Genomic DNA, 72089 nt, shown 5'->3' with positions numbered 1-72089 from the left:
AAACAAAACAGCCCAGGCTTTGCCAGTGTGTGCCTGCATGCTGGTGACTTGACTATATTTTATGAAGCCCCTTGCCCAAAATCAGCACTACAAAAATTCTATGGATTATACTGTATTAAAAACTAATCAATAACTTTCACATATTCACTGGAACATATTCTGGGATGAACATATGGCCATACTTTTCTTTAGCATGATAATATATATGAGAATAGGTAGTATTGTGAAAGAAAGGAGAATCAGGACAAATGGATATGTATCTTGTTATTTTTAAATGAATGTGATGTTGTAGGAGCATTCTAAAATACAAAGAGATGTACCGGAAGTTAATTTGCAGAGCAAACAGTTATATTTGGTGCCTAGCATTTTATGGATTCACAGAATTGTATAGATAGGTTTTGTATAGATTTTTGTACCTGTGTTATCTAAATTTTGTGATTATTATTCTTATTTAGACCGATTTTCTGAAATGTTCACCTTGTGTGACAAAGTTAGATTTTTTTCACTTTTTTTCCAGAAAGTATCCATAAATATATATTTCCTCTATAATTCTAGATAATTTTAATTCAAATGTCTCATCAATTAATTGATTAAATGGATTGTGTTCTTAGGTAAATATGTACAGCTTTTATCTCTAGATCTTGTCATAATAAAAGCATAGCTATTTATAGTATAGCAATACTATAATTCATTTCAATGGGATCTACTGCCATGTAAGGTACTTCTTAAGATGAGTAATAGTGGTAGAATCTGCCTCAGGGAAAAGATTAAGATGTATTGCCAGATAAATAATGGCCTGTGTGATTATTCCCATACAGACAATATTTATGTCATCTCCTGAAATCATACATCAGTAAATCATTATTTTACCTAGTGCCCAGTGAGGTACAGAGTGTATCTTTCTTAGGTTGATTTTTTTCTTGTCCTGCTCATCTTTCATTTCAGTTATTTGCCTTTATTTCTGTTTTACAATATACATCATGCATTTGTGCCTCTTGTAGGGAATGCCAAATAAGGACTATTGTTTATTACTTTACATCTCTTTCTAAAGGCTGTATTGAAAGGAGCCAAACAAAAAAGAAAGAAAGAAAAGAGGGGAAAATACATCAAGGATTTTTCTAAAAAATATAAAAATTGCATAAACATTTATAAATTGTTAAAAGAAAAAAGGAAATCATTAAATTGTTATTCTTACAAAGAACTTCAGATTGGAACAAATAAACATATCAGTTTTGGCACTTTTAGTATTAATAATAGAATTAAATCGGAAATTTGGCTCTTGCTAGTGAAAACATATAGCAGTATGTAAAGGGGTTCTGTAGGATAGTCCAAAAAGGCCAGATGGTGGTGACATGGGCACAATCAAACTCCACCCCTTGTTAGATTACATCACTTCCTCTTACAGATGCCCATGAGTAAAAAAAGCATGATAAAATAAACAAAATGAAATGGTTGCATCAGTAATAATATTCATGAAACAGCAAATAAGTCAGTTAAAATACTCGGAATCTGGAAGCTCCAGTTGACTCAAAATGCAACGGCCCACATGGTTTTGTACAGACCTCGGTGTGCACATGTGTCACTTCTCCTGCTTCCTGATGCAATTCAAGGTGCTGGTTGTCACTTTTAAAGCCCTTTGTGGCTTAGGACCAGGTTATCTGAGGGACCATCTCTTGCCAGCCACATCCACCTGACCCACTAGAGTGGAGAGGCAAGGAATGTTGCAGGTCCTTTCTCCTAGGGAGGTACATCATGCGGGGCCCAGAAGAATGGCCTTTTCTGTGGAGGCTCCCTCCCTTTGGAACATCATCCCTCCAGAAATTAGACTGGCCCTCACTCTAACATTCTTTTGGAACATCCTGAAGATGTGGTTTTGCCAGTGGGCCTGGGGAACCCAAAGTAGGGTGGAGCACATCAAATGGGTGTGTGTTGTCTCCAAGGGTGAGAGAGTATTATTTTATTATTTTTTTATTTTTATTCCTTCTACATTGTGTTTTTATTTTTTTGTAGATTGCCTAGAGACATCATGAGTAGTCGGCTATTTAGATTTTCCAAGATAAATAAAGTAAAATACATTTCCTACCTCCTGAAATTAAGTACTTCATTTATTTTTTAAGCAAAATTATTTCCTCATACACTACCATACTAACATTGAGATAATAATTAGGCAACCTTCTTGGAACATTAATTTCAGTGGCCTTAGACATATATAAGCATACACAGTCTGAAATTTTAAAAAGGTCAGATGTACTAATCCAGTACATCTGGATCAGAGTTTACCGAATAAATAGTATTGGCTGAGGTCATACAATGGTAAATACACATCTCATATTAGCTGATTTGTTCATTAAATAAGAGTTATTTTGATTAGATTCACACTATGTTTCAAATTTGATTCTAATGGATTTAATGCAGTAACACACATTGTATGCATAGTAGCAGTGATTACAGAATTTAGCAACTGATTTTGGATGTTTTCAGGAATAGATTTTCAGGTGGAAGGACTGTGATTTCAGTTTAGTATTGATAGTCAAAAGAAATTCTTAGGGTCAGAGTTTTAAAAATATGATCCCTGTTCAGTAGCCTATACACAATGGATTTCATCTTTCTTTCTTTTTAAACAAAGGAGATTCCAAAAGCTGATCTTTTCCCATCCCTATTTTATGGGGACCAAAGGCTAGTTTCTTTGAAAGTAAAACATCAGAATATGTAGGGGGTATCTATATAATTTACATAATAATAGGAATGAATGTGGCATATTCTTTTGAGAGGCCAGCTGCTCCTGCCCTCCTCCCATCAACATCTGCTAAATTTATTAGAGTTTTGCTTCTTATACCTGCAATATTCCCTAAAGTGTCCAAAATATGTAATAAGATACCATTCACAAGATCCTGTGTCCAACAAGAAGAAGGATTCAGCACACTGAAGGTTTTTTTTGTGTGTGTGTGTATTCCATATTTTCAGCAAACCTATCAGAGATAATTCGATGGTTTGGACATGAATGTGTGTTCTAAAATTTCTACAACTTGTAATTGCAAAGGATGTTCTAAAATACAACCGCCACACTGAAAAAAAAATGGGAACATTCAGAACAGTTATCAGTTATAATCAAAGCCGTATGATTAAATAGATCACAATTAGCTAAACTCAAGATCTGCAGAATGTTTCTTCCATCACCACAAGTTTGTCCTGTTTCTGTAAATACTTGCCATACTCTAATAATGGGACAAAATGTCCGAAATAAAACATTATTTCCAAACATAAGAGTGTATGGAAAAGATCCAGAGTAAGAAAGGAGAGGAATTTAGCTGGATTCACACATTATACAATGCCAGAAGACAACAAACCATGTTACAGTTTGAGGAGGGTAGGAACTAAAAGAATATCCTCTTTTTAATGGCTCATCAGCTGGGGGCTGACAGACCTAAAATTCCAGTTTGGTAATTTTCTTCTCCTAAATCTATTCCATACCTGCTAACAATGCTCATGACTGCTTTATTGTCCCTTGATGAAGGAGAGAAGAAAAGCTATTGGCCTCCGGGTGCAATTTTTGGATGAAACATTTAAGTTTTGAAAACCTTCTATCTTTTGAAAAATGACCAAGCATGAGCTGCCAGAACCACATGAGGACACTGCATTGTAATGGGAGATTGGGTGGGTGGAGCCGATGCAAGAGATTTCCATGCTCCTTAGTTGTTTCCCTAGATCAGAGGAGTGCTTTGAAATGCCTTTTTTTCTTTCAAATTCTGAATGTCTCAGCCCACCAAAGTTTCCCAACTACAGCTCGCATCTGCATTTGCAAAAAAATTATTTTACTGCTGAAGCTGTTCTACCACACTTTTGAAATGAGTTCTCTTTTTTAATTGTAAACAGGTTGATAGACAAGAGGCAGGCCTGTCACCTTTTGGAAAACGAAGAGGAAAACTGACTCTAAATAAATCTTCACTATCAACAGTAGGATATGTCCTTAATTTCAACTTTGGCTCCATTAAACTCAGCATCAATTAACATGGAATGAATGAATGAAAAACTTCGATTTACTATGTGGAATAATGGCCAACTTCTTTACTTTCCTTTTCAATGTATGTGAAAAGAGAATTTTCTTTCATACAGGAATCATAAAAAATCGAGCAATAGTGGGAGTCAATATGGTCTTAAAAAGTAGCTCTGTTTTCAGGAACTAGGTAGAAATTCCTTTTTTTTTTGCCTTGTAGATCAAAATACATACCTTGCACTGATTTTAATGATTATAATTCTGAATCTTTGAACCTTTTAAATATGAATTTAGTCTAAACTAGGGAATTCTGGGAGTTGAAGTCCTCTAGGCTTAAAGTTGCCAAGGTTGGAGGCCCTGCCCTAAAGGGCCACAAGTTCTTCACTCTTCCTAATGGAGGCTGTGATCTGTAGTACTGGCACTGGTTTAAATGTGATTAAATAAAAAAACTTTTTGAAATGCCCTGCAAGATAACTTAAGCATGGGAATCTAGTATAGGAAACAGTTTTCCAGAATCAAGTTATGTCGGGCTGTATTCAGAACTTCATCTATTAAAACATCATATAGGCCTTGTATCAATGTGCCTATTAGGCACAAACCACAAACTGACCATTTTTTCCTGACCTTACATCACTTCAAAGATTATAGTGGAAGCAGATCTAACATTCACCTGAAACTGATAAACCATTATCAATGTATATTCAGAGATGTGTACTTGCAATCTTTTTTTTTTAAAGAAATCTTATTATAATCTTTCAGTGTGCAGGTACTTTTACCATCCCTTTGAAAAATCAATTTAGAGTCTCAAATCGCCCACAGACAGAGGCCCTTTAAAAATTGTACAGCTTAGACTTTTCCTGTGTGTTGCCTAACTAAAACCTGTGTTAACCTATGACACCTTGTTTACCTTAAAATAATGCTTTAATTTTAGAAAATAATTTTGAAATAGTTTAGTGTACCAAACTGATTGGCATCAGTCCTGAGAAAAAGAATGGCTATTATTTTCTTAGCTGTGGGACACATTTCCCCCCAAAGTTCCAATGCTATTAAGGAAATGATGGTAGTAATTGGCTGGATTCACACATTGTCTGTGTTACTCAGCCTTGGAAACTTTAAGATATGTGAATTTCAACTCCCAGAATCCTCCAGTCAGCATGGCTGACTGGGGAATTCTGGGAATTGAAGTCCACACATCTTAAAAGTTTGCTAAGGTTGAACAATACTGTCCTAAACTGTAAATTTAGTAATTTGTCTGCCTGAATACATCATGCTAAGTTGCCAACAACAATAAAAAAGTACATCATGATTTACTGTAACATACAAACTAATCTGTCTCTTTTTTTTATTAAGAAGAAAAATAGGTGGAAAAAACTAGAGGAAGGCAAGATCGCCTGGACCTTTGTGAACAAGATAAAGCAAACTGCATGAAAAAAAAACCTCACCTGGAAGCATCCTAGGGCTTACAGCTTGAACCTCTGCATGTTAATTTCAGTGGGGCTTAGAATGCACACCTGTATGTCTTCTGAGAAATGCCTGCTCTCAATTTCAGCTGGGCTTGCTCCCAAAGGAGCATACCATTACAGCTTCTGGATACATAATAATCTGAATAACTGGAGAGACGGATTGTGCATTTATTTGTTTCATCTCACCATTAAGTGAATTCACACACATAATGCTGGGTGCACCCAAATCATCAGCCTAAAGGCTTTCATGAAGCATCCATTTTTAGCCCTGAAAGCTTTTTTTCTTGCCCATTTTACATGTTAAATTCTGCATAGGCTGTGAAACTCTTAGAAAAACCAAATAACTCAAAGCGTTTGTCTTTTGTTCACAACCCAACAGTAGTTAGAGCAGGTTAGAATTCTCCATCGCGCCTGCTTTATCCTTGAGAAGGAAATCAAAGACTCTTTGGGAAAAAAACTTAAATGATTTGGGCTGACTTGAATTTTATATAATCTACCTGGGAATAAACCTTGCTAAATTCAGCTGGATTTAGTTCTCATAGAGAATTGCACCATAATTTATACGAAATACTTTTTGCTATCATTTCACACGGAGGGGGGAGAGGAGTAGTTTCAATCTGTCCCCAATAACCGACGTGCTTTTCTCCACGAGCTTGGGCAGACATGCAAAGTAATAATAATAATAATCACAACACCTACCTACTACTATTAACGACGCAGTTCGGCAGACAGCCCCCTCCCTCCAATCGCAGCCCCGTTCTCTTGTCCAGGATGGACCCTCCTTCTCCGCCCCTCCTCCCACCAGTCCCCCCCCCGCGACAGAGACTCCCCTTCTTCCTTAGACGAGCATCTTCCAAGTCCAGGCTCGCTCGCCTTACCCGAAGGCGACCCCCGCCTCTTATGGCCAGCCTCCTCCCCAGAATCCAGCCGTGCGTCCTGGGCCACCGCAGACTTCCTCGGTGCTCGGAGGGGGAATGCCGGACTGTCCGGACAGCGGGGCCAAAGGCCCCCCTCTCCCTTCGAAAATCTCCTTCTCCATCCTCGACATCCTGGATCCGCAGAAATTCAACCGGAAAAGCCCTTCGGCGGCTGGGGGACGGGAGAACGAGCCAGTGGCGCGGGGAGCCCGAGGAAAAAGTTTGGGAAGAGTTGAACTGGAATCCGAGCGCCAAAGGAGCAAGGTCGAGGCTTCGCAGGGTAGGTGTCGCGTTCCTCTGTTTTAATGAGATCCCTGGTTCCTCTCCTCTCCTCCTCTCTTCTCCTTTCCCTTTCCTTTCCCTATCTTTCTTTTCCCTTTCCCTTTCCCTTTCCCCTTTCCTTCCCTTTCTCCTTCCCTTCCCTTCCCTTTCCCCTTTCCTTCCCTTTCTCCTTCCCTTCCCTTCCCTTTCCCCTTTCCTTCCCTTTCGCCTTTCCTTTCCCTTTTCACTTCCCTTTCCCTTTCCCTTTCACATTTCCTTTCCCTTTCCCCTTTCCTTTCCCTTTCCACTTCCCTTCCCTTTCCCTTTTACATTTCCTTTCCCTTTCCCCTTTCCTTTCCCTTTCCACTTCCCTTTCCCCTTTTGCCTTCCCTTTCCCTTTCCCTTTCCCTTTCCCTTTCCCTTCCCTTCCCTTCCCTTCCCTTCCCTTCCCTTCCCTTCCCTTCCCTTCCCTTTCCCTTTTGCCTTCCCTTTCCCTTTCCCTTTCCCTTTCCCTTTCCCTTTCCCTTCCCTTCCCCTTTCCCTTTCCCTTTCCCTTCCCTTCCCTTTCCCTTTCCCTTCCCTTCCCTTCCCCTTTCCCTTTCCCTTCCCTTCCCTTCCCTTTCCCTTTCCCTTCCCTTCCCTTCCCCTTTCCCTTTCCCTTTCCGTCCCGAGTTTTTTCGTCCCAGGCAAGCATTAAATGGGGCTTCCAAAGGGCCATTGAACATCCAAGGCCGGCAGCTTCCTTAAGGCGCCGCTGCAAAGGCCATAGAGGCAGATCAGACCCCCCCCCAAGGGCGAAACCTTTCGTGGAGCTGTTAAGGGACTGTCGTCCGCCTCCCGCGATCGCCTCTCCCGCGATCACTTCCTGACAGAGGGACCCCACGATGGCGACTGCTGTGGGGAGGGGGTAGATGCGAGCCGGCCGTCTGCCGGAGATGCTGTAGGAGCGCAGGCAGCCGCCTCGTCCCTTCTCAGCCGCACTTAGGAACCGGCACGTGGCTTTGCGTAATTCTGTGCTTTGGATTAGGGGGAGATTGGGCCTTCCCCCAATCTGGCGCCCTCGGACTACAAACCCCATCTCCGCAGCCAGCAGGGCTGATTGAGGGTGGTCGGAATTGAAATCCTGCGCCTATCCGGTTGGAGGCAGAAGTGACTTACTTGCTATTTTCCGTAAGAAAATACGAGCGGAGGTTTGGATGAGGTTAAGAAAAGGTGGGGGGCGGGGTGAGAAAGAGAGAGAGAGAGACTGGAAGCTGGTCACAGGAATGATAAACGGGACAGCACGCCACGCGGTAATCCAGCAGGATTTTTTGACAGCGCTGTGGATTTCCTCCCGACGAACAGCGGCTAAATTTTAAATGGGGTAGGTGGGTGGGGGGAGATCCCCTGTAACAAATTAAATAAGAACCGGTCGATCTCAATGGCTCTTTTATATATATATAAAAGAAGCGCGTTTAAGTGTCGCTCGCCTGCTTAGCTTTAGCTGAAAGGAGATCCCAAGATGTTGAGCCTGGATAGCTCAACAGACTAAAAGCCTGTTATTAACATTCAGCTGTCTGCAATTATTGCAAGTTCAAATCTCACCAGGCTCAAGGTTGACTCAGCCTTCCATCCTTTCTAAGGTAGGTTAAATGAGGACGCAGTTTGTGGGGGCAATAAGCTGACTTTGTATAAAATATACAAAAGTATGAAGGCTATTGCTTAACCCATTGTAAGCCGCCCTGAGTCTCCGGAGAAGGGCGGCATATAAATCTAATTAAAAATAAATAAATAAATAAAAAGATTCAACTTGACTTGGAAAATCAGCTCCACTCCATAAAACTAATAATAATAAAAAAAGCGCCTCCTTCTGCCCTGCTCCTCTTCGCAGCCGCCGACCGGGTTTACTTGTATTTTGCTGAGTCGAGGTGCTTTGCCGCATCTCGAGGAACTCAGGGTCTTGGGCCCAGACCGCGGTCTCCTTTAAGAGACCGCGGGAGAAAGGCGAGCAGCGAATCGGTTCGCGAAAACTGAAGCTCTCAGAGTCCACACCTTCCCCCCCCCCTCCGCCGCCCATGCCCGGGCTGGTAGGCAAAGGCGGCTCTCGGAGCCTGATTGGCATCGGGACGCGCTCGGCAAAGGACAAGCCAGATAATTGTTCCTGCGGTCTCCCCCCACGAGAGGATGCCTTCGCTCCCCCTTGATCGATATCCTATTACCGACTCCCGCGTATCTCCTTCCCACAGCTTGTAGGTACCGACTTCAAATCTCTTTCCCGACCCGCTCTGATCCTCATATTGTTCGATTAAAACTTAACTTTAATAGATGACATGTATCGATCCGCCCCTTCACAAATCTGAAACTCTATTAGGTCGAGGAAGGGGAAAAAAAAAAGGAGATGGAAAAGAGGGAAGGTGGGGGGAGGCTAAGAACCAGATTCACTTCTTCTTGCAAAAAGGAAAAAAACAACAACCCAGCAATCCAACATCTTCACTCACTTTTAAAAACATTTTGAACAGCCAACACTTAATAATGTTATAATATTTAAGTGTCTTCTCCCAATTATTAGATTTCTTATTTTTCTGATTGGAAAAAGCTACCGTACCTAGAATTTCAGAAAGTTTGATGGGATTGTAAATTTACCTTAAAAATAGAGTTCCTTCATTTGGGTTCAAATGCCCCCTCCCTCTTAAAAAAATGTTTGTTTGTTTTTTTACATTTCATACAACTAAGAGATTTGGTGTATACAACTTGATTGAAATTAGCAGTATATGGATTAAAGCCAGCCTTTCCTTCTCACAATATAAATAGCTTTAGAAAAGTTTTGGGATGAAATGAATTGTGTGTATTTAATTTAAAATTTTGGTCACATTACCAGAAGATGTGTGTGTGTGTGTATGTGACAGAGCAAGAGGGGAGAGATGAAAGAGAGAGAGATGAGAGAGAGAGAGATGAGAGGGGGAAATGAGAGAGAGAGAGAGAGAGAGAGAGAGAGAGAGAGAGAGAGAGATGGGGGATCAAACAAAGCTGGAAGGTGCATTATTTGACTTTCTCTGCACCTTCCTTTTTCTAAATATGGGAACTGGCCAAATCTTGAGTTTGCTCTGCATATACTCAGAAGCACTGATTTTGCTGAGTGTTATTAATATTGACGCTTCAGGTTAATGACCTTCTTCTTCTGGCATATGTTCCAGAATTTAGAGAAGGACTCTGATCAGCTTCTAAAAATGTATTATAAATATATATTCATTTATGTTTTTTTCAGACTTATTACTTATCCACCCATCTTTCTCTGCTTGTGTTTGATTCTATACCACCCGGTCTACATATTATTTCAAAAAATATAATGAAAGAAAAACTCCCTATCTGAAGCATATGTTGAACTGCATATATGCATGGACAATTCAGCTTTCAGGCAGAAAGCAATAGTTAGGCAGCTCAGGTGCAATCAAGGACTCCATCACTGTCATCAATGCTGTTTTATGTTTTGTAGATGTAAACATTGATGGAGAAAGAAAAAGTGAAACAGCCACCCTGGAGGCATCTGAACAAGAAGAATCAGACCGGGAGAGGAACCACCTCACTACAGTGGGGAGACCTGCTTCCCTCCACTCCCTTGACTTCCCTCCCTCTTCCTCCTCCTCGGATCTGGATGAACCCAGCTCACCAAGATTGTCCAAACGGCGCCGAGTGGAGCCCAACTGTGCCAAGCCTCGGCGAGCCAGGACAGCCTTTACATACGAGCAGCTTGTGGCTCTGGAGAACAAGTTCAGGGCAACACGATACCTGTCAGTGTGTGAACGCCTCAACCTAGCTCTGTCGCTCAGCCTGACGGAGACGCAGGTCAAAATCTGGTTTCAGAACCGAAGGACAAAATGGAAGAAACAAAATCCCGGAATTGATGGCCTGGTCCAACCAGGAAACAACAATGCTGTGACCCCAGCAACAGGAAGTAGCAGTCCCAGCCCACCAGGGCCTAGCTCCTTGGCCTACCAGACTTTCCCATCTTATGCCTCGGCCAATCTTCTCTTTCCAACAGCAGCTTCCCTTCCCTTGGTGGCTGCTGCAGCAGCAGCAGGAGGGACCTTCCCTTCCTTCCTTCGCCCTGCTTATCTGACTCCATTTTATAACCCTCACCTCTAGAAGGATCCAGATCAGAACCCAGATCAGCCTTCCTCAATTGGGCAGCCTACAGGAAAGGTTGAGGATGATGGGAGTAGAGTTGATACAACTGGAAGGTCCCTTAGATGGGGGAACATCTGCCACAAATTATGTTTTCTCTACATCTTACATAAGATCATCTCTTCTAATACACTAACTGGATAATGCCACCATTACCTAGTTCTAGGTGTTTTGAGTGTCGTGATGGGAAAACATTAATCTCTCCCTCCCCACATTTTTTGAGAAAACACACAACTGCAGTTTGAATGTGTGAAATCCTTTTGGAAGTAGATTAACTTAATTCAGGAATATGGATTTATTAAAAATGGAACCAGAGCTGCTATACAGTACAGTATTTGGTATTTATATGACTGTTGATCAAGTATGAAAGAAGGCATAGATCCTGTGGATTTAATAGTCAACAAGGGTGTCTAATTCCAGTTCTCTTCCTGTAATTTAATGTCCTCTGATGCACTGAATCCAGGGAACGTCTGTTCCCACCTGTGTTAAATGTGCTAGCTAGATGCTAAAGCAGGCTGTTTTTCCTAAGGGCCAATGCTGCATGACTTTGCTTTGACTTTGAAGTGATTCCAAAAAGAAATACAGGATATGTGTAATTGTGGAATATGCAAAACGTAGATTGGAAATGAAGGCAATATTTTAATAAAATGTGTATTGTACTATATTCTCTTATATTTTAAAGCAGTTGTTGTCATGTGATGGGAGAAAGGCAGTCTAAATCTCAAGTAGAGTGTAATTAAAATGAGTTAAAACCGGGTAACCCTCCGCAGGTTAATTCACAAAATAAGTCTGGCTTTCAAACAACACATCAATTTGTCTTTTACTGAAGTTTCCCAATTGCCTGAATTTGCACAGCATGCAAACAAGTCAACTTTATTTTTAAACTAATGTGCTGTGTGAACACAGCCTTATAATCTAGGAACTTTGCAGTCTGCCCTGTGAAGTGACTGTATTTATACACTGCACTAAGTGAAAATGTTTTTAACTTGGTTTGGCCTGATTATAATTTATGATCACAACATTGTAGTGAATAAGACATATTTTATAGTTTAATGTGATATGCTTGCCCAAGTCAAACTGGCTAAAAATCATGGCTTAGTGCAATGTATAAACCCAGCCATGGTCACAACTAAGTATTCTAATGTAAATATCTGAGAATACTATGGGTTTGTTCTTTATTATAATTGTAAGTGCTAGTTTGCTTGCATATTGTGCAAAGCAAGGATTGCTTTAATAATAAAGTATTGAATAAGGCAACTGACTGAGTTTGTGCAAGTTATAGTAAAGTGTGGTTTGCAAATCACAATGTCAGAGTTAAACCAAAGTCAGGTATACTGTATGATGATTTAATGTAGGGATCCACAAACTGGCACATGGCCACTTTGAGGGGAATCACAATTTTTTGACTGTGTGTGTGCATGCAAACCGGAGCACTATCAAAACTTGTTTCAATGTTGTTGGGCCAAACTGGATTACAAAAGTCAAGAGTGAATTCTGACTACTGTTTTCTCCAAGATCACATAAAGGGCCCTCTTCACCGCATCAGCCTGGAGCAGGAGACATATATCACATTTCTAACTGATTTAGCTGACTGGGAGAAGCAGTAGAAATGCTGCTAGCATCAGAAGACAGGCCTGGGGATAAACTAATGCCAGAGGGGCCCTGATTTCTCTTTGCAATTGCTACCCAGATTTTTAGGCTAGCCTTTGGGTCACCCATATGTTGCTTGAGCCAAGCTTTTGGCAATAAAATCTAGTCTCCCTCAAAATGAATGAGAAGAAAATGCCCTTGTTCAATTCTCCAAACTCACGAAAAGGTCTTACCTGTCCAGAGCTGGAAATATTGGGGTGAGACGACTAGAACCAAAATCATTTGTCATCTTTTTTGGACTGACTGCTATGTACAGAAGTCTGATGACAGCCTGCTTGGTGCTCACATTCACTTCTGCATCTTGGTTGGCGGAATTTGGGAAAGATTTGCCATTTGTGGAAATGCACCTTTTACAAGCGGCGATCCAGCAGAATTACAATATGCTTCAAACTTTTCTGTTTCATTTATGCCCTTTGGTTGGCTGGGGACTTCCTTTTCAGGGTCGGGTCTAAGGCAGGGGTGTCAAACTCGATTTAATTGAGGGCCGCATCAGGGTTGTGTTTGACCTCGTGTGTGTGTATGTGTGCTGGGCTGGGTGTGGCCAGGGTAGGCATGGCCAGCTTGACGTCACTTGTGTCAGGGGGGCGAGTGCTGTGCCTGTGAAAACGGGCTCCCAATCTGTTTTCGGCTGGGACGGCCTCCTGCAGCCCTCTGCCAACAAAAATGGATGCGGCCCTCCAGAGCTCCGTTTTCACTGGCAGAGGTTGCAGGAGGCCGTCCCAGCCAAAAACAGAGATTGGGAGCCCATTTTTGCTGGCAGAGGCACTGCGGGCCAGTCCTTCGCTGTTTCCAGGGTAGCCTCGCAGGCCAGATCTAAGCACCCGTGAGTTGGATCCAGCCTGCAGGCCTTGAGTTTAACACCCCTGATCTAAGAGATGTTTACAACTTAAAAACTAATTGAATTTTTCATATGTGTTGTCTTATTAGAGGCTGACGTTGTTATTGACAGCAGCAGATACATGGTAGGGCCAGGCAAAATGCAAGCAAGAGAAAGAAGATGTTTCTTCCAAAGGTCAGAGAGGCATTGGCACAGCAGCCTGAGACCATCCACATCTTTTCCAAGCAGTCTTCTGATTAGAAACAAATAATTGAGCTCACGTCAAGTTCTGGACACCTTATTTTAAGAAGAATTGGAACAAAGTGGCACATGGCTGCCCACACAAAGCTTGACAGCTGTTGTTCCTTCTTTACAGTACTGTATTCCTATATTGGCTTCACAAACCAGTAGCCAGTTTGCCCTAGAAATAAAGCCTCATCAAGTTTGGAGATAGATTGAATCCACAGCTATCCATCAATATCATCCTGCAACCACAAAATATTATTTAGGCCTTAGCGTATTCATTTACAAATTGATGATCTATCTAACATAGGCAAAGCCAGCCATAGGATGATTGCATCAATGGGGCAGGCAATGGTGAAGTTCTCTATCATCTTCTACGTGGTTAAGAAGAATCATCCCTCCCCAATCTTGATAAAGTCAAGACAGAAGCTGGGAATGAAGGCACACATCTTTTTTATGGGCATTATGCATACTAAGTAAGAATGTAAAAAAGGGGCAAGGCTCACATGATAAAATCTGCAATCTTCACTTTTTTGTTGCTGTAGATCCCCCTCTCTGCTTTTTCTGGGTCTGTCTGTCTGTCTGTCTGTCTGTCTGTCTCTCTCTCTCTCTCTCTCTCTCTCTCTCACGCACACACACACACACAGAGATCTTCCTTCCTTCCTTCCTTCCTTTACCAATCAAGGATAAGATTTCATGGGTCTGATATATTGAATCCATAATAAACTCTGCCATCATCTATCAGTTAGTCTTCAGACATCTGTTAATTTTATACTGGCAAAGATTTGCCTTCTTCACTGTGATAGAATTTTTATTTTTCTTATAACTAGAAACTGAATTATTTGAGCTTTTTAAAAGCAGTCCATGCCCTCTAGTGGACAGTCCAATAATGCATTCACATTTTAATTCAATACTTTGATATTTCTTTCTTTTTTTCTTTTTTTAACCAAACCCTTTCGACATCGATCAGGAAAAGAGACGATCAGATTAAAATTTATTCAAGGAGGTATATGAACTTTTTTTTGACTGTCTATTCGTTTGTGAATATTTCAATATATAAAATGAGAAATGTGGCATCTGAAAAAGCTAACAAGTTTAAGATGGATTAAATTTGAGGATTCTTACTAGACTTTACCACACTTTGCTAGTGATTTGGAAGTTTTTCCTGTGAAACAGAAGCATGGTGGTTTTAGATGGGGTACCAGATTGTGGGAAGCCCTGCCCAACAGTGCTTCTCAAGCATGAAGCTGCCTGGGGTGACTATTTTTGACTTGGCCTACCTCACAGGATTGATTACAGTGGACAGGAAAGAGTTTTGCATATCCATTGAAACTCCTTGGAGAGAAGATAGAAGCATAGTAAATAGAATAGAAGCATAGTAAATAAGTACAATAAACAAATCTTATTTAAACTTTAAGTTTTCTTTCTCTTCCAGCATTTTATTTTAAGCTGTAAGGACTTTGCCCTTTTCCATAGAAAACACACATTCTCAAGGCAACCTCAGTGTAACTTGTCCTGTTCTGAAGATTTTATGAGACCATGAGAAATCCACTTATACTCACTTCATACACTTTATCCACTTATATTGGATACAATGGAACAAAAGGATTGTATCGGAAGGTCTACTGAGACAACATCTCCTTTCATATAATTTTAGGGCCTGAAATTTAGAAGAGTATTGTCTTGCGAAAATGAAGTTCTATGCCAGAACCAGAAAAGATGTAAAATTCTATATACCTCTATATATTCTATATACTTTGCTTTCTACAAACATGTTGACTAAACTACAAAGCTGATTTAATATGTTAGCTTTTTCTGGCCAATGTTGCCCACTTGTGTGATAGTGGCACAAAATTATAGATCTGTAGGGAAAATTGCATAGAAGTTACATGTAATGAATTTGTTTATGTCTGTTTTATGATGGGACTCACAGTCTGACAGCTTTATATATGCCTATATAAGGGATAAAAACCTACAGAGAATATATGAGAAACGTTTCCTTTATAAGAACAAAGTATAAGAACAAAGACAATTGTAAACTTCAACGGAGATAGCATCTTTTTCTTTGTTTCTTTACAGCAAGAAAAAACAGAACATCGATTTTAGTTTAGGGAAAAATAAATATTTGGTTTTTTTAGAGGTAATTACAAAAAATCCTGGCAAGGAGGTAAGAGTTACAAGAAGAACTCAGGAAACCCAGAGAGCTGGAACAGAATTAGCAGCCATGGAGACTGAGCAGAGAGGAAGAGCAGCCTACACTTCCTAGCAGTCCTCAAATATACTTCCACTCATTTTTTCACTTGACCTCACCTCCAAGATAATGGTGACAACGTGTTATTATTGTTGTACTCTTTACCGCTGTGGTGGAGCAGGGGTGGGGCAAAAAGCTATTTTTATTTCTACTTCTTAAGTAGCATAAGACTCTGTAAATCATGGGTTAGGGGTAAGCTAAGGCCAATGTTGTGTAATCATGAGGGGAAAAGTGCTGAACGGACACTGTGTTGCTCGGTAAACTTCAGATGGTGAGGGACCTTTGACAACTTAGCATTATATCCTGAAGAAAGTCTAAGGTGTTTCCGAATGGAGCGGTGCTAATTCTACTAGTCAAAAGGTATCTTGTCGCCCTTCTCTTTCTCCTGCCTGAGCAATTTTCTTTTCTCGTTTAAAAAAAAAAAGTGGGAAGTAACAGAAATAGGAAATATGAGAAGGATGTGTCTAACTCTCTAACTCCATCCAATTTAACGAATGAATGAAGTAATTGCATAATTGTCTCATATGGGAAGATTCCTAGTTATTATTGATTCTTTCTTGGAACTTCTACTGCTTTAGCTAACTGTTACATTCTCATGCTTTAGAACAGGGCTGTCAAACTCCCAGCCCCGGGCTGGATGTGTCACGTGCTGGCCATGCCCACGCCTGGTTTAGTGAAGGGGGAAAAAGTCCCGATACATTACATGACGCTGCCATGATGCTGTGAGTTTGACATCCCTGCTTTAGAATAATGTTTTCTCAAATGCTCAGAAATAATTTATTTAATCTAATTGAACATACCCACATACCACCCACACACCTGGCTGAGTTTTCAACATGGCTTCAAAGAAGACTAGACAATTTCTTAGAGAACAGATCTTATCAATTGCTATTACCTTGACGGCTGGGTGCTGCTTCCAAGCCTGGGGCAATCCACCAATGTATATGCACAAGAGAAAAGGACTGCTTTGATCTCCTACTTGTAAACTTCCAAGATGAACCTGGTGGGTCACCCAAGAAGGAAGCAAGTAGTGTGCAGGTTAATCTTTAAGAACTGGTTCTGCTGGCTCCACTGCTAATGTAAGTATCAGCTTCAGAACAGTTACTCAATGTGTTAGGCCTTCTCTCAACTGACTTGTAAAAATCCAGAAAACGTAACAATCAGGTCTGGCGGGCTGGTGCTTTGTGGCTTCCACCACACCATTGTACGAAAGGCTGGCTAGATGAGCCAGGCCTGATCTGGCACGACAGGTCTCATGTTCTCAATATCTTAGGTCATAGATGATACTTTACAACCCATAATAGCTGTGTACATATAACACCTTAAGCCAAAATCAAACACATTACATTATGGTTTGTATGAAATAGGAACCCTGTCTCATTGGCTGGTCAGATAACACGTGAAAGTATTTATTTATTTATTAAATTTATTGGTCACCCATCTTATTTCAAGGTAACTTACCTTGATTCATGAACCAAGACAGGTTTATCATTTTCATTTTTTTTCATTTCATTTTATTAAATTTGTATACCGCCCTACTCCCAAAGGACTCAGGGCGGTGAACAGGCACGAAATAAAACACATAAATACAAAAGTTAAAACATGATTAAAACCCAATTAAATAATTTTTGCCTGAGACAATTTAAAACTCCCAATAATTTAAAACGAATTAAAATTTGAGTTTAAAAATTTAAAAGAAGGGGAAAAATTAGGCCAGGCCGGCCTGCTGGAATAGGAGTGTCTTCAAAGCATGGCGGAAAGTGCACAGATCCGGGATCCTCTGTATCTCCGGGGGGAGCTCATTCCAGATAGCAGGTGCCCCCACAGAGAAGGCCCTCCCCCTAGGGGCCGCCAGTTGACATTGTTTGGCTGATGGCACCTGGAGGAGCCCCTCTCTATGAGAGCGTACCGGCCGGTGGGAGGCTGTTTGTGGTAGTAGGCGGTCCCGTAAGTAGCCAGGTCCTAAACCATGTGTGAGCCTACTTATACTTTTAAATTTTATTATTAATAGAGACATAATTTTCTGAAAAGTTGTCTCCCTCTTTATTTTTCCTGATTTCTTTCTTATATTAAATAACTCAGCCTGAGCCTTTCCTGAACAAAGAATAAAAATCTGTCTTTTTATTCCCAATAAAACCAGATTATTCCCAATCTGTCTTTTTATTAAGTTATTTGTACTTAAAGCATCATCATCTTACTGCCTATTTTCCAGAATCTTAAAATAGAAACATGACAAGTAACAGTGAATTTTATAGCTCTTGAAATCCATTCTGGTATGCAAATCTGATAGATCTGGTATCTATCTGGTATCCAATCCGATAGAAAGCTGAGGTGTAGAATGCCAATTAGCATATTATGCCACACTTGATGGCTAGTTGTGTAAATTGTCTTGAGTTGACTTCTAGTGTTTTCCACAGTTCCCACTGAATTCTTCAGGAAAGTTCTTAGCGTTCTATTGATTTTTATAGCGTCAGGCATTCACAGAGCCATGTATGTAGCATTGAGTCATAGGATTACCTATAGTCAATCCAGACTGTGCTCAGATTGGTTTGCTTAGAAGTTGAGTCAAGGGTGACTACTCTGTCTATGACCAACTGAGGTTTTGAGCCTCTGGTGTTATTCCCAATGTCCTTCTGAGCTGTACTCATGTACTGGCCCATATGGTCCTTTAGCTTAGTGGTTATAATGCCTTGATATAACTTTCCATATTGTGGGAAGCAGTTTATTGGTGAATAGTTACTGTTGCTGTTCCCTTGTGGGGGTCTTTCAGGATCAGCTGTCTTTTCTTTTCTTAGGACAGTGATATATGCTTTTGAAGACAAGTATGAACATCCTGTTCAATTAATGGAAACCATGGCAATATCAACCTTTTAAAAAAGCTATTTTACTAAGGAAAATTAAGTCTGGTTATGTGTTTGTCCTCTATGTTCAGACTTTAAAACATTTTATAACCGAGAGTATTAAGCCTTTTTGTCTAAAGACAATGAAGTTCACTTTGTTTATCAAATCCAGTATTGTGTGTAGCAATTAATACTAGAGTCAATTTCATCGATTTAATTTTAATTTAAATCCCATTTCTTTTCAATGTAATTCTATTAACATTAAAATGTAGCATGTTTTGATTGACATTTCAAAAAAATGTCATTTTCTTAATTGAAATGTGTCTCTTTAATGTTTTAAGGGTTTAATTTCATTGCCTTCAATTTAATATAATTCAGTTTAGACTAAATTGAATTTTTGTTGTCCCTAATTTACATCCTTTTGTTCAGTATGTATCTAAAGCTCACATGCTTATAAGGTAGGGGGGAGGAACAGTAATGGAAACAGAAATTCTAGCTGCTATGAAAAGAATCCTTTATTATTATTTGAAATCCAACTTTAGTGTTGGATAACCACATGAAGGATTCATCTTCTTAGATTTTTTTTTTAAAAACCCTGCCAAGATGAAGAATATTTCGACATTTGGCATTGTTGTGTCGAATAACAGAAATGGAGACAAGTTCTCTTACCACTTCAGTGATAGTTGTGGAATGTGCTCATTGCAGTTATTTTTGTGCAATAATGGTTAGAGAAAATATGACGCTTTCTGATGAACAAGGAATATTTTATTTTTTTGCCTATTATGTCTCCTCCCTAGGTGAACAAAATGCTTATAGAAAAAGAGATAACGTACTTTTATAATTGTGTATGACACTTTAGAAATTAAACTTTCTGGTTTTGGCTATAAGATTCTACAACTGCTTCAGGTTTATTCTACATTGACTGTTCTGTACTGCTTCTGGATTGATCTCTACAAATCCAGATGCAAACTGTCTCTATGGTAGCTGCAGATCCTTGCGGGAAGAGACGATGACTTCCTGACGGACTAGAACAGGAGCCGCTGCATTTGGCTTTTGCAAAATAGCTTATTTCTTTGGAAGACTTTGATGTATTTATGTATTTATTAATCAAATTTATATTCCACTGCAAAGACTCTTGGCTCAGAAAAATAAACAAACACAATAACAGTACATAAAAACAAATACTATTAAATACTCAAACAAAACACAAAGACCTCCAGAAAAAGCTCTGCCCAACTTTTTCCAGAAGGCATATAATGTTGGAGACAAATAAACCTCCAGTGGACAAACAGACCCATTATTGAAAAACAACATTTCTGGACTTAATCCCAGCACCCTGAAACTCCTAGAAATGGAGAACAATTAGCTGCTTCTCCCACTAAGGGATCGGATTGATTCTAATGAAGAGACTAGGTCCTCATTTAATGTCAACTGTTCTATTGTTAGTTCACAGATGAACCCCATTGATTTCTGGTGTTTTGCTGTAGATAGCAGTGAAGCCATCTCCTTAACCATCTACTTTTGGCTTATTTGATGATGTTTTCAGAGAAGATTTTAGCACAGAGTTTAAGTGCCCCATCCCACGTATGAGTATGGGAATGAATAAGGGGACTCTGAAACAGAGCTGGAGTGATTTTTTATAATACAAAGGATGCTATCCAGAGTTTCTAATGTCACATACATTTGTGCTTTACTTTGTAGAATCCAGTATATTGTATTCTGTTTGGAACTGTTCCAGACTTGGAGATATGTTCTATGTTTAAATAAAGAGATAAGATAACAAAACTAAGTTTATAGCTAACAACCAGCCAAAGTTAGACCTCAGATACCAGGGGTAGTTTCTGTGTCCCATTTACAAAAGTAACATCCTATTGATGTCAGCGTGATTATGTCTATGGAGCTATGTTACGAACACTATTTGACAGCTTTTGTACAAGAATGTTTGAACATTAACTCAAAAGTCAATTTACTTACATGTAGTTGAATGGTCATGATAGGACAGAGTTAAAAATACTGGTCAATACTTTGTAGGCTTGTGCAACTGATGCATGGATTAAAATTTATTTTTTTGTACTTTTATTTCAGTAACTATTACCACAAAGGAGCTGTAACTTATTAAGGACAGCCATACATACAAGGAGTCTTTTTCCTACATGGTTTGTAGTATCCAGACAAAATTTCTGCAACCTAGTAATTGTTTTTATGGTACTAATACCCTGAATTTCCCCAATCAATACCCATAATTACTCATGCACACACAGTCTGCTGCTTACTTCCCCATATTTAATATTAATTTGTGATGGAAAATCAATGTAATACTTTTTAAAACAAAAATATAGGATCTTTCTTCAAAACAGCTCAAGCATAATCTCATTTTCTCCCACAGCTCCCGAACACACCAAGCCTGGAATCTTCTAAAATATTAGACTTTTTCTGTCAATAAAAATAACAATGGGAAGGCATGGAGATAGATATGTTTATTAAGAACAGAGCAGAACAATGAAAGAATTGAGTCTCCCTCTCCAAAATCTAATGATACTCTAGTAGTCCAGCCTATTAATTATATTCTTAAAACTGACCATGTGATTTACACTGAAATAAGTCTGTTCCCATATGCTTTACTATTAAATAATAATATAGAGAATTAATGTGCTATCATTCAAGCATAGGTGCCCTCATTTTCCCCTTAAGCAAAGGTAAATACTTATGGCCCACAAATTAGTATTTGTGAGAGTTAATCCCCACATATAATATTCAGCAAAGCACTTTCTCATGCACCAAGAACCTGGTTTCTTCCACCTTTTGATATTTAAGAGGGGCTACCTGAGCAACAGCAATGGGACAGGAACTCAGGGGTATCAATATTCTTATTTTGAATCAATTTAAACATCTTACACTGTATTTCCAAAGAGCTCACTTATCGGTAATTCAAACATGATATTACATGACATGAATAAAGAAATGGGGAGGGGGAAAATCCTCAAACTATCCTATTTAGATATTACTCTTTAAAGTTTAATTGTAATTTTTTAAAAGATCAGACAAACTATGACCAGATAGCATATCCCAATGGAACATAAGTTTCAGCAGAACAAATAAAAATACTGTAGATCTATTTTCACTTACCAGTACTTCTCTTGGAGATGGCTGGGAGACATCTTTTTGGTTTGAACACAGAACACTATATGTCCCTTCAACTAGAGGAGAGGAAGGCATATTGGAGATCTCATTCCATGCTCTTGGATATATCAGAATAATATATGTGCATAATTATTTTGGTCTCTTTGAATATGCCCCATATGTTCGCTCAGAATTAAGCTTCACTGCATTCAGTGGTTTTATTATCAGATAATGGCCATAGGATTATAACCTAAATTGCAAAAAGGCAGTGCTATTTAAAATTTCTTCATAAGTAATTATATCAAGATTTCAGAAAAATGTTTTTGTGGAGAATGTTTTCCTTAAATGGCACAGCTAATTACTGCTTTTTTGATGGTAAGATTTAGGCTCAATTTTTAAAGTAGAGATTCTATGATCAGAAAACTGCATTTCCCAGCAGTCAATATGTTATGCCATGTACACATCAGGAATACCTCTTAGATAATTCCTGAATTTCTAAATTTCTAAAATTGATTTGTTTGGTTTTTTTATTTATAATATTCTTTTATTGTTGTATCCCTGGGCATCTGTGGGTTATGTGTATGACATCTTTGTGCGAATTATATAGTTTGAAGTCATGATCTGAAGTCATGATATAAACTCCCAATTATATTCTGACACATGCAGTATAATTTTTATTTTTACTAGACATCTAGTAAAAACACTGGCCATATCTGAGTCTGACTTCTTATGATACATACATAAAAAACAAGCATACAATATTGTAAATCATTAGTTAAAAATAGATTGTTTATTTAAGAGGTCCTTGGTGCTTTCTGAGTTTGGTTGTTTTCTTGCAAGAGGATTCATTACCCAACTAGGTAACATCATCATTGCAGCATTGAATCCTCTGCAAGAAAACAATCAAGTTCAGAGAGCTACAAGGGACCCCCGGCCCCATTTCAACCCTGAGCTACAAATATTGTTTCTTTATTGGCATTATTTTATTTCACAAATCACAATCCTCACAGGATGGGGGAAGGTGGCTGCCAAATTAATTTCTGGGGAGATTCTGTTCCACTGGAGAAGAAAAGGCTTGCTTCCTGATCCTATTGCAGTACTATTTCTAAACCCAATCTCTGTAATATAGACTTAAAATAGTAAAACTAGTAAGGTTTTTCTTGCTACCTTTCTTTCATATTGCCATGCTTTCTTCTCTTCCAGTGGCTGAGCTTTATGTGGTTATTATGATTACTGTAAGTATCTGAGCTCAGCCTTTTCCTGAAGCCAAGACACTCTTCATCCCTTGTGAGAAGATATACTGTGATATTTTACCTTTAGAACATTTATAGGTTTGCTACATGCTGTCAAGTATCAGTACTTTACAGTGGGAAGCTATCATAAGGATTACATAAATTTATTTAGATTTATAGGAATCGGACCAGATGTAGAAACTATACCTTTTGAAAGGAAGATTAGATTATGCTTGCACTGTATATTTGTACTTGCTTGGAAATAAATCCAATTAAACTCAGTGGAAGTAATTTGCAATCTATTTTATCCTGAAGGGGAGATTTACTTGAGATTTTTCACAGATGTTTCCAAAAATATTTTTATGGTGGTGGGGAGATCTGAGGACATTTAATCAGCGAAGTCTCTGGTGTTGTAATTTATTTCTGAGCCATGAAACATTGCCAGGTTGGCAAAAACTAAGTAAGCAAATGCTAAGAAGTCAGTTAAGGTCAGGACCTCAAAAAGGACAAAATGGACAAAATTAAAGAAGAGATATAGATAGAAGGGAATATACAGTGCAATTGAGCAACATAAAGTATGCATTAAGGAAACTGCTGCAAGGAAAAACTAGGAAAATAAAAGAAGTCTTTATGTGCAAATGGGTCTCTCATGAAAACCTCTAGGTATTACATGAATTGATCTTCCAGATCTATATCACCGCTAAATGAAATATTAAGGCTAAGTACTTTACAAAACTTGCGAATAAACCATATTGCTGTAACTTATATAAGCATGGTTTACATACTGCGAGAGGCATCTGTTTTGCCTTAACATATACATATAAAATAAAAAAGTATATTTATAGGAATGACATTGTTAGTATTAATTCAACAGAGAACATTGGTGTATTCAAAAAAGAGGAAACAAAATAGAAATCAGGAATTTTACGGTAGTTTCCAACAAAAACTACAAATAATTTCAAAACATGACCAATTTTGTAAAGGAAAAAACTGTGCAACCTGTGTGTGTTCCAATCTGTTAGGATTACAACTTGCTGCCAGTTTTCATCTGGTTGATAACCAGAGAAACTGTTGAGTTGAATTTGGGAAACAAATGAGATAAAGAATAAATAAGTGAATAGAATTTTTCCTCTACATTTCTTAATACCTACCTAATGTCTTCAATTTATACCTTTGAGAGAGAGAGAACGGGGTGTCATCAAATTGTATTAATTTATGCACAGACTTTAACAAAATGTTGCAATATTATTACAGGTGAATAATATATAAAAATTGCTCCAGAGAACATTTTCAGGGAAGACAACACAGGGAATATGGGATCATGCAAGCTGATGAGTTCTGATCCTGCCTTAAGCACAAAAACCAGTCTTTGGGCCAGTCTCTATCTCTTAGACCAGCCCATCTCACAGCATTGTTGTGGAGAAAATAGATGGGAACATTTTGCAAATTGCGTTAATTGTACACTTACAATTAAGGATATAAAGCAGGATATAAATCAAATAAATAGCTAAATAAATATCTGATTCAACCCACTTCAGAGTTGACGTGGGGAAAATAGTACGCAAGAGTTTTAGTTATTTTTGCTGCCTTGAATTATATATAAAAAGGGTAGGATAAAAATCAAATAGTAGTAATAGGTTATTTTTTTTTTTTAAAATGAAGTGTTGTACACCACCCAGTTACTGCCTTGCGAAAGGGGCAGCTATACAAATATAAATAAAATATTAATCTGTGCTACAGAAAACAGGATAACCATTAGACAATGGCAAACAGTAGTGGCAAACACTGCTGTCATCTAGTGATACTTTGGAGTTTTACAGCGCAGATCTGGAAGACCCACTTAAACCTTTAGGTAATGTTGCAGTTTTCTTAAGCCAGAATGGATTGTGGGCACATCCACATCTTTTGGAGGGACTACATTAGGAAAGAATTGCTTAGCTCTTTCTTCACGCAGTATTTCCATACTCTGGAACAACAGAGTTGGAAGGGACCTTAGAGGTCTGTGACCTTTTGCTGAAGCAGGAAACCCTGACCTATACCATTTCAGACAAAGGGTTGTCCAATCTCTTCTTAAACACCTCCAGTGTTGGAGCACCCACAACTTCTGGTGGCAAGTGGTTCCACTGATTAACTGTTGGAACTGTCAGGAAATTTCTCTTTATTTCTAGATTGGTTCTATCCTTGATTAATTTCCAACCATTGCCTCTTGTCTTGCTTTGGAGAATAAGTTAACCCCCCCTCCTTTGTGGCAGCCCCTTAAATATTGTAACACTGCTATCATGCCACCTCTAGTCCTTCAGTTCTTCCCTTTCCAGATTCCTTTCTAATTTCAGAAAGGAAAGCCATTCCCCACCCCGCAAAGCAACTCGAGCTAGTGATTACTTTACAGCAGGGAAAAGTGCCAGTGGTTCCAAACGGGAGGAGACCCTGCTAGCCTATCGAATATTGTCACCCAAGGTACAGTACTTTTTTAAAAAAAAACTGGCACAAACTGATTGGTTAGGAGCGGAGTTAAGATCTAAAAAGGTCAAGGACAGCGGAGCCAGCCAATAGACAACGGAAGCTAGGGGGGGCAGGGCAAGAAAGCCGTGCCGTGATTGGTGTGATCGGGGAAGCGAAACCAATGAGGCACCTCGCAGGCGGCAAGTCTTATTCGTAGGTTTGTGACGTGATCGGCCTTTTTTGCTCTGACGGGCACCGGGAGAAGCCGAGCTGACGTTTCCTCGAAGTGTTTTGGAAGCCCGGGGAAAGGGAGCCGGATCTCGGAGGTATCGCGGAGGGATCGGGTGCCGGTTAGCGTCCGGTTTGGGGTCTGGGGAAGGGAGAGGATGCTGACTTTCTCCAAAAGTCCATTTCCCGGGAGTTTCTGGATGGTGAGAAAAGAGAGGCTGGTACTTGGAGGAGATCCGGGTAGAGCTTGTTCCTGTTGGGGGATCCTGCAAAGCCCTTCTCAGTTTTTGCCTTGTTAGTTGCATAACTTCCTCCCAAGCCCTCCTGTTGAATTCGATGCCACATTGGTCACTCTTCCCTTCCACCTCTATTCTGATTGACGGATGGATGGATGGATGGTCTGGAGTACGATCATATATCCTGAGCATGTCAGGAGTGTGGGTGCATGCAGGGAAAGGCTTCTGTTTTATTCAGCTGCAGTCGGTCTTGATAAAATAAAAATAACTGCATAACAGCATCCTTCAATCCTCTGCGTTGCCTGGGTCTTTGTAATTTTTAGCAAAAAATCAAAGGTCTCCAGGGATGGCTGTGTCTTGATATTGGTTTGCACTCCTTACACATCTACTGAGGATCTTCTACACATCTTCTTTACCTAAGAATAAGAGGTTTCACTGACTGGTTATTAGATATGGCAATATTTTTTCCAAGGCAAGCCGTTCCAGTATCCCAGGCAGTGAGAGATGAAAAATCTTTTTGAGAACAATTTGATTTAATTAGGTCTGAAACATATACACTTTTTTGTCTCATGTTAGCTCATGTTTATGGAATGTTGCTCATGTTTGTCTCATGTTTATGGAAAATTTGTTTAAGATACATATCTCCCTCGCACTTTTTGGACATGTTAGCTTTTGAGACTTTTTGAGATATTATACCAACATGTCCAAAAAGTGCGAGGGAGATACGTATCTTAAACAAATTTTCCATACTGGTCTCCAGTTTCCCAAGAAATAATAGTGTTTGTTTTGTTCCGCCAGGTATGTCCTATGCTGGTTGATATGCCGGGGCTAGGTTTTGAACCATAAAAATATTACTTCTTTTGCATGTTTTGAAAATTAACATCATTGTTTCCTTTAATATTGGAGGCAAATTTTATGTCTTGTATAACTATTTGGCACCAAGGTATGGCTATTACAAGGGTTTAATTATTCAACCCTATTAATGGACATATCTTGGTGCCAAATAGTTAAGGATTAACTATGACAAGGGATTTTTAAGGCGCCACTTTCAGTGGTTTTACTTCATATTGAAAATGCCTTTTCAACCTCCCAGGAAAAGAGGATTAAAGATAGTATATATGCTACATGAGTAATATAATTCAGTTTTGATTTTTTTTAAAGCAAGGGGAAATTTGGTTTTTATAAAGGAAGTTTTAAAAATAGTTCTCTTGCTTTCTGTATTTAAAATGTGTCCATAATTTTCAGGTGTATGTGTGTGTGTATCAGATTTTAATATTAAGATAAATCTTAGTGTCACCTTTCTTACAAAACAAGCTAATTTGAGGAAGTATGAATGGCCAGTCTTCTATAGTCCTATTACACTCAGACTGATGCAACTTTGAATTACGCAATGTTAAACCTGGATCTCATCCAGATCTTATGTGATATTTTTCCTTGAAGTCTCTAGATATTTGAGGTGCATTAATATCCTGTGTTAATATTAACAACAGTACTTACTGATACATCCTGAACAACTAGAATAGTTATATAAGTTCCTTGGCAGCTGTTTAGCACTATCCAGGAATACGGAAATACTGAAACCAATGGAGAAGGATGTTTTTTCTTGTTTGTAGTCATCTTGCATTAACATATTATTAGAAGAATTTTAAATACATTTTTAGCTGATCCAGAAATACTGCAAAAATACCGAATCTTTCCAAGGAGCCTTATAATTCATATTTAGCTAAATATCCATCAAGTGAAACACTTAGGATCCTTTGAACACAAATGGCTGCTTCAGAGAGTATCATTATTTAAAAAAATAGCATCCTTTCCATAGCAAATTATTTGGTTTTATGTTTAACTAAACAACTTGTGACCCACTAGGCCAGGGGTGGGCAAATGTGGCTCTTTTACAACCTGTGGACTTCAACTCCCAGAATTCCTGAGACAGCTGTCTCAGGAATTCTGGGAGTTGAAGTCCACAGGTTGTAAAAGAGCCACATTTGCCCACCCTGCACTAGGCCATCCTTTCAGGGATATTTCCTTAACAGATACCTCAGTGCTCTCAATAGTAACGGAACTTCTAATGTGCTGCCTTCACTGGAAAAATTGGGCTATGTTCAAAGCTGTATCTGCCTTGAAAATGGCCTACATTAAACTATATAGCAGTTTAACATCGGTGCAGGAAATCTTTTATGACATTTTGTATTATGTTATAAAATGCCAAATTTCAATTCCACAGAGGCATGGGATCCAGATTTTGGACACATTCTATAAATTAGCCCATTTGAAATGTCTTGGTTCAAAAATCATTTCACTACGATGCACCATTTCATCTGTTAAAGATTGTAGGCCTGAAAGTTTATAGATAGATATATGGATAGATGTATCAAGGAAATAATCATGTATCAAGCATAACATCATAAACAAGTAGGTGTCATTGTGAATATCAGTTCCTTGTAAATGTTTATATATATGTCAAAAATATAATGTAGTACTACTATCTGATCTTCCTTTTTCAAGGGTTTTTCAATCCGCAGCAGTAATTGTGGAGAGGGGAAATTTTATAGAATGATTCTATCATGTTGCTTCTTTGCAGGTCTCTAGTGCCTGCCAAACAAGGACGCTTAACAGTAGATATATTTAGCTAATATTTGATCAGGTAATCCACTTGTGACCTGTCAAGCATATTTGAACCAAAGCTTTGAACATGTAGATAAGAAACTAAAGTATTTCAGCAAAACACAGTGATTTTCCTCTCTCTTGCAACACTTGGTGAGAAATTCCAAGGGTAGCTTTATTTGTTTAGAATACATTTATGGTACCTTACTGATATTTTTTTTACTTAGAATGATACAAAAGATTAAAAGTACAGACAAATGGTTATTTGTTCAAGATAATCATGTGACATCTGTGGGAGAATTGTGAAACTCAGGATGCTTCCGCTCACAATTAATGGCTTTGTCTCCATATTAAAACAAATGTTTCATACTGACTACGTTTGCATAATGTGCAAACATCGGGATGGCCACTCCTAGTAAAGTTGACTAAGTTGACTAAGAAAGATGACTTGATGGAGATATGAAGAGTCTGTTACCAAGGCAATAGGGGCCAAAACATTTTTAAAGTCAAGAGTGTCGAGATAATGTTCAGAAGTGGATCAGTCATCTCCCTCATTCATTGAACAATAAGGAGGAGGAGGTATCGCACAATCAGACTTGCAAGATTATATTGTTAGAACTAATCTCAATAAATAGAGTTTTAACTTATTCGTCAAGTTAATATTCTGATCAGGTCTACTTAGTGGACAATAATCCATATGTAGATCCTGTCCTCCCCATCCCTGAGCCCACTAACATCATACTGCCGAAATTCAATAGTACAATTACAATTTTTTATTTGTACATTTTTTTTTTTGAGATTCAAGGTATCACAGACTAATGCATGTATTTTGTTCTGTATATATTTGTATATTCACCACTCAACTGAGGCCTAGAATATCAACTCTGTCACTCCAGTGGCATAGCCATACTTCTTTGCCACTCAGCCTCAAAATATATGAAAAAGTAGAGCATAGATCCAAACCAAAACATGTTGTCCAGACTTGTGCTAAACCATGCTTTGTTTAATCTTAAGATTGTTGAATAAACCATAATTAGTTAGGTTCGTGCACACTGGTAAGCCAGGGATTCCCAAATTGTAGATTAGCAACCCTTCAGGAAAGTCACAAGCATTTCGTGGTGGGGAGGTTGCAAAACCTTTTTCCGAGCTGATCAGGCTTGCGAAAGCAAAGCAGGCAGTTCTGCAAAAACATGTTCCTGTTTTGCCTGGACAAAATTAGGAATGAAATCTGTTATTTTAAATAACTAGCTTTCCAAAGAGAAATGATTTTTGAGTGGTAGGAGAAAATCGAACTGGGCTGACAAAAACAAACCTAAGTCAAGAAACCCTGATAAAAGTTACATATCTTCTAGTAGGTAATATACAGGTAGTCCTCGATTTATGACTACAATTAAGCCCAAAATTTCTGTTGCTAAGTAAGTCATTTGTTAAGTGAGTTTTTCCCCATTTTACGACATTTCTTGCTCAGATTGTTAAGTGAATCTGGTTTCTCCATTGACTTTTCTTGTCAGAAGATCGCAAAAGGGGATCACATGATCCAGGGATGCTGCAACGGTCATAAATATGAACCAGTTGGCAAGAATCTGAATTTTGATCACATGATCATGGAGATGCTGCAAAGGTCGTAACTGTGAAAAACAGTCATAAGTCACTTTTCAGTGCCAGTAACTGAATAAACTGTTGTAAATCAAAGACTACCTGTATTCTGTCATTCAGTTTCAATCATTTCCGTCAAAGGTCTATCCATCTTCATATTTCTGATGTTTTGATACACAAACACACTTGCTAGCAAGTAGCCATTCCTCTGCAGAAACACACCTGCCTGTAATCTATTAGAAGATTGAGAATGTTTCTTTATTGATGTCAGAAACATCACAATTAAAATAAGGCATACTATATGGCATAACATTTAAAATATAAAATACAAGATTAAAATATGTACAGATTAAACAGATCTTGCCTAGATAGAATAAAAATCACATGAAGTATTAGTAACTCTTTATAAACCTTAGTAAGACTACACCTGGAAAACTGCATCAAGTTTTGGTCACGTTACAAAAAAGATGTTGAGACTTTGGAAAAAGTGCAAAGAAGAGCAACTAAGATGTTTAAAGGCCTGGAGACTAAAAAGTATGAAGAACGGTTGCAGGAATTGGGAATGGCTAGTCTACAGAAAAGGAGTAGGGGTGACATGATACAGTATTACAATATTTGAGGGGCTGCCAGAAAGAAGAGGGGATCAATTTATTTTTCAAAGCACCAGAAGGAAAGACAAGAAACAATGGCTGGAAACTAATCAAAAAGAAAAACAACCTGGAATTAAGGAGAAACTTCCTAACAGTGAGGATAATTAACCAATGGAGCAGCTTGCCTTCAGAAGTTGTAGGTGCTTCATCAATGGATATTTTTAAGAAGAGACTGTACAGCCACCTGTCTGAAATGGTATCCTGCCTGAGCAGGGAATTGGATTAGAAGATTTCCAAGGTGCCTTCCAGGTCTATTCTGATTGATAAAAACTAATAACATTAATTGCATTCTGTCAGGCTGTCAAGAGGTACTCAAGTATACACATGTGTTGTTGTCTGCAGGTCACCACAATCAAAGAATAGAAGCCACTGGATAGCCCCATTTGTTCAGAGTGTCTCTGGATCTTATAGAAAGTAGAAATATGGGACTGAGTCTTTCATTTTCCTCATTGTCCAATTTATTTCTAGGGCAGTTTTCTTAATTCAGCATGCTCCAGTGCTCACATGCAGTGAATTCTGTGATTCATTCCAATATATTGGAGGGTGGGAGCCTGGGAAAGGCTGCTTTAGAAATTTGCCCACTGTTTTGGAAAGGTTTTAACAGCGTCCTTCAGATTTAGTTTGCTTGAACAATATTAAAATGCTTCAAAAATGTTAATAAGTTGTTCAAACTCTTGAATCCATTGACTATTATTTCTGGGATTTAATGTTAAGTATTTATATATATATAATTTTTCTGATAAAGCTGTGGCTCCCTAGGAATCTACAGATTTCTTACCATTTTTCTTTGGTTTCAGATTACAACTGTACTACAATCATGCTTTCTAAACTGGCCCATCCACAACGCTTGGCAGTTCTGCATCGGGGTATCCGTACTTCAGCAAGTACGGCTACATCGGTTGCAACCAAGAAAACAGTCCAAGGCCCACCATCCTCAGACTACATATTTGAGCGTGAAGCTAAATATGGTGCACATAATTATCACCCACTACCTGTGGCACTTGAAAAAGGAAAAGGTACACCTTTTTAATTGATGTGATTTGTTTCTAAGCATTACTGGTTTAAATAATATTGGATTACATTGGTCTTAATTTTTCACTTTCCTTCCCCTTAATTGCAGGTACTTGGCCACTAAAATAACGATGTTCAGGGAGAATGTTTAGGAATAGTAGGGCTCTGTAGCTGCTGTTTGAGCTGTTTTTCCTCTCTTTCCCCACATGCCCTCTGAAGAAGGAGAGAACTTACTGTGGGATCAGTCCTCTTTTTTTTTTTTTTTGCTAGCTGGCAGATCTAGCATAGTAATATCACTTAAAATTTATATACCGCTTCATAGTGCTTTTAAAGCACTTTCTAAGCCATTTAGAGTGTCAGCATATGGAGTGAACAATCTGGGTCGTCATTTTACTGACCTCGGAAGGATGGAAGGCTGAGTCAACCTTGAGGTGGCCAGGATCGAACTGCTGGTAGTGGGCAGAATTAGCCTGCAATACTGCTTTCTAACCACTGCGCCACCAGGGCTCTCAATCTAGGAAAAACAAGAAGAAATAAGTTCACGCATGATAAGAGAGGGCAACGGAGCAAGGGGGAATGGACTGGCAGGGATGTCTGTCGAGAAGACTGATCTCTTTTATTGTATAAAAAAGCAGCTTTGTGACTGAATAAATAAGGAAGCTAGGTGCTCTTCTCATAACAGATATTGCAGCCATATGACTAGAAGTATGATGAGTAGTTTGACAGTATCAAGTTGTAACCATCAGTTGCCTCATATTAACAGCTTATTTATGCATATGGATGAGTGAAAGAATGGCTGTGCTGTGCCCCAAAGATTCCTGATCTAAGTATTACAAGCATCCTGCAGCTTTTTCTAGCTAAGATATTAATGTGATGGAAGAACTTAAAGGTTCCTGAGAGAGAGGCGGTCTTCTTTAAGTGACCTGGAATTGTCGTTTTGTCATTAATTTGCTTTTTGAGGAATGATAGCTGGGATGCTATAGTTAGAATAACATTCTTCCTCTGAATTTTATATCTGCTTCAGGAAGAGTAAAGTATGGAGTTCAGGATGAAGGAAGTTGACATCAGTAAAAAATAGAACATAATAGCATGCCATATGGGGGCAAATAGTTATATCAACTTGTGTTCTAGGTTCCCTGTTCTCTTTTGATGAATTGGTTAGATTCACATATCATATTAAACCATAACTTGAGTTTTTATTATTAGTATGGTTAACTTATTATATGACTTATTATTCTGTTTAACATATTGTATGGTCTCAATCATTGTTTAACTATGGTTTATGGTTTAGGGTGATAGTGTCCTAGTCAGCAAATAATAACTAAAATTGTGGATTACTGAATATTTGAATCCACCCAGTGACAGTCTAAATGGATTTCCCTTTCAGCCCCCATAGTGTATGTGCAAGATACAGAGTCATTTTGGACTATGGCTTTTATAATTTGTATATCTGGCACTGCAACATTGATTTTGCCTGTGGTTGCTATCTTTTCTTTCCCAGTGAAATTTGGCATACATTTATATTTATGTTATAGGAAATAGGTTACCAACGTCATTGATTGAAACAAATCCGTAGCTCTTTCTCTATTTCTGTCCTTCTAAGTATGACTTGGCATTTACAACCAGCTTAGTGGATACAGCATCAACACTTTTAAACCTGGGGGAACATGTAAATGCCACGTTTCAATAGATTAATCCCGGAAAGCAACTCCTATTTCACTGTGTGATGCCTGTAGCCTACTTCTGTTTTCACACTAAAGAGAATTCTTGTAAATGGCTTTGCTTCTGGCAGATACGACCAGTTAGTACTGAAGATTCCTTTAGTACTAAATTGACATTTATTGACATTTAATATTTTTATGCAGTAAACATGCCATAGCATAAATCTGCAACCCACTATAGATTTTAAACATTGATACTTCAGTAATTGGCCATTATTTTCAAAGTTTCATGCTAAAAGTAATTTGATATATGCTAAGAATCTGCAAAAATAATGTTGGTTGTCTTCAACCTTTGCAGAAAGTCAGAAGTATTCTGTACCTCTTAACAGCTTCTGACATGGTTGACAGCTACAATACAAAGGAGGGTACCAGCCTTATCGATCTGATATTTTTCTCTAATGCATGTAAAACTAGAAGTGATCCCTTATTTCGTAATGAGTATCTAAAAAAGGGAAAATACAGTATTTATTAGAAACAAGTGTTATATTCACATTGGGCCTTACAGATAGTCCTCGATTTACAACAGTTTGCTTAGTGACCGTTCAAACTTACAACGGCACAGAAAAAAGTGACTTATGTGCATTTTTCACACTTATGACTATTGCAGCATCTCCATTGGATACGCGATCAAAATTCAGATCTTGGCTACTGACTCACATATATGACTGCCGCAGTGTCCCTGGGTCATATGATCACTTTTTGCAACCTTCTGACAAGCAAAGTCAGTGGGGAAACCAGATTCATTTTACAACTGTGTTACTAATTTAAGAACTGCAGTGATTCACTTAACAAATGTGGCAAGAAAAGTCGTAAAATGGGACAAAACTCACTTAACAAATTTCTCATTCAGCAACATAAATTTTGAGCTCAATTGTGGTTGTAAGTTGAGGACTACCTATATTTAGTACTAAACAAATCTGGTTCCTTACCAGATTCTGATACAGCTTCAACAATGATGTGACCAATAATGAGAGGACTATATTGCCAATGACAGAAATATGCTGTCTTCATTGGAAAAGTTGGGATCCATTCAGGAATGTATCTGCCTTGAAAATGTCACGGTTAAACCTCAGCACAGGAAATGCTTATGACATATACAAATATAACTTGGATTCCATACAGGGAAAACATTGTAATTATTTGCAACAGTTCTCCTCTGTCTGGGGGAAAAGAACCCAAAACCCACTGAGTAGCAAGGAACATCCTGATGATAGTTGAGGAAGATGCAGACAAACCTCTCTTCCAGTGAACCAACTACAGTATATCAGTCTCCCGATGACAGTCATTTTGTTAGAATCACAGTATCTTTTCAAAATTTCAAAAGTCCCAATAAGCAAAAAAACCCAAAACAAAACAAACCCCAAACCCACAAAATCCTAATTCTAGTATGAGTGATCTTCACATGATAATATTGTAATAGATTGTGCATATGAAAAATCAAGGTTGGGACAGGAGACAAGAGAGAGTGAGAGAGTCCTGTCTCTGCTTTCAGAGCTAAGCAGAAGATTTTACTTCATATATAAAGTATTGCTCACTTCCTGAAATGATGCCAATGCTATTTTGAGGAAGGAAAAAAATAACCTTGTTTTTATGAAATTGTAGGCAATTAAACAGGGTTTATTTGTACATAAGTATTTGCCTCTTGTCAACTCTCTCTCTCTGTTGGAATGGTCATATGGTTAGGGTTGTAGAGCAATTACAATGAATTGCCTGTAAAAACTCCATGGAAAAAAATCCTTGCCTTGTTTTAGAGCCGTGGTGGCGCAGTGGTTAGAGTGCAGTACTGCAGGCTACTTCTGGCTGCCAGCAGTTTGGCAGATCGAATCTCACGAGGCTCAAGGTTGACTCAGCCTTCCATCCTTCTGAGGTAGGTAAAATGAGGACCCAGATTGTTGGGGGCAATATATGCTGACTCTGTAAACCACTTAGAGAGGGCTATAAAGCACTGTGAAGCGGTATATAAGTCTAAGTGCTATTGCTATTAGCAAAGTGGAAAAATGTTCTTAATGGATTTTGGGATCCATTCAGAGGTGTATTTGCTTTGAAAATGTCATGGTCAAACATCAGCACTGGAAATGCTTATAGCATTTTGCGTTATGTCACAAACTGTTTCATGGTAATTTTTATGTCATAAACTGTTTTAGAAAAATTGTCAAATTTCAATTCCAGAGCAGCATTTTCTTCGTTAGAATATTGGCCGGTATTTAATCAGCTATTTTTGTGTATCATATGAGAGAAACCTGTGTCTATAACTGGATAAATGTATGCTAAAGAGCACAGCACACATTTTTCCTAATTTTCCTGAAGGCCTGTTCCAGATATTTGCATGAATATCCAAATTTTTCTTTTCCCTGTAAGCTCGTTGCTGCTGGGCTGATGATTCACCTGACAAATGCTACTAATAATCTTGGTGGAGAGAAAATGTAAATTCAAAACTGAATTTACCTGGAGCCCTGGCATATTTCTGACATAGTTACTTGTATGATATTGTTGGTCATGTTGCCTGAGGCAATTAATAGCCTCATTTATTTAGCGAGCGTTAGGCTGAAAAAATTGAGGTATATGCAAATTGAGGAAGTTAGCTGTACAGTTAATCCTTGCTTAGCAACCACAAGTATGACCATTTAAAGTTACAATGGTGCTGAATGAGGAGACTTATAACCATAGTTGTGGTATCTCCACAGTAATTTGATCATGATTAGGCAGCCCTAGTCCTAACCCACTAACATGTAATTGGGTTGTAGTGTCCTGCGATCACATGATCACCATTTGCTTCACTGCTAGTTTCTGACAAGTACGGTAAAACAGGAGTCCCCAACCCCCGATCTGTGGACTGGCACCAATCCGCGGCATGCCAGAAACTGGGCCGCACAAACAAGCGAAGCCCCATCGATAGGACGTAGGCAGCACATGAAACCACACCCCCTCTGGTCCACGGAAAACCCTCTCTCCATGGTTCCTGGTGCCCAAAAGGTTGGGGGCCACTACAGTAAAGACAGTGGGGAAGCTGACAAGAAGGCCCAATCATGTGACATGCTTAATGACCACATGCAATTCAGTTAATGTCTACAACTGCTCTCATAAATCACTATGATCTTGTGATTTTTCTATTACCAGCAGAGTTGCTGATCCCTGAAGTTAACTGAGGTCTATCTATAGTTGTATGTTTATCTGTAGCCATAATGAGAATTGCAGTAATTATAAACCAACCTGGAACTAAGTCGAAATTTCCTGACAGAACAATTAATCGGTGAAACGAGTTGCCTCCAGAAATTGTGGATGCTTCAACATTGAAGGTTTTTAAGAACAGATTGGACAACCATTTGTCTGAAATGGTATAGAGTTTCCTGCTTGAGCAGGGGGTTGGACTAGTAGACCTCCAAGGTCCCTTCCAACTCTGTTATTCTGTTAAAGACATAGTTGACCTATGGAAAACAGAATGCAAATCATTGGTCCAAAGGCTGCTATTGCAAAAGCATATCATGTTTAAAGAAGAAGATAAGTATTTTGAAAACCCATCAGATACTGTGTCGCAAATAAGAGTTGGGCAAGACCGTTCAGCTGTAGAAATGACTGCTTGAAGTTAAGCTGAGACTATTGCTACAGCTTCATCCATAAATAAGAGAATGATGGAAAGAGTCAGTTCTGACCGAGATTTTTTTTTTGAATGCTGCTTAAGCTTTCAGAAATACAGAAAATCTCCCCAGCCAGTGCCTCCTTCCTGTTAAAAATATACTACTAGTTGTGTGAGAAATGTTAACGTTTCTTGGTGGTGCAGGTGTCTCTTCCCCATCTATTTTTTTATTTGGGACGGTTGGAACACTTAATATTTCTCCTTGTATTATTAGTCCACTGAATAACCTGAATAAAGTACTAAAAAGCAAATGAAACTAGCATAAGAGTTTCAGTTGAGATTTATGTTCAGATTCAAATCTGTAAACAGGAACAGAATTTTAATATCTGATTCTTTCCCTCTCATCTCTCTCATCCTCCTTCTGTTTCCCGTTGTAAAAATTACGGGGCCTTTGGTTTTGCCTTTCTACAAAGACAGAGCATATTTTACGAGGCTGCCCAGGATTTAGGGCACCAATAATTTGCAACACTTGCCACCTTATCCATGGTGCCGCTGCTTTTTAGCAAGCTTCACTACTTTGTGAGAATGTTATCATCGGTTTAATTAGAAGCTTAAATGGTGTCAAAGTCTAACTATTTTCTTGCTACTCTATAGCCTCATAATGTTAGATAAAAGCTTGTTGTACAACACAAGCAGCTGGAAACAGTTTGTAGGTCAACTATTTTACTGGTTTACAGCTGCACATTAGCAGGTTTGTGTAATAATATTGTCTCACTGACAGTGTGCTTGGCAACTAGATAAGTAAGAAGTAATGTGCTTCCTTAAGGACAAGTACACAATTGTTTTGTCTTGGTATCTTGCAGCCGGCTGAAACATATTATTATGGGAGAGAAATGCAGCTATCTAGTCTTCTGCTTACTTTGCAAATGTGAAAGTAAGCAACCTTCCCTTGGTGCCATTATATCAGCTGATGCAAGATATTTATATTTAAACCTGTTGTGAGCTTTCCTATAACTCAAAGATCTACCCTATGTTAATTTGGTTAGAAATTACATTTAAGTGCATTGTGAGCTTTCATATAACAGAAAGATCTACCCTATGTTAGATTTGGATAGAAACGACATTTTAGACAATGAATTAAAATAAGGGGTAAGGACTAAGTATAGACAAATCATCACGATACATAGGGCAGAGTGTCAAATCTGATCCCATTGCGGGCCGCATCAGGATTTTGTTTGCCCTTGGGGGGATGGGGTGGGCGTGGCCTAGTTGTCACGGCTGACTGGGTGAGCATAGCCGGGGGGGACCGGGGTGGCAGGGCTGGTCCTTTGCCATGCATGGGACAGCCCCGGGGGACAACTCTGGGCCTATCGTGGGCTGGATCTGGGCCGCGTGCTTGACATGTCTGATGTAGGGAAATATAGGTTTCACACACCCTTTGAAGAAATCATGCCCTCCTGTTTTCCTGATTTTTTGGGGAAAGCTGGTCATTTAGAAGCTGGTGTTTTAACCAATAATGAATTACTGTCTTTGGAATGGATTTTTTGCGCTTGATGTCTATATCAATTAATGATAGTTTCTCTTAACGAAAATATAGAATGCTATATATGGTCGACATTGCCAGATGATCATAAACCAGAGATACTTCTAAATTGTGTGCAGCTCCTCTTCTTATTTGTTCCAGCATGCATTATCACTCTTGGAGAATGGGGGAAATAATGGGGTAGAGTTGTCCCAAACTCCTGCTATAGAATGCATCAAAAAAGTAAACCCTGATTAGCGCTAATGAAGGAAGAAACCTGGCAGTTCACTCAAATGAGAAAGTTTTTCTTAGCAAAAGTATGCCCAGAGTCATTTTCAAAGGGAGAGGATCATTCTTGGTATTTCATTTTATCAACTTGAATTTTCAGACTTTAACATGGTCTAAGTATCAGAAAATTTGTCACAGCACAACTTCATTTATATTACATTATCACTCTACTCACTGGGCTAATTTTCTGTGAATGCAACCCAGGCTATAAAAGATAAACTTTTAATTCTTGTGTTCAAACCTTGCCAGAAATGAGAAAAGATGAACTCTATACTATTATCATTCTGATTAAGTTTTGCTAAACAAAATGATTTCATTTACAAAGTGTCTTTGTGCTGAAATGCGACTTTAGAAATCTTGATTACGTAACTATGGTTTTATCAGATAAATGACTTTCAATGCAGCCTCTGCACAACTACTTAAAAGTAAATCTCATTTTGTTCAGTCGGATTCTAGGTGATTGAGAATATGATTTCAACTTCCAGCAGTACAAGTAGTCCTTGATTTACAACCACAATTGACCCCAAAATTTAGATTGCTAAGTGAGAAATTTGTTAAGTGAGTTTTGCACCGATTTACGGCTTTTCTTGCTACAGTTGTTAAGTGAATCACTGCAGCTGTTAAATTAGGAACATGGTTGTTAAGTGATTCTGGCTTTCCTATTGACTCTATTTGTCAGAAGGTCACAAAAGGTGATCAAATGACCCCGGGACACTGCAACCATCACAAATACGAACAAGTTGTCAAGATCCGAATGTAAATCATGTGATCATGGGGATGCTGCAATTGACAGAAGTATGAAAAATGGTCATCAGTCAACTTTTTCAGCGCTGTTGTAACTTTGAATGGTCACCAAATGAACTATTGTAAGTTGAGGACTACTTGTACTGTATTTGTCACATGTCAATTGATAGCTGCTTAATTTTTTTTTTTCATGCAGATAGAGCACCTTGAAACAACTAAATTTTGCTTGTTTTAATTCCTTTCCAGGTGTTTACGTGTGGGACGTAGAAGGCAAAAAATATTTTGATTTCTTAAGTTCTTACAGCGCTGTCAATCAAGGTCATTGTCACCCAAAGATTGTAGCCGCTTTGAAATCCCAGTGTGAAAAACTTACTCTTACCTCAAGAGCATTTTATAATGACGTGCTTGGTGAATATGAAGAATATATCACGAAAATGTTCAAATACAACAAAGTGCTTCCAATGAACACAGGTAACATTTGTTGACATCTCCTCCAATCAGAATGGAAATAAGCATCTGGATAACATCTGTGTTACAGAAGCAAGCTGCAAATTCTAAAACATGAACTTAGTTCCCGGCACCATGGAAATCTGGTTGGACACAACATTCTGTGTCTGATCCCATTAAGAGAGAGAATGACTTTGTTCAGTCACTCATTCAGTTTATATGGCTGCTCCTCTCAACAAGTGATTCTGGCTAGAACAGAATTAAAATAAAGTAAAAACAATGACAAATTAAAAAAAAATCAAAATACATTGCATGGTGCTGACTCCTCCATATCCCAACTAGGATGGTCTTCCTGTAGGGAATCAACCTCTCACATTTTCCGTTGAGAAGAGAAGTACAAATAAAACTACTGTATTTTTATTTATTTATCAAGAATCAGGTGCTACCTTTGTTTTTAAGTTTTTTTTCCAGAGCCATGACTCTTTTACTTTCTTTTTCTGGATCTCTGTAAGGTAGAGATTCTGTGTCCTTTTATGTTATTTTTACCTTATTGGTTTACATTTTCAGTTTTTTTAAAAAAATCTTAGTTACCCAAAGCCATAATTTGCCAGTTGAGCCGCCACGTACATAGATTAAATAAATATATTTGACATCTGGACTGCCTTAGATACCATACCATCTGTGAAATCACTAGATGGCACTTGCAGGCCAAAAATATTGAAAAGAAAATAATAATTAAAGATTTAATTAATTTTTTTTTTTTAAAAAAAATCCATATATTGGGTGCTTTGGATATTGTAGAAAAATCCTATGATAGTGCCTGCCCCTGAAAAAGCCTGAAAAATAGTTTTCTTTTTTCACAGTAATATGAATATGGTTTGCCAGTGTTTTGTTTGGATTATCTTTAAACTTTCTACTTTAGTCTGCAACTCTGGTATTATATGTTGGTCTCCTATTCAAGGCTACCCAAGCCAGTCCTTGCTTCTGAGCCCAAACAGGGTCAGCCATAAAGCTGCTACATGGACTTCCAACAATTTCACAGTATAAACAAGAGTGGCAGCAGCACAGAAATAAGAATCTTCTAGTGCTTAGAAGAGAAAGCTCAAACTGTAATTGAGCAAGGGAGAGTGCCATAAATAGAATGGACTGGTCTTTTTGTTTCCTTCTGAGCTTTTTTATTGTCTCTTTTGAATGGTACATAAATGTCTCTATGTGTCTATGTGACTAGAACATATCCTCTCCAGCAGCCAACAACCAGATAAACAGGGATTAGCACCAGAGAAACAAGCAAGTAGAAAGCAGTACCACAATCAAGGAACTACCAAGAAGAAACCTATACCCCCACCAACACTGGCAAGGCAAGCTATTGTCTCTAAACAGGGAGCAAGTCCCACACTCACTTGCACTAATGATGTTACCTAGTCAGTTAATGAAATGTCTGAAAGCAAACCAAGTTCAGAGAGCACCATGAGCTCTGCAATGTTTATTTCCTGCTTTCCTTCCCATCTATGTGTTCTTTGTCTTAGGTGTGGAGGCTGGAGAAACAGCATGCAAGCTGGCTCGTAAATGGGCTTACACAGTGAAAGGTATTCCAAAATACAAAGCAAAGATTATTTTTGCAGGTGAGTAATCAATTACAGATTATGAAAAGCAACAGTAAAGCGAAAGCACTCATAAGCCAGCAAATGAAACTAGAACAAAACATCAGATGAGGAATACTTTTGCATTTAAGAAGAGATTCTGGGTGTTTTGGTTAAACATCAAGCATGACATCTTAATATGTCATACTGTTTCAAAGAATATGCAGTATGTTATGTGTTATTGTTATAAAATAGCATTTGTAATGAATATGTTAACTGTTATAAGTTTCTATGGCATTAAGACAAATCTTGCTTTAAGTTGCTGTCAGGTTGAAACTGTAGTTGTAAATAGATTAATTGGAAGTGGAAAAACTTCATATTTATTGGGACTTTGTATTAACATTGAGAATTGTATTACATGCCAGCCATCTAGAATCAGTATGTTGGCTGAAATTCTTAAGAAGCATGTATAGTTAACAAAGCAGAAGAGTTCTCTTGTATAATAATAGTAGTGCTGGAGGTTTATGATGGTCATGTAATTTAAAGTTCAAAATTATAAAATATGTAAAATGTATGGTTCTATTCATCATAACAATAGAAAACAATGGTCAAGGCTGCTTTGGGATCTGCTCCAATTAGGTTGGTACTCCATGCACTCAGTTTTAATTGCTATCGTTTGCCATTCATGACCTTGGTGTTATTATATTGCAAGGTGTTTGTAATGTAAAGATGAATGCCCCTTCTTACGAGTCTATATTAGATAGCAGCATTCTGTTATAGTTGGAAATGAAAAATGTAGGTTAAACTGTGTTAGCTGTAGCATGGTATCAAAAACAAATGTAACAAAATTGTGACAGAAATCATCAAGATGGAGGAATTCGATCTATATTTATCCACAATAAAGGTGACAATGCATTTTGAACATATAGTTACTCATACCTTTTATTATCTGCATAACTGAACAGTAAATATAGTTACTTCTCTTAATGTACTCTTCTTTCCCCCACCCCTCACTAGCTGGCAACTTTTGGGGAAGAACATTATCAGCAATCTCAAGCTCTACAGATCCTTCCAGCTATGATGGGTTTGGACCATTTATGCCAGGTTTTGAAGTAATTTCCTACAATGATTTGCCTGCTCTTGAGGTACCTCACAGTTTCCCAGTCTATGTTGCAAGATATTTAGCTAAATGTACTTTCGTTTTATGGAAGCTGTCCTGGAAGACTGGAATAGCTTTTCCAGAATTGGTTCTGAATAATGTCTTAAGTATAAAAATTGCACATGGAGGTTACTTTAAGTCAGGAGTCTCCAATCTTGGCAATTTTAAGCCTGTGGACTTCAACTCCCAGAATTCCCCTTTGCTGGCTGGGGAATTCTGGGAGTTGAAGTCCGCCAGGCTTAAAGTTGCCAAGGTTGGATACCCCTGCAAGTGATCCTGCTTATGAGATGTGGACTTGCATATGAATGAATTTTCTCATAGAGTGGTGATAGAATTGAACTGCTTCAGCCTAAGAGCACATAGCTTAGTAACAGAAAATGGTTTTATAATAGTTTATAGTAGAGTTATGCACAAAACTCCACCCTCTCTGTCTATCAAGTGGGAAAAATTCTTTTGGGATCCAAATATGTTCCTACATATTTGGCTGCTCTGGAGCCAAATATGACAAAAAGAAGGATTCTGCTATATTGGTATGTACTGTAGAATTCAATAAAATGTTTAAAAATGGAAGCAAGCACTTCAGAATTGAAAAGGTGAAGTGGCCGTATACAATATATGTTGAAAGGAAGAAAGGATGTAAAGATGAGGTACAACCTGTTGAGCAATGTGAATATGGTCAGTGTTGGGCTTCAAGGTTTAGAAACCCAGTGCTGCCGAATTGACACTGGCCATGAAAACCTATGCCAATTTGAATATGATTCATGATGAAGGGACTGAGATGCTGGCTCTCAACTTGTGGAGAAGGCAGGGAGAGCGGATAATACAAACACAAAGAGAGCAAAGCAAAATGAAAATAAGGCAAAGTAGATACAAAAAGTGTATCGATTGAGGAAGAAGAGAAGCAGAAACAAAGGGCCAACAAAGGGCCAACTTTTTATTAAAGTTTCACTTGTTTCTAACGAAAATTTCAACTTCTGGTTAAGTTAGTATAGGGAGAAATGTGCCCCTCAAAAATTTACCACTAAGAACTGGAGAAGAGGAATATTAAGGGCTATTCATTGGCATATATTTTTCAGGTATTGTTTAAACTATTGCAGTTTTTTTTTCTCAAGTGCATTCCACTTTATAACGTTATTCTATACATTTCTCACACTGAGACTATTTCAAACCAATGTTAATGTAAAGTGCCACAAAATCGAATTCTTTATATGGATAGTGACATATGCTTGTGTGTTACACTGAATAAAATCTACATTTTTTTAACAATTAAAAGAATCTGGTATGAGCTCACTTATTCAGAAATAAGATTCAGTATGTTTTGGTTGCAGATCTTAGCCAAGATTAGAATTGCCCCACTTCTGAGTTGTATTTAGTGATTCTGATTACTCTACAAATGTGTTTGTCCTTTTAGCGTGCGCTTCAAGATCCAAATGTTGCGGCCTTTATGGTAGAACCGATTCAAGGTGAAGCTGGTGTGGTTGTTCCTGATAAAGGTTATCTCACAGGAGTGCGAGAACTTTGCACAAAGCATAATGTAAGTGATTGTACCCAAAAGACATTGTAAGGAAGCATGTTAGTCTATGGTAGTCAAAAGTCAGAAGAGATCTGATAACACCCTTTCAGACTAGCAAATTTCATTAAAAGTCATAAACTTTCATAAACTAACAATTCACTTTGTCAGATGTTCTAAAATGAGAATACTTAAAGTTTGGGAAATGGCCAAGCTTTGTAATTAACCGACACCCTAGTATCTTTTTAGAGCAGAAGAAGGAATTCTCTATTGCTATTACATATGTTAAGGCACACATTAGAACAATGATGGCGAACTTTTAGACACCGAGTGCCCAAATTGCCTGTGCGCATGCCCAAACTGAAAAGTGTGTGCGCACATGTGCGTGTGTGTGCAGGATGGACATGTGTGTGCATGCACATAACTGCGCATGCATGGACATGCATGACTGTGCATGTGAGGACATGCACGCAGATATATGTGCATGCGCAGCAGAGACCCGAAGACCAGCTGGCCGTCGGGAGGTGGGACATCCCAACACTGGCAGTGCGGCAAGAGGTAAGATCTTTTTCTTTCGTGAGCTTCTGTTTTGTCCTTTGCAGGAAAACAGAAGCTCACAAAAGAAACGCCACGGAGATCTGACCTGGGGCGACGGTGCGTGTGCCAGCAGAGAGGGCTCCGCGTGCCACCTCTGGCACACGTGCCATAAGTTCGCCATCATGGCATTAGAATATCGCCTGGCAATATTCTGTGATACCTAAAATGATATATTTTCTGGATTTTGTTATTGTATTCAGGGCTAAAAACCCATTACTGGGCTACAACATAGCTATGTCTGGGCTGGGGACTGCATTCTCAAAACTAGGCAAAGGCAGGATATAAACATGGATAGGGTGAGAACACAAAACTAAAATTGGTTTTAATTTAATTTAGGGTGTTTAAAATGACAGAACCTTTGATTAAATATAATTAGTACAGTATTCCCTATGTGTTTCATAATCTCCCCTTTTTCTTTCAGTCAGAATTAATAATTTGGTGGCAACTTTTAAAAACTTTGTCCTAAAATTTCTGAGGCCTTAAAGTATAAAAATTTTACATTTTAGGTATAAAAAACCAAAATGCCTTGGAGTTAATAGTATAACACATTTTGAAAAACCAGTGTTCCCTTTTCTCAATAGTGATGCTTGCATTGTTCTGTTGGAATCTTTTTCTCACAGGACACATTACTCAACTCTACTATCTTATCTGCTCTGTGCCTATCTGAAGCAGACAGAAGCGTATGCTTTATGTGTTCTTAAGCTTGGACATTTAACCCATTTCTAATCAACAAGTAAACTGCCTTTACTAACTGATTTTGTTGACAGGGCTGTTTTAACAACTTTGTTTACTTTTGGTTACAGCATAGTTGAATATTAGCGGCATTTTTATATTAAACATGTTTCTTAGTTTTAGCTGCATAATAGTGGCTCAGATAAAAAATTGCACGTATTATCAACTTCCATACAGTTAAAACAAGGGATTAGCAGGAGCTATAAAGGACTATAGACCTTTTCTGCGGAAATGCATGGGTTTTTTTTAAAGATTAGTCTTTTAGAATGCTCCTTCCTTCTTCCCTCCCTCCCTCCCTCCCTCCCATATTGTTTTCCCTTTCTCATCCTCTCTGTTCCCTTCTCTGCTTCCATCATGCTTTTGTTCTTTCTGCTGTTAGGGAAATATGCACTGAGAGAATGGTCTGTATATACAGATGGGATCACTTAAATTTTTAAATGGGGTACATTATTTTGAAATAGATGGCGTTAGGGCAGACGTTAGGGCCATGTGGCAGTTTTGAAAGTAAAAAATGATTTGGTGCAAGTGGTCACGACTGTTGCCATGTGAGCCTCATAAAAGGTGCAGTTTCCTTAAGCAGTTGCCAACAGGTATAACAAGCAGAAAAGTATAACCTCCAAACCACTTTTCCCCTCGCAAATCTGACCATTGCACAGCAACCCTAAATTAATTAATTAGTTTTGGTTCTGTGGTGAATCAATATAGTATGGTCTATAGCCATCGGTAGTTCTATTGATTGATTGGCAGACAGACAGATATAAAATTGTATATTGAAAGTAGTGATTCCAGGATGCTGCCCCTCACTAAAAATTATGCAATATACAGATATTATATTTCTTTGTGATATGATCATATTAGCTTGGAATATTAGAATAAACTTGGTATGTTGAAGAAATATTAATTCTTGAATTTACATACAAGGCTATTGTTTTATTCTCTTTATAATTAACAGGTGCTCTTTATTGCTGATGAAATTCAAACTGGATTAGCCAGAACAGGGGAAATGTTAGCTGTTGATCATGAAAATGTTAGACCCGATGTGGTTTTGCTTGGAAAGGCGCTGTCTGGAGGTATTTATCCTGTAAGTGCTGTTTTTTTTTTAAAAGTACTCTGAATTTGTTTTTGAATTTTTGAACAGATTAATCATAATAAGAGTAATTTGTAGAACGCTGAACTACATTCCTACCCTGAAGTTGTTTACAGCATGGTAGGACTTCCACAAATCTTGCCAATTTGCATTAAAACTGATCTTAGTAGAAAGGATCTCTATATACTGAGGTAGGGTTGCTTTTTAAAAATTATATATTTTTTATTTTCATGAAACACTTTTTAGAAAGGAAAAAATGAAAGATGAAAAAAGAAAAAGGGAAAAAAAGAGAGAGAAAACATGAATAGGGAACTTACAAGGTTCATGGATTTAAATAAGATCAAATTTGTTAGAAAAGAATTTTCAGTATGTCTTTAGTTTTATAGGGCTGATATAGTCTGTTGTCCTTGATGGGTGTGCATTTGCTGCAAAAGATACATCTGACTGAATTCAAGAAGAGAATCTGTGTGGAGGGTTGTAACTTCTGAGACAAATGCATGAGGGGAAACTTCCTTGAACTCTATGGGACTTAGTTCCAAGCATAGGATAATATCAAAATCTTAATTGGCGAATCATTTGGGCTTCCAAGAGTAACTTAGAAATGAACTACAGCCTTGAGCTAAGCAGGAGGGACTGAAATGGCGGAACATTCTCTATGATCCATCTGCTAAGGAATGCTGTCTGGCGGGGGCCAGGAAGAGAGTCTTTTTTGTTATGACTCCTGCCCTTTGGAATATCATTCCCTGAACAGATTAGATTGTCTCTGACCCTGATGGCCTTTCATAAAGTCTTAAACAATTGAAGGACAGAAGGCGGGGCTGAGCCCATACTTTGGCGATTTATGAGTCTGTTTTTACTTCAGTTGCTATTTCTATGTTTCTGGTTGTTCTTTTAGATTTTCTTTTAACACTGTTGTGCTAAGCATGGATTTGAGATGGACAACGTATAAAAATTGAAAACATAAATAAATAAATAGTGGCTGGCTTGGGCTGGCACTGGCTAGGGCTGCAGCAGAAATAATTGGAGAAACTTTTAGCATTGCTGATCCAAGACACTTTTCCAAGATATTGCTAAAAGCAGATGCAGCACTAGCATTTTTCAAGAAGCAATAAGGCAGCAAAACACTGAATTAACACCTAAGAAATGAACTGTTCTATGTTGCTACCTTTAGCTGTAAACAGCAGGCGTTTAGGTGGTAGGCAACAAAATATTTTGAAAATTTTTTTTTTAAAAATTTCTCAATCATGCTACTTCCATAGGTGTCAGCAGTTCTATGTGATGATGAAATTATGCTCACCATAAAACCTGGCGAACATGGCTCTACATATGGAGGGAACCCACTGGCCTGCCGAGTGGCCATGGCAGCACTTGAGGTATGCAAGTAGGACCAGGATATCTACGGGACCGCCTTCTGCCACCAACAGCCTCCCACCGACCAGTTCGCTCCCACAGAGAGGGACTCCTTAGGGTACCGTTGGCCAACTTATGTCGGCTGGCGACACCCAGGAGGAGGGCCTTCTCTGTCGGAGCTCCTGCCCTTTGGAATGAATTGCCCCCGGATATTCGTAACATCTCTGACCTCCGGATCTTTCGCTGTGCCCTCAAGACCCTACTGTTCCGACAGGCAGGGCTGTCTAACTGAATGATTTTAAATTGGGTTTTAAGTTTGGTTGGTTTTAAAATTCAGCCAAAACTATTTAATGATTTTAATTAATTTTAACTATGATGTTGTATATTTATGTTTTAATTCTTGCTGTACACCGCCTCAAGTCCTTTGGGAGAAAGGCAGTATATAAGTAAACAACTACTTCTTCTTCTTCTTCTTCTTCTTCTTCTTCTTCTTCTTCTTCTTCTTCTTCTTCTTCTTCTTCTTCTTATTATTATTATTATTATTATTATTATTATTCTTATTATTATTCTTATTATTATTCTTATTATTATTATTATTATTATTATTATTATTATTATTATTATTTGAGGCCTTTATGAAAACTTCTTATAATATAATGGAATTTTTCGATAACTTGAAACCTGCAGGTTTTGAGACACAGATACTAACAAACACTGCAGAGTAATTCTACATAATTTGTTTTAGGTCTTTTGAAAGAAGACACGTATAATTTTGGGAACCTCTTGATTGCCTGTCATAGCGCTATTCCATATTAAAACTTCATATTGAAATTATTATGATATCCCCAGTGTTCATTCTTTTCAAGTTCATTTTAAAAATGTTTTAGGTCATTGAAGAAGAGGAATTGGTTAAAAATGCAGACATCATGGGCAGCCTATTGAGAAAAGAGCTGATGAAGACTCCATCAGATATTGTCACTCAAGTCAGAGGAAAAGGATTATTGAATGCTATTGTTATTCGGGAAACTAAAGGTAAAATGATCATTATATTGTGCTACCACTTGTGATAGAAAGTCCATTTCATCATTCCTTCAAGGAAGATTTGCAGGACCAGTTCTAAAACAACATCCAAATATTCACTGCGCCCTTCAATCTTTCTTGGATGGGAATCAGGGTGGTGTAGCTTCACTGGGAAGATGGTTTTCTCCTGCTACCCTCACACCTTCATCACATTTCCTTAAAGCAGGGGTCCCCAACCACTACCAGGCCGTGGCCTGTTTGGAATTGGGCTGTGGAAGAGGTGAATGAGCCCATGCACAGTACCACTTGTGCGCATAGTGGGCATGTGAGCGCGTGCAGCGCCATTTGTGAGAGTGGCAGGTATACATGCCCGTTGCCGGTGCAAATGGAGCTACATGCGCATGCTTGCCTGCCACCCATGCAGAAGCATCCCGTCTCCCATCTTCCTGCCAGTCCGCAACGGTTGCAGTCCTCTGCCTTAAAGCACAAAAATATCTAGGCAGCCTGTAAAGAAGGGAGTGATATGCAAGAGCTGAGATGGAGTTTACCAGTTCTGGGAATTGAAGTTTAATATATCAGGAGGGCACCAGCTTGGGGAAGGGCTTCTGCCATAGGTGCAAAAGGGAAAATGTCAAGAGAACTCTTGCCAAATTCAGATTATCAATATATTCACAGCAAAGTCTAAAACCCCAAGTATGTTGCCTCCATGCAACCATTCAGTAGTTCCAGTCTTCTTCAAAAATTGTTTTGTCCCCTCGCCGGAAATGAACTCAAATAAAACCGCAACCTATTTGTGGAGTGCTTCATATGGTATTAGATTTGGATTCTAAGGAAAAATTGTCAATCTTTTTTCTTTTTAATCTTTCTGAAGATTGGGATGCCTGGAAAGTGTGCCTGAGACTCCGTGACAATGGACTGCTGGCCAAGCCGACACATGGAGATATAATCCGGTTGGCTCCCCCACTAGTGATCAAGGAAGACGAGATCAGAGAGTGCATTGAAATTATCCACAAAACCCTCCTCTCTTTTTGAAGCCGTCTTGTTTGACCTGTGCCCGTAATCAAATGGCAAACTGCTGTAGCTGAAGCATGGTATTGCATTAGCTCAGCTTGATCCTTCCTGGTTTATTTAATTTTTTGCTCTGTTCAGCCACAGAAAAGCTGCCTTTGAAGATCAAACTAAAACATTTATTTTATAATGGACCTAAAGCGGAAAAAAAAAAGACGAAATTTCTTCCCTTTTTTCTGTTCGTGGACTATTTGTTCAATCTCTTTTAATGAACTGTAATTTGAATAGTTACATTTCAGCCAAAGTATAAATTATATACCTTCCTGTACCAAATATTACATCTAATGAAACTTTTCATTAAAAAAAAAATTATGGGCATTCTTTTTTCCATTTTGTGCCGAAACTTGAAATCTTAGTTGTTAGGAGATAATGACTGTAATCTTTAAAGAAATCCTAGTTTTGAGAAAAGGGAATATTAGAATGCTTTACTGTTGGAAAAAAGTACCAATTCATAAAGACTGATCAAATGGGATGAAATACAGACAGCTTCTCATTACTAGTACATAAATTAACCAACTGGTTCTGTGTGTGCATTACTAGGTGTGTGACTCTTTAAGTTATAAATCATTGGGAACTTCAAAAGGGTTCTAAAACTAATATTCCTATTTTTAAGTTTTAGTCTGCAGATGAAAGCTTTAAGAATAATATTGAAGGATTGAAAGAATATTATCAGGATTCATATTGAAAACTTCCAACAGCAAATTTGTTGTTGTTTAAATCACATTTTGAAAATGTCGGTTCTTTCTTAATGCAAAAGTATCTTGCTCAGAACTGCTAATCCTTTGGCTGGGAATGTTCCTTTGTAGTTCTGGTTCTAGAAATGGGGAGATTTATTGCATACGTCCTGCCTTATGTAGGATGAGGGTGATGGTTCGTTCTCTGAGCTTGTGGGTTGGTTTCTGAACATTTCGTTACCAGTCTAGGTAACATCTTCAGCGGAGTTTAGGGGATGTCAGTGTCAGTGTTCTTCTGTTTATAAGGGCTTCAGATGTGGGTGTGTCAAGTGAGGGTCTTGTGATGGGTCAGTTGTGAGTCATCAGTGAGCCTTGTCATGACACTCCACAAGCAAGTCTATCAACAGACACATTAACCTACCATCAGCCTACGAACCCCTCAGAATCCAAATCCAACCAGAGACAGCACCGACCCTCAACCAACCCACGCAACCCTCCTCACCAGTTCACCTCGCAATGACCCTGACCTGATGTAATCTTATCACAAGACCCTCACTTGACACACCGAAACCTGAAGCCCTTATAAACAGAAGAACACTGACGCCCCTTAAACACTGCTGAAGATGTTACCTAGCCTGGTAACAAAATGTTTGGAAATCAACCCACAAGGTCGGAGAATGAACACACACACAAACATACACACACACTGTTGCTCCTTTCACAATACATTTTGAACAATTGATAATTATCATCCTGTTTCTAGTACCGTGTTTCCCCGAAAATAGGACATGTTCCGAAAATAAGGCCAAGCCTGATTTCTGGGGTGGGCATAAATATACACCCTCCCCCAAAAATAAGCCCTCCAGGAAGCGCCATGGATTGTGGCCACTTCTGCAGCAGGAGGCTAAACAATGTGCCCCATGTGCCTCACGGCAGCTGCCCAAACAGGACTGTAGCAGCAGTTATCCACAATTTTTTTACCCTTATTTCATCCCAACCGTACTGGGCCACATGGGTCAGGACAAATAAGGATTAACCAATTGTGGATAGATGCTGCTATGATACCCTTCAGAAGGCCGGTGTGAGATGGTAGTCTCCTGCTGCAGAAGTGGCTGCGCCTGAGGAGCGCTTTTGGGAGAGAAGGCAAAGGGGAAGCGATCGCTTGCAAACTCCCGCCCTGCTCCCGCCTCTCCGCCAGGTGACTCCCGGCAGCCCCAGATGCCCAAGCCCATGCCCGCCTGGCTCCCTTTTCCACAGTGCACGGCTGTTTATTGAGGGGTGGGGGAGAAGCGAGACACATGGAGCGAGAGAGGGCTCGCTCTTCTTGCTGTCTCTTCTCCCCCTCTTGCCGGGCATGGCAGGGCTTCCTGCCCCTGCCCAAATTGGATGCAATTTGGGGGTGGCAAGTGGGGAGGGGTGGGGCTGGGGAGACGTGAAATGTGTCTTACCTGCCTTGTAGCTCTGTTGTGTGTCTTGCTGTTGTCTGCAGGCAAACACATTGTACGGTAAAAGAAACCTTGCGAGTTCAATCAAACTTTTCGAACTCGCGAGAAGTTTGGTTTTACCCTACAATGTGTCTACAAGCAGACAACAGCGAGACATGCGAGAGAGCTGCAAGGCAGGTAAGATGCATGTTTCGCATCTCCCCAGACCCTGGCGAGGGGGGGCAGAAGAGACGGCAAGAGGAGCAAGCCCTGTTTCTCTCCACGCATCTTGCTTCTCCCCGCCCCACATGCCACCCCCCTTGATAAAGAGCCGGGTGCTGTGGGAAAGGGGGCTGGGCGGGTGCAGACTTTGACCGTCTGGGGCTGCTGTGGATCGCCCAGCAGAGAGGTGGGAGTGGGGTGGGAGTTTGCAGGCAAGGGGGATGGATGGATGGATGGATGGGAGGCGGGCAAGTGCCAAGTACGCTGGGGAGATTTTCACCTTTGGTTGCCCCAGCAAACAGCTGACGAGTGGCTGTTGCCACAGCAGCGCAACACAGCAGAAGCCATGAGGCGGCCATGCTCGCTGTCTCCTGCACCCCCAAAATAATACGACCCCCCTGATAATAAGGCCAAACCCTTATATTGGGGTTCAAAAATATATAAGATAGGGTCTTATTTTTGGGGAAACATGATAGTCTTTATGTGCTCATGACAGGAACAATTGATAGCTATGCTCATTTGTTAAGAACAAATTCTGTAACATGGGTAATAAAAAACTTTCTTGAAATTGTAAATTATGAGTTACTACCGTATTTTTTGGAGTATAAGACACCCCCCCCCAAAAGAGGGTGGAAAGATTGGTTATTATTGTTACGAATGCCATTTTACATTTATATAAACTTAATCTATGTTAAATATATTTTATAGTTGAAAATGGTATATTACTGACCTGCCAACTTTTTATATGAATTTTAAAACTGTGTACTGTTACATGTATACATTACACAATGGAAAACATATAGGAGGTTGTGCAAATAAGAAACTATTCTTCATCTTCTCTGCTCCCAAATTAATGAGCAGAAAAGCAACATATAAATGTTTTAAATGTAACGACACACTCTCAAAGTAATGTATTCAGAACGTACGCTTTAGGTTCCAGTAATGTGGCTATATATGAATACGGCTCGCAGGAAGTCTTTAGCTTTTTCCTGAAATAGATTTTAAAAAATTCATGTGCTTGCCATTTGATGCCATGACTCGGATTCGAACCGAGGTTGCTGCGGCCACAACGCAGAGTACTAACCACTATACGATCATGGCTGGCTGGCTCTACTTTGTTCCAAACAGCTCTTCCTTACAGTTGCATTGGGAATTGGCCAGAGCCTCTGAGACGAGAAGCACTGACAAACAGTTTCATAATACTGCTGATCTCAGAAATCTCAGAGCCTGGCTCTTTTTCCCCCCCACTTGTGCTTCTTTCTTTTATCAGCCAAATACAGTTAAAAAAAACAAAAACTCTTTGCTATGTTTGCACTGGAAAATAGGAGCCTCTTCAAAAGCAAAATATTCTTCCTACAGTGGGAACAAACTAGTTTAGGATGCAAGAAATCAAGTCATCCTAAGTGAGAATCACATAGGCAGTTCAGGAGTGAGGATTTGTGATCTTCTAAAACACTTCCCCAATAAAGGAGAATATTTGTAGCTCAGGGTTGAAATGAAGAGTCCTTGGTGCTCTCGGAGCTTGGCTGTTTTCTTACAGATGTTTCATTACCAAACTAGGTAACATCATCAGTGTTAGTTTGGTAACAATATGTCTGCAAGAAAACAATCAAGTTCAGAGAGCACCAAGGATTCCTCCCCCACCGTATAGTTCTCTCTTCCTTTTATAGTAAATTTCCAGTTATTTATACATTCCCCAAAATCTTGTAGTACTGATCATAAAGATTTTGAGCACCACCCATTTCATCTTTGTTTATTCTTTACTGTGTTTTACTGATGTTTGTTAGGGTGGGTCAGCTGTTACAGCTGGGTTGAGCCAGCTGCTTAAAAGGGCTTTTGTAAATGGGCCAGGTATTCTCCATCTTTAATTTAATGATATGCAGCTGAGGGACATACGAAGTCCTGGAAATCTTGTCTGCAGCTCCTAAAATGTCTGTAATGACTACATTTTTAAAAATGTGGCAGATGAGAAAAACTATTCAATATTTGAGGAGTAATCACATTCACTGTATGTGAATTAAATTAGATGAAACCAAAACCAAAGTTTTTGTCCTAGCCCTTCCTATTGGAAAGTTTTCTTGATGAATATATCTCTTCTCTTATATACTCCGAGAGCGTATGCACCAAGACTCCTTGTGTGCCCAATCACACTTGGCCAATTAAGAATTCTATTCTATTCTAACTTATTAGTTGAATGGTTGAATGAAAGAAGGCATAACCAGGTTATCTTAGAACAAGGGGTGTCAAACTCACGTTGTTATGGTGGTGTCATGTGATGTATTGGGACTTCCCCCCCTTCACTAAACCGGGCATGGATGTGGCCAGCATGTAACGCATATATTGTATGTTTTATTTTTATAAATATTGAAAATTATTTGCTGCTAGTGGGATAGACCGCTAGGGCCCAATTTATATTAATTGCCCCTTCCCCCCTTTTTTAACGCTGAGAAATCGCACACCCTTTTCTCCTTTGTGCTCCAACCTATCTTTTAATGCTTGAAACAGCTGGCCATTATAACTTATTTTTTAGCAGCTTGGAAGTTGTAAATATAAGGCAACAAACATTACTTAGTTGATTTTCAGTGGCCTAGAATGTAACTAGTAGTATCTTGAATTTGCTGTTTTCCTCGGTAAATGTGTGCTTGTCCTGTATTGACCAGAAGGTGGTGCTACATATTCATCTTTGATTTGTATCTGTGGTTAGGAATGGGAGAACTCTGGTAGGCTGTGCCTACGTTTAAATGTTTTAAATGGGAAAACTTAGAAAACTAAGCCTTTGTTGTATTTTCTAGAAACTAGAACAATAATTCAGTTGTTTAAAAATAATGCCATAGCATACCATAGAAAGTTAAATACAGAAACGATCAGGGTTACCATGGGATAGCTTTCTTGTGTAATGACAGAACATGGTATTCTTTCTTTGGTGCAGCAAAGGTGGGATCAGCACAATATGAGAAATAAAAACTATAGTGAAAACTAAATTTGGACCTGGGAAATATCTGGTTTCATATTTATTCTCTACCATTCATTCATTGGCTACATTGAATGATTGTTTCTTGGCTTAGTCAGTTGAGAAGTGTGAGTGGACACTTTTGTTTTAAACAAGTTGCGGAATAAACCATGGTTATCCTGGTTCATAATTTTTGTCCACTTTGGGAAAATATTTTATCGGATATGGATGAAAACAGGATTTGAACCAGGGGTGGGTTCTACTTACGTTTACCACCGGTTCACAACGGGATCGTGTGCGTGTGAGCGAAGCTTCTGTGCATCCATGGAAGCTTCTGCATATGCACAGATCACTGATGACGACATCTGGAGCAATGGGCGGGGCCTCCTCCTGGTTTTACTACTGGTTCTTGCAAACCGGTCCAAACTGGGGGCAATCCACCACTGATTTGAACCCACACTTCAGTGTATGATGATGACTTGTAACATTGATAAGTAGAACTTCCAGCACCAGTTCTGACAAACCATGATTTCTTCCAAGCATACTGAAGAAGGAAGGGTTAGTAGTTTTGGCAAACACTTCCTGAACATTTTGCTTTATTTAAACTGCAATATAATGGTCCAAATTGGACTATAGCACAGTTTCAGGTTTCAGCTTCATTTCACCATGCATTTTTAGAACAAGGTGAAGCCCTGCCCTGAATGCTGTACAAATGCTAAGGAGAAGTTATAACCATAACAGTTGTGCATTTACGAAATATTTTTACCAACTTATAAAAACGAAACCACTGTGTATAAAATCAGGTGGCGTATATAGTAAAGATTGAGATTTATATTGCATCTTTCAGAGCTATGATTTTTAAAAGCAATTTGCAAATAACAGATTGAAGCGAAAAATAAATAAATCAGGATTCGTATGTTGTCTGGATGATAAATATCAGATCCTTGCTTCTGTTTCATTCTGTTCTTGCTCTCAGGACAGGTTGAATTAGAGTGTTCCTCCTAGCTGATAAGAGCAGAAGCCACCTTGTTGTACCTGCTCCTTGAATAGCTGGCCACACAAGTATTTCTTATGTTAGTATTTCTGAGAGATATGTGTGTTCCCGAGTGTTGTGTGGGTCTAGAGGTGGAGCTCTTGTCTCACAATCAGGAGGCTGTGTGTTCGATCTTCGGTAGAAGCAGATATTTCTCTCTCTGGGCACAATGAGAATATATCTGCTGCGAACTCCGCATTGGTGACAGGAAGGGTATCCGGCCAGTAAACACTCGGCTCCATTCAGTTGCCCTGACTCCACCCCGATGCAAGGGATTACAGCAGGGGTGAAATTCACTTACCTTCTCTACTGGTTCACAAACATTTTGCTTTCATGCACCATTGTACGTTCATGCGCAAAAATTTCTGCGCATGCTCAGAGGCTGAAAATTGTCGCAGAAAAGGGATGTCATGATATCTGTGTGGGTGGGCGGGGCTTCGTGCAGTCGGCCCTACCAGATTGCGCAATCCAGATAGAACCAGTTAAATTTCACCCCTAGATTATGGTGTCATTAAAAGACCCAAAAAAAAAAAAAAAGGTGTGTTCCCACCAAAACTCTTCTAGATATGTGGTTAGAGTACTGAGTTTTATCATTGAGTTGTTATGAGGTCCATGTGAAGCTGCCCTTGAAAAGGATTTGGAAACTCCAAATGATACGCAGTGGCCACATTGCTTTCTGATAGCATTTTGCTGACTGTATTATATTAGCCTTGGATCAAGACTGATTTATCTTTAATTTTATCCCAGATAAAAATCAAAGTCTTTGTTTTTACCAATGAAGTCTGAAATGATAAGAGGGCAAAATACCTGGAAGAGTACTTTACCTGTGTATACTTGTTAATTATTTAAAATCTGCTTATGAGGCCATTTGTATATTCCAGTATCAGATGGGTAAAGGACTGTTTTTGTCCTCTCGCCAGAATGATTTAAGTTTATAAATTATTATAAAGTTTAGACCTTATGTAGCTTTGACATAACGCAGAAATTTTACAAATATACAAATGATGGTTATAATCTATTAGAAATTGGCAGACTTCTTAAAGTATTATTGTTAGCTTGAGCTATCTCTCATCCAACATTTATGCCAGAGACTAATTATTTCATTTTGTATTTAATTTTTATTTATTCGAAGGGTTATATTATAAAATGCTAAAACATCCTTATCCATATTATTTCTGTGTGTCATTCCTAGTTGGTTTTTTAAAAAGATGGCATGAGGCTGAGATGCTTGTAGTTGGTCTTTTTTAAAAAGTGCTATAAACAAGTTATACTTGACACAAATTCCATCTGATGGTTTATGTCTATAATTACACTTGGCCCTTGTATCTTTTTGGTTGGAATATTCAGGGCTGATACTGCTTTTACCAACTGGTTAAAAATACTTGGTTTTTATCAAGAAAATATATTTTCATTGCATTTACTGAACAGCTCTCTTAATTCTAACTATAACCAGCTGCTATGTTCATTTGGGTTAGATGAAAATTTGTGGCTGGAACTGAAATCACTTTAAGGAAGAGCCAAAATGGGTGCATCTTGTTTTCGAAATTCTCTTCTTAAATACTACTTGTTAGTTTATTACCTTAAGCTTAATAACATATTTGAGACAAGGTTCTCCTGTTTTGGTGAAACTTCGTTCCATAAAGTTGAAAAAACTGCAACTTTTTTTTAAAAAAAGTTATTCCTCTTGAACAAATTCAAAGAAGGAAAACAAGTACCTTATTTCTCTCCATGATTTATATGTGCAATTGCTAGTTGATGCAGACGCCCATAGAAACTTGATTGTGAATATGTTCCATAGAACTCATAGGATGCCTGAGCAAACATATTTTCAGCTTGCTAGCCTTCATTCCTTCCATTACCATAGCTGGATGCTAGTTCTTCACAACTACAGTCTTGTTTCTGAATACAAGGAGAAACAGAGCTTAGAGCTGTACGTCACTTGCAGAGTGATGAAAACACATCTCAAGCCAAGAAGTACTATTGCAGGTTTGCTGGAAACCTGATATAAACATGTCATTTTTTTAATGGGGAAAGGAGAGCAGAACTAACAATTCATTTTTTCTTAGCCAACACGAACACAGGCAAAAATCTTCCTGTACCCAGAATATGACAAGAGCATCAACAAGAGCAACAAGAATTTATTGGCATTGTTTACCAAACTTAAAATAATGTATCCAGGCCAATAAAGATAGGCAATACTTTACATGATACATAATAAAGGAAATGTCCATCACTTCCAGAATTCAGTGATGGTAGGATATAGTTGGAAGGTACTCAGGTGCCTGCTTTCATCCTCTGCATAAGAGGGAAATTATCACTGTCATTTTTAAAGATGTGATAGAATAATTTAACAATCACATAGAGTATTATGAATTGAACTGGTTAGAACTATAAAAAGAACAAATTGTTCAATTCTAGATAAAGTAGACTGCTGGCTAATGATGAAAATAATGCTTGTGTAGAATTGTGAGGTCAGGAGTTACTGGAGAAGATCTTGATGCTTGGAAAAAAAAACAAGACAATTGCAAAAGAGAGAGATAAAAGACAAGATGGCCAGATATTATCACAGATAATACTCTATAAGCATAAATGTACAATAGTATCTATCAGGTGATGAAGAGCTTATTGACTAAAAACATCTTTTCCCTTCTAGGCAATAATATAAGAAATGTCAATCACAAAATGCTCAAGATTTACTGGGTTATTTATCCCAGTATTATTCTAACAAGCTGGACTATTCTGCATAGTAATTCCAACAATTTGCCATGTGTGGGATAGATCATCTAAAATTATATACCTCATTTAAAGAACTTTATCTCCTAATAGGACAATTTTAAAGCAGTATTCAGTTTAGATTGCAATTATATAACATATATACATTAAATGATAGAGAATCACATCATAGTTGATTTTTTTTCCTTGGACTTGTATTGAAGTGTGCTGTTCAAAGCTATTTCTGATTTGTGCACTATTTCCTGTCCCAGATGTAAAATGTTGAATTGGAATTTTGAACTGGCTGTAAGAGCATTCACAACAGAATTCCTCCCGCCAGTCCCCCCCACCCCCCATGGTGGCCACACACCATGCTGAGATACAGCTTCCATCATATACAACCAATCTCGTCATACATTTTTGACAGATTGTACATCTTGACTCAGATCAACTAGATGATGCTGTCTGAATATCTGGAGGCTGTGGGGACACAGATTGGGCAGAACTGACTTAAGCTGAATTGCTATAAAACTTGAGTGGTTGTAGGTCTTTATACCAGGAACAGGTGACTTTCACCTTAAAGTGCTGAATGGAGTTGCATTTTTCCCTTTGGGACTGGTGCAAAATTTGGAGGCTTTTTGGACTTGCAACCTCTGCTCAAGGAGCTGGTGGCAGCTGTGGCTAAGTAGGCCTTCCTACAAAGGCCTTCCTACTAAGAAGACCTTTGTACATTTTGTCTGCCAATTGTACCCACCTAGATTGGTGATGGGGAAAAAAAACCCTTCAGACAGGCTTTAATGCCTTGGTCACCTTGTGAATGGACTAACGCAATGCTCTTTCTGTGGACTACTTTTGAAAACCTCTTGAAAGCAGCTCCAGAATGCTGCCAGATGAGCAAGCCATGTCATGCCCATGTAACTCCTTTGCTTTCTGAACTGCACTGGCTATTGGTGAGTTTTTGGGTGCAAGTCAAGGAGCAGGTTATCGTTTCATAGGTGTCTACCTTCTAGGAGCAAGTAATCACTATCATGTCATAGGGTCTACCTTCTAGAGTTTCTGTCCATCCCATAGGATTGGGTAGAGTTGGCATGCTCCAATTCGCACAAAGAGTGTCACCTGATAGGACCTAGAAAGTATGAATTCTCTTCATCACAGCACTTATTTTCTGGACCCACATGGACCTCCCCCCCAAGATTTCTCTGGTCCCTACCTTGATTGCATTTCAAAGAGCCCTTGAAAACTTAGCTGTTCCCAAGGCCTGGGATTATGTAATGAATGGCAGTCTGGTCTCATACAGGTAATCCTTGACTTTTGACTACAAGTGAGCCCAAAGTTTCTGTTGCTAAGTGAAACATTTGTTAAATGAATTTTGCCCCATTTTATGACTTTTCTTGCCACAGTTGTTAAGTGAGTTTCTGAAGTTATTAGATTAGTAACATAGTTGTTAAGTGAATCTGGCTTCCCCATCGACTTTGCATGTCAGAAGGTCGCAAAAGGGGCCTTCATGTGACCGCTGGGACACTGCAACAGTCATAAATATGAGTCAGTTGCCAAGCATCCGAATTTTGATCAAATGACCATGGGGATGCTGCAATTGTAAGTGTGAGTGAGTCAGTTTAAGTTGTGTGAAAAATGGTCATAAGTCACTTTTTTCAGTGCCGTCGTAACTTTGAATGCTCCCTAAATGAACTGTTTGTTGTAAGTCAAGGACTACCTGTACTGTTTTTAGAATGGATGGTTCCCAGAACCCTTATGGAGTTGACAGCGTTATAAATTAAAAAAAAACCCAAAACATTAAATGGGAGGAATGCTGTAATTATAATCCGGGTCGCTTCCCATCAATTTTGAACAAGTTTGGACTTGTAAGAATATCCTGTGGATCCTCTTGCAAAATGACTTGGGATCAAAGGAGATCTGTTGTCGCATCTGGTATCCTCTTCTAAAGTACATGACCTTATACTTCAGGTCACTTTTGTTTTGTTTTTTTCTAGGACTATATAATGAGATGCAAATGTCCTTATTTAAAAAAAGTTTCTAAGGAAGTTTATTGAATAGAATCCATTTGAAATTTACACAGAAGATGCTGCTGGTTTGCAGCATGGCAGCTTCCCATTAAAAAACAAACAAACCCTTTTAATATACGAAGGAGACTGATGGGTATCAAAGAGCATCTATAGCCGTATTTGTGATTCTGGGTGCATGACAGGAATCCAGCTTTATGATTTCGATCTACTACGTTATCTAGCCCACTCAGCTTGTTCCAACATAGGGTTTTCCAACATATTTGGAGGGCCCTGGGTTACAAATGCTAAGCCAGCTGTTATTCTGTGGTAAAAAGATAAAGGTACCTTGCAAAAGACAAAGTGATTGTCTTTCAGTAGTTGATTCTGGAGTGTAAAGGTGGAATTAACTTTGGTTTTCCGGCCTTAACCAAGATGTTGCTTCAGATAATTGCATATCTGGATAGAAGGAACTGTTGTTTTTCTCTCTAAGATAGATGGTAAATATCCTTTCAGTGCTGATTAATTGCTTCAACAACATCTGGCAAACTTATTCAGAGCTTTGGTATGAGTAAACATACTGATATACTTCTTTGCTACTTACTCCTCTGTCGGCAAACAGCAGCTTCTTCCCTAATGGTGGGCCAAGCTTAAAATGCTTGGTACTGTAGAAGAGTTTTGTATTCACAGTGCAATAGAATCTATGAATAAAATAAAGCTCCCTGCACTCTAATATTAACCTTCATATGCACAGAAATGAAAATGAGATTAATGTCATTCCAGCCAAGCACTTGAGGGCACATTGTCAATATTCAGCTATTATATTTGCCTTGTTGAGATCGTGAACATAGCAGATATTCTGTGAACGTTTTCCTTTAATGGATGTAGCTAATATCCAAATGAAAGTAAAAACAAAATTTTGTATGGCTATATGTAGATTGACTGGAGTAAAGTTATTAGACAGACTGTCTGCAGAGCTGCTTTCTTTTCTATATAATTGGCATGTTTAACAATTTATATGATTATGGTTATGGGGAATCATAACCATTTTTATTTGCCCTGCATGCCGTACAATTTAATTTTTTTCCTGCAGAGACTTTTTATAAGCAGGACAAGTGGTATGATTGTGTTTATTTTTTTCTATAAGAGTTTTGGTTTTTCTTTTTTTTAAAAAAAAGTTCTTCTGTTTTGAGAAAGGATATTTACCCTTTTTAAAATAATATTTTATTAGATTACAGCATGAAACATAAAAATACAAAGAAATAAAGAGAAAGGGGAATAACAAAACAAATTAACAATGACAAAAATTATACATCAAAAAATATAATAATATTGATGTATGTTAGACATACATACAACACGGTGATGTTGATTTCTATTTTATAGCCCAATAATAAACACATTTCCATATAAAGTACTACATAAAAACTTCCTCTAGTATTATTTTAAAAATTATGTTTTGCAGTGATTCTGGAAAAATACAATGTTTCTGAATTTGATTGATTTCCAAGGATTCTTCCAGGTGGGTAAATCTTAGTACCAACAATAAAGAAACTTTCATCCATTTCTTATCTGTATTTTTTAATTGGTAGGAATAATGCTAAAAGACATAGAAGAGCTATCTGGAGTCCTTTTAAAATTTGATGAATAAAACAAGAAAAGTATTCAATAAAAGTGCTACTCGAGAACAATCTGACAAGATGGAAGTGGTTATGAAGCAGAGAAGGGTACTTATAATTTGACCAGCCCTGTTCAAGGCTTTATATACAAAACCAGAGTTGAAAAGAGCTACTACTTGCTCAAGACAAGAATATATATACTGAATCATCCCTGACAGATTACTAGTCTCTAATTGAGCAGATGCAGCAAAAAGAAGATTACCAATCTGATGGGTTACTCTACCTACCTACTCAGATAAATATTTTCAAACTATTGAGTGGAATGTCTATGGAGATTCTCAATCATCCAGGTCATGGTTGCCCCAAAGCAGTGGTGAAATGTAAAATTTGTTCTGTGGGCGTGGCTTGGTTGGGGTGTGTGTAATATGACTGAGTGGGCGTGGCCAACCTTTTTTTTTTTTACTTTTAAAAACATTTTTTCTACAACCTCTTTGGCTGAAGAGGTTGTAAAAAAAATGCTTTTAAAGCCTCTGACGATCCCAGCTGACTTGCCTGATTGGCAGAAGCTTTTTTTAAAAAAAGCTTCTGATGATCCCAGCTAAGCTGCGTGATCATCAGAGGCTTCTTTTTTTACTTTTAAAAGCATTTTTTCGGCCAAAGAGGTTTAGAAAAAATGCTTTTAAAAATTAAAAAAAATGCCTCTGATGATTGTGTGGCTCAGCTGGGCAATTTGGAGGGGGGAGGGCACGGATTTTTGCTACTGGTTCTCTGAACCACCCACTCCATCGCTACTGGATTGGGCGATCCGGTCCGAACCGGGAGCATTTCACCCTTGCCCCAAAGGTGCTTTTTCAAGAGGTAACTGGACTTTCTGGACACTCTATTGAGTGGAATATATCTTATTGTAACTGTGGGGTCTTTGATGGTCTCTGAGTTTGATTGTTTTCTTGCAGACGTTTCATTAGCAACCAAGGTAACATAATCATTGTTAGTAGAGAGTGGGGTTTGCAAGAAAATAACCAAGCTCAGACAGCACCAAGGACCCTACAGTTCAACCCTGAGCTACAAATACTCTTCTGCTTTCCTGTAATTTAATTCCATAAAATTATCTGACTTCTGCAGCAAAGGACAAGTCATTACTTCTCTGTAAGAACTTTCTGATATTATAAAAGTGCTATCCTTCCTAAGAAGAGTTTCTCAACTCTTTATGGGCCAGCTTCTTCCATCTCTCTTCACAGGACTTAATTCGTAGTTTCCTGATCATTTTTGCTATTTTCCTCTGAACCTGTTCCAATTTCTCTGAAACTTTTTTTATGATGTGTTACTCGGATCTCACTAAAACATAGTAAGATGCAATAATAGTTTATTGTGGTTTTGAAATTATACTTTTACTAACTAACTCAGCCTAAAATTGCATTGCCTTTTTTCTGTCCCATTACACTGTTGACTCATATTCGGTTTGCATTCAATTACTATTTCAAATTCTCTTTCACCATTACTATTAGTAAGCTGTTTTTCCTTAATATATTCATCCTTTTTTATTTTAGTTTGTAACACAGGTGAAATTCAGCCAGTTCTCACAGGTTCGCCTGAACCATTAGTAAATTACTTAGGCAGTTTGGAGAACTGGTTCAAAATAAAGTGCAAGAGAGGTTTTTTCCTCTCTCTCTCCCCCTTCAGTTAATAGCTCCACTTAACAGTTGCAGCTGGAATGCAGCTGATACACGCTGAATCAAGTCAATAAACAACAGAAACTGACAGGATTAGGGCAGGGAAACCCATCAATCACCCATCTAGGGATGGGATTAACCTCTTCCTTTCAGGAAGAAGGACAAGATTACAAACATTTTCATTATAAAGAGTATTAAGTAACATTTCTGTGATCAGCTAATACTCCCTGGAGTTTCCCAAGACCTTTTATAGTTGCTGCAGTGTTGGCTACTTCTTGTTTCTTTCTGGGGGAAAAGATACAGGAGGGGACAATGCAGCTTGATCATACAGGCCATGAATTTAATGCATGTGTGGTCCAGCCAGCAGTATTGCTTCTGCTGTGAAGCACCCAATTTAGAACACACAGAACATAGAATAATAGAGTTGGAAGGGTTAATGGCTTTTGGCAACACGCCCAGGCTTTCAATTAGCCTGAGCAGCTACTCTTAGTTTCTCTCTCAGCTGCTGCGTTTGCTTTGCGGTTGACTTTTTTAAAAAAGGGGAATGGCTGTTTTAAATTTCCTGCATTGTTTTAGTGGTTCCTGGCACTGTCCTTTTGGGGTGTACTTCCCTCACTCTTTTTGAAAGCCTCTAGTGATGGAGCATCTACAACTTCTGCAGGCAAGCTATTCCATTGGTTAATTGGTCTCACCCTTAGGAAATTTCTCTTTATCCCTAGGTTGCCTCTCTCTTTGGTTAGTTTCCATCCATTGTTTTTGTTGGTGCTTTGGAAAATAGATTAACTCCCTCATTTTTGTAGGAGCCCCTCAAATTTCCTGATAGAACAATTAATCAGTGGAACAACCTGCCTCTAAAAGTTGTAAATGCTTCAACACTGGAAGTTTTAAAAAAGAGATTGGATAATTATTTGTCTGAAGTGGTGTAGGGTTTCCTGCCTAAACAGTGGGTTGGACTAGAAAACTTCCAAGGTCCTTTCCAACTCTGTTATTCTATTCTATTCTAAATATTGGAACAGTGCTATTTTATTGTGCTATTTTATTGTGAGTTGGACTAAGGAGAAATTTCGTAAGGGTGAGACTAATCAAATTGGCCATGCCCACTCAGTCACATGACCTGTTTCCCACAGAAAACACCGGAAACCACACAACTTGGGTAGGTGTGGCTGGGGGGGGATCATGTGACTGGGTGGGAGTGATATTGAGTTGGCCCAGCCACTCACATGACCATCCAGCCATTCCCAGCCACTCACATGGCCACCAAGCCATGCTCACAGAACTGGTAGTAAACTTTAAAAAATTTCACCACTGCCACTAAGCCACACCCACCAAGCCACGCCCACAGAATTGGTAGGGAAAATTTTTGGATTTCACCACTGGTTTGTAAGCAAAAAGCTTTGTTTCTGTTTATATTGTCAAATTTTATTATTTTGGTTCTTCAATTCTCTAAAACCTGTCAATATCACCCTACTTTTGTGCTATCTGCAAATTTGATTGACATTTGCCCTGCCTGTTCCTTCAAATCATTAATAAAAATATTGAAGAATAAAGAGTCCCAAACTGAACCTTGTAGCTATAAACTCAGTATGTCCTCATTCCAGTCCGTCAAACAACTCTTGTGGTAAGTTTTTTTTAAAAATTAAGATGTAGCCCTTTAATTATCATGCTATTTAGTTCAGTTTAATTGGAATGTCATGAAATGCTTTGTCAAATGTTTTGTTGAAATGAAGCTATATTATGTCCAGAGCATTTTCACAATCTGCTAAGGAAGTTATCCAACAAAAATGCAATAGACAAGATTAGTCTCACAAAAGTCTTTTCTTGACAAATCCACATTGACGTCTACTAATTTCTGCATTTTTTTTCAAAGTAATTATAGACTAATCACTTTCTGTTATACAATAAAATCTTCCAGGTATCAGTAGTGCTCTGTAATTCCTTGCAACTCCTCCACTCCCAAAGAAAAGGGCAACATTTGCACCTCTTCAGTTATCTGGCACCTGGCTAGTCTCTAGGATTCTTCAAAGATTGACCAGACCACCAGCTAATTCATTTGGTTCTTTATGATGCAATGTACCTGTGTCTAGGGAACTTATTCAAAAATTGTTATATATGTTATATACATTTTTATTAACTAAAGCTGCAAGCCCATCTTTTTATCCTGTTTTATACAATTTCCTAGTGCAACAATATTTGCACATCGAAGAAGTTTAAAATAGAAGTTAAATGGTTCTGTCTTTTTGTTCCTATTAGCATTTTTCACTCCATTTTTATTGAGTAGCTAGTATATTTTTCATTCCTTTCCCTTCCTTCCTGTACTGGTAATCCTCGACTTGCAATGATTCCAAGCTGAATGCCAAAAAAAGGGACTTATGACCAGTGCTCAAACTTATAACCATTGCAGTGACCCTTGGAACGGGGTCAAACAAAGGCAATGGGGGGGGAAGCTGAGTTCTCTTAACAACCAGAGCAAAAAAAAGTTGTAAAATCAGGCATGGCTCAGCAATCGCATCACTTAGTGATGGAAGTTCTGTTCCTTATTGTGGTCATATGTTAAGATCTACGCATATTTAGAAGTATTTGCTGCTATCAAGGGATTGATTGAATTTTTATAGCCTGAATATGGATGCCCTAATAGCTACTGAATCCTTATTGTTATTTTCTTTTTTTGTTACTTTCTGAACTAATAGATCCTACTCAGGGGTGGGTTCTATTTTTTTTTACTACAGGTTCTGTGGGTGTGGCTTGGAGGTCATGTGACTAGGTGGGCGTGGCTAGCTGGTCAGAGTCATTTCTGGAAGGTCCTCGCACTTACGACCAGTCCTCACACTTACGACCCGACTCATTTGTTTGCTTTTAACACTGATCAGCTGTAGGATGGCCCTTTGAAGCCCCGCGGCAAGAGTTTAAACAGTTTTTTTTCCCTCTAGTCATCAGCTGGGACTCAGGAGGCAGCAATAGATTGGGGCTGGGACCAAATAAAAGGTAAGAATAACGTGGGTGGGCGGGTGGGGGGGTGGGAGGGCGGGGGGGAGAACCGGTTCGGTGACATCATATCATCACTGCTACCGGCTCGGCCAAACCGGACCGAACCGGGAGGAACCCACCACTGATCCTATATTTTTTGGGTATCTGTATATATTCTTCCTTGATGATCTTTCCATGTCCCTCTTTAATTTTCAGATTTGCAATGACCTCAACTATAACCACATTGGGCTTCCACTGTTATTTTTTCTTCCTTCTTCTTTGGAATTGTTGCAATAGCGGCTTTGATGTCTTTTTAAAATGAATTTCTACCCTTCTTCAGCTGTTTCCTCTAGTAGATATTCTTGCCAGACAATCCTGCTTTTCTTTGGTCTTAAGTTTTTTGGAATCTAGGTTGTTATTTTTTATTTTATTTTATTTGAAAGCAATGATATGTGTTTGAGTAAATGCAGCCATTGAAAAAGATGCCAAAGTGGCTAGACACTGTCAGTAATGACATAAGCATAAGGTTACAAAAGTTCAAAGATGCGGTTTCTGACAGACAGTTCTATTGAAATGATGTCCATCAGGTCGTGAAAAGTCAGACGTGACTGAGTGATTGAACAATAAAAAATTCAGCTTTAGTTCCCCTTAAAATAAATGGTCAGTCAGTTCCCCTTAATGTTCTGCTACTTACATTTCCTCAGTCAAGCCTTCCCTATCCCTTGGTTCCAGCTCAAGGGTAACTTATTTTCTTGTTCCTCCTTCCAACTTCTAAAGAGAAAACTGCCTGTAAGATATGTAGGGAATTTTCTGGTAGGACTATGCTTAGCAAGGTTTCCTTCCCAATAGATGTTAGGTTAAAGTTCCTCTTCATGTCTCTTTGATAGATCTGTATTCTGGAAGGCACCACCACATTTTCTCCTTATCATTCAGGCAATAAAATGTACAATATTAATTTCGCAGGTAGTCCTCGACTTACGACCACAATTGAGTCCAAAATTTATGTTGTTAAGTGAGGCATTTGTTAAATGAGTTTTACCCCATTTTATGACTTTTCTTGCCACAGTTGTTAGGCGAATCACTGCAGTTGGTAAGTTAGCAACCTGGTTGTTAAGTGAATCTGGCTTACCCATAGACTTTGCTTGTCAGAAGGTCGCAAAAGGTGATCACATGACCTTGGGAAACAGCAATGGTCATAAATATGAAGCAGTTGCCAAGCATCTGAATTTTGATCACATGATCATAAGGATGCTGCAAAGATCATAACTGTGAAAAACACTCAGAAGTCACTCTTTTCAGTGTTATTGTAACTTTGAAGGGGCATTAATGAACTGTTGTATGTTGAGGGCTACCTGAATTTGTTCTTCTGCTTATTTTAATTCCTTATAAAAATTCCAAGTTCATTCCCTGGACTTATCAGCTGACAATGGACACTTTTAACATCCAATGGAACTCTTCTTCCCTGTTCTCTGTTTCTGTTGAACAAATTATGTTCTTCAACTGCTGTATTCCAATTATGGAATTCATCCCACTAGGACTCTTTTATCTATGAAATCATATTTGCTTTCCTGTAAAAGTTCAAGCTGATCTCAATTGTTTCCTGTGCTCTGAGATGGTGTATAGTTATGAAGGTCATGAACTTTTAAGCCAAAGCTTTTCCTGATTTTTTTAATTAGCAGTTTACTAGGCCAAAGTATACTGTGACATTCCCATTTCTTTCTATAGTACACACATCCTTATCTGAGATCTTTACTTTAGGATTTACATTTCCTACCTCCAGGATTCAATTTGAAACCCTTCTACACAAACTCTTCATGCTTCAACCAAACATATTTTACCAGTCCTTGTGAGCTGCAACCGATCAGATGTCAGTAGTTTATCATCTAGATAATTCAGACCATAGTTCTGGAAATTAAGTCTCTTTTAGCTACATTTCCTCAGCCAGTTATTTATGTGGAACATTCTTTTTTTCAAGCTTTTTCCATGGACTAAAAGGATGAATGAACTACTATTTGAATTCCCAGGGTCCTAAACTTCCTCGTTAGGTCTTTAAAGTTCATGCTGATATGGTTGCAATGGGGTTTGTTTTGGTGGTATCATTTGTTCCCACATATATCAACAGAAAGGAATTTGTATTACTGGGGATGTGAAAAGTTAAATCTATCATGAACTTTACTGCTGGTAAATAGCATACTTCATCAGTTGATAGGTCAGTTGGTAATCTTTCATTCTCCTCAGTTCTTTATAATGAATGCCCAATTATCATGGTTCTTTATCTTCTTGCCTGGCATAGTCATATTCTTCTTCCTTTCTTCTCCCATCCTGCCTGCGGTTCCACAACCTCTCACCAGTGGTGGGTTACTACTGGTTTACCCCGGATCGGGCGAACCGGTCGCAGTGGTGGGAGGCTCCACCCACCCAGTCGGACGCTTCTGTGCATGCACAGAAGCATTGCACATGCCCCTGCCCATGAGCGAACTGGTAGTGACAGGTTTTGAAACCAGTCCCTGCCTCTCATCCATCACTCCCCCAAAAGGCTTAGATACTATTTTATACGCAAGAGCTCAAAAATTATTCATGGCAAAATATCTTGTTCACCAGCCTTGTTTCTTTCACTATTTTTCTTATGATCAATAATTTCCATTTTTGATGTACAACGTCTTTTCTTGATCTTGTCAATCTTCATCTTCTACCTCAGGGGTGTCAAACATGGGGCCCGCATTACGGGTGTCACGTGCTGGCCACACCCACCCCTGGTTTAGCGAAGGGGAAAAAAGTTGCCATAGGTCACGTGATGATGTGTCATCGTGAATTTGACACCCCTGCTTTATCTCATAAAGTGTATATCCTTCTTTAAGAACTGATACAAACTGGCATTCAGGGCAACTATATGCCAGATTCATCTTGGCAGGAACACAAACACGACACAGCATTGCAGGCCACAACTGCAAGCTTCTGCCCATACATTTTTATTTTATTTCTTATGGCACCATCAGCAGAAACATCCTATCTCTTGCTTCCGGCTCAGGTCTCTCAACTTAGTTAAGCACAAAGCTTTTAGGATTCCTCTGCTGACAAAATTAGCTTCTTCTGCCTGCTTGAATTATTAAAAGGCTATCCTTTTCAAATGTAATAATTGAAATTGAACAGAAGACAAGGCAATCCCTCAGGTATACAATGCTGTGGACATTTATATGGTAGGCTTTCAGTCTAGGATGCTGTATGATTCCACATTTTGCTTATGTAACCCTGGTTGGTATGGAAAACATTCACGAAATGACTTGAAATGAACAGTTATAAGTGTGTGGTTTGGGGATTTCTGGAAGAAACTGTGAACATATACATATACTTTGTAGAATGTAGACTTCTTCTAGGGGTCAAAGTGTATATCTCCTATTCTCTCTTTCTAGTGAGAGTCACACAAGGTGGGATTATAAATGCAGAAGAAATTAATATCTCAATCAATCAATCAATCAATCAATCAATCAATCAATCAATGAGAATAGAACTGGAAGGGACTTTGGAGGACTTCTAGTCCAAGCCCCTGCTCAAACAGGAGACTCTATACAATTTGTCCAGTATCTTCTTAAAAACCTCCAATGATGGAGCACTCACAATGTCTACTAAAGGCAAGCTGTTCCATTGGTTAATTGTTTTCACTGTTAGGAAGTTTCTCCTTAATTCTAGGTTGCTTCTCTCTTTGATTAGTTTCCAACCATTGTTTCTTGTCCTGCCCTCGTCTTCTTTGTGGCAGTCCCTCAAATACTGGAATACTGTATCAAGTCACCCCTAGTCCTTCATTTCTCTAGACTAGCCATAACGAGTTCCTGCAACCGTTCTTCATATGTTTTAGTCTCCAGGCCTTTAATCATCTCAAATGCTCTTTCTCTGCACTTTTGTCAGAGTCTCTCAACATCTTTTTTGTGATGTGTCTCTCCAGGTAGATTGTCTGTCTAATTTCTAAAGGGTGGATAGAATCTGTATTAAGTTGTGATATTGGATTGGAAGAGCATTCTTTCTTTTCCCTACATAGCAGGGATAGGTCCCGTGATATTCTTTCTAAAGGAAATAAGTACTTAATTGATCAGTCCGGATGGATGAGAATTTGGTTTAGTTTATTTTTTTGAAGAGCAGTTACCAGAATGTTTGCACATAGATCAGAATGAATTTAATTAGGCAATGAATATGATAGAAAGTGAAACTGAATGATTTCCTAGTTCTGTACAACCCACTTAAAAACAGATGGCTGTTTGACTAGCAGCAACCCTGAAGCAGTTTCATGAGGTTTTTTTTCCTATATGAAAGCTTTGTCACAGGAAGCAGCTGTTAGTCCAATATTAAGGGAAACCTGAGGGCAGATAGTCTTGTTGCAGTTCCAATCACAGCTAAGACCGGTGAGTGGGACGCTATCAAGTTACTTGCTATTAACAGACTGAATGAACCTCCTGATGGAGATGGGGCCATTTCTGCCTGAGAACTGAGCTACCAATTCCCTAAGGAAACATGTCCATGATTATGCACGAGAGAGGAAGTGTAATTAATGCCGTAGGCGATTGCCCTTTCTAATGAAAAGAAAACTGGTCAGATAAATTTCCCACATGTGATGTCCAATTTTGGATGTTGTATTTGGGGAAATATAACATGGAGGTTGGCCAGTCTGGAATGGAACTAAATATTGACATGCCTTCTCTTCAAAAGCACTGCCA

At 38.7% G+C, this 72089-nt stretch overlaps 2 protein-coding genes, 1 long non-coding RNA gene and 1 other non-coding gene across 6 annotated transcripts; 2 read left to right on the top strand and 2 right to left on the bottom strand.

Annotated features, from left to right (window-relative positions):
• Window positions 1-6280: 6280 nt before the first annotated feature.
• On the top strand, window positions 6281-11460 carry NKX1-2 (NK1 homeobox 2). Its single transcript, XM_034436405.3, has 2 exons — window positions 6281-6654; window positions 10108-11460. Exons 1-2 carry the CDS (start codon window positions 6432-6434, stop codon window positions 10755-10757), a joined length of 873 nt encoding a protein of 290 aa, XP_034292296.2. The 5' UTR covers window positions 6281-6431; the 3' UTR covers window positions 10758-11460.
• A 9400-nt stretch (window positions 11461-20860) lies between these two features.
• On the bottom strand, window positions 20861-25463 carry LOC117676668 (uncharacterized). 3 transcript variants are annotated; one of them, XR_015728673.1, is made up of 4 exons: window positions 25236-25463; window positions 23949-24017; window positions 21724-21794; window positions 20861-21030 (listed from the first exon to the last, which is right to left on the bottom strand). It is a non-coding gene; the product is annotated as an uncharacterized LOC117676668 (long non-coding RNA). The 3 variants fall into 3 exon arrangements; XR_004594458.3 differs by having other exon boundaries at window positions 25332-25463; XR_015728674.1 differs by having other exon boundaries at window positions 25337-25463.
• A 74-nt stretch (window positions 25464-25537) lies between these two features.
• OAT (ornithine aminotransferase) lies at window positions 25538-50433 on the top strand. Its single transcript, XM_034436404.2, has 10 exons — window positions 25538-25717; window positions 31503-31721; window positions 39812-40036; window positions 41539-41634; window positions 42610-42737; window positions 44163-44285; window positions 46543-46671; window positions 47937-48050; window positions 48915-49059; window positions 49919-50433. Exons 2-10 carry the CDS (start codon window positions 31523-31525, stop codon window positions 50077-50079), a joined length of 1320 nt encoding a protein of 439 aa, XP_034292295.1. The 5' UTR covers window positions 25538-25717; window positions 31503-31522; the 3' UTR covers window positions 50080-50433.
• A 3031-nt stretch (window positions 50434-53464) lies between these two features.
• On the bottom strand, window positions 53465-53536 carry TRNAH-GUG (transfer RNA histidin (anticodon GUG)). Its single transcript has one exon. It is a non-coding gene; the product is annotated as a tRNA-His (tRNA).
• Window positions 53537-72089: the final 18553 nt, after the last annotated feature.

The sequence above is a fragment of the Pantherophis guttatus genome, chromosome 6, assembly GCF_059756535.1.
Source record: "Pantherophis guttatus breed Tessera chromosome 6, ASM5975653v1, whole genome shotgun sequence".
In the NCBI taxonomy this organism is placed as follows: Eukaryota; Metazoa; Chordata; class Lepidosauria; order Squamata; family Colubridae; genus Pantherophis; species Pantherophis guttatus.
The sequence above is the reverse complement of the archived record's forward strand: the minus strand, read 5'-3'. Positions and strand labels throughout refer to the sequence as shown.

What these genes read in the sequence shown, in the direction of transcription:
- NKX1-2 (XM_034436405.3), top strand. Translation starts at nt 6,432, where the DNA reads ATGCCGGACTGTCCGGACAGCGGGGCCAAAGGCCCCCCTCTCCCTTCG. An exon ending in CAAGGTCGAGGCTTCGCAGG is followed by an intron (nt 6,655 to 10,107) that starts GTAGGTGTCGCG and finishes TATGTTTTGTAG; the next exon opens with ATGTAAACATTGATGGAGAA.
- OAT (XM_034436404.2), top strand. Translation starts at nt 31,523, where the DNA reads ATGCTTTCTAAACTGGCCCATCCACAACGCTTGGCAGTTCTGCATCGG. An exon ending in AGTGCTTCCAATGAACACAG is followed by an intron (nt 40,037 to 41,538) that starts GTAACATTTGTT and finishes TCTTTGTCTTAG; the next exon opens with GTGTGGAGGCTGGAGAAACA. An exon ending in AACTTTGCACAAAGCATAAT is followed by an intron (nt 44,286 to 46,542) that starts GTAAGTGATTGT and finishes TATAATTAACAG; the next exon opens with GTGCTCTTTATTGCTGATGA.